The 72089-nt window shown below is 33.7% G+C and overlaps 1 long non-coding RNA gene across 1 annotated transcript; it reads left to right on the plus strand.

The window, feature by feature from the left end:
- The first annotated feature begins 25910 nt into the window (after positions 1-25910).
- On the plus strand, positions 25911-52212 carry LOC116420540. The gene is made up of 2 exons (XR_004230891.1): positions 25911-26033; positions 50522-52212. It is a non-coding gene; the product is annotated as an uncharacterized LOC116420540 (long non-coding RNA).
- The last annotated feature ends 19877 nt before the right edge of the window (positions 52213-72089 follow it).

A 72089-nucleotide genomic window follows, 5' to 3' on the forward strand; every position in this document is an offset into this window, starting at 1 on the left:
TAGAATGGGGAGCAAATTATTTTTTGCTAAATGGAGAGAATTAAATTGATGGAAGCAAAAAAGCATGGTGTCTTTGAAATTAGAAGATTGGGACAAATTAGGGAAAAATAACTACAGTTGGCTGGGGGAGGAGTTTTGTGGTCTCTACACAGAAATGATTTCTATTCTATTCACACTAAAAATATTCCAATTAGGACTACAAGAGTCAAATACAGGTTAAAGTCCAGAGAAAGAGAAGAAAGGCAGATGATTATCTCCCCATTCCAACTAATGTTGACTATGCTTCTTCACTCATTGAACTTTTTGGAAAAGAAAAGAAAAGGACTAAATGTGGAGATAGCTGTAATGCTATTTGCTTTTTAATTCCTCAGATTAAAGGTAAGTGTAATTTATAAGAGGCTTGATTTCTTTAAAAACAAAAGACCCAGGTTCACTCCCTAGGAAAACTCAGGCTGGTCCTGAGAGAAAGCAGGGAACACTAAAAGGTGCACTGCATTTAGTCAGAAGTCATGGGTTCCACTATTGGTTCTGCCATGTTTTAGCTTTGTGATAATGATAATGCTATTTACCCTCTACCTGAGCTTTAGCAATCTGATCTGTAAAATAGGGGAAATAGTTTTACTTTCTTTTTTCCAGGACTGATGTGAGGAAAGTGTTTGTAAATCATTATATAAATGTAAATTATAACTATTACACTAAAACTAGGAATCCTGACAAAGTCATAAAATATAGGTTTCCTATTTAAAATAGTGGAAAAATAGGAGTGAATTTGCTTGTAACTTCTAATGCCTGATTCATATCAAAGAAGAAATATAGAAGATAGATTAGATGCTAACAAGACTTTATATTTATTTTTATTGCTCATTTTTGTTTCAACTTAAGAAAGAGCAATAATAGTAATAGTGATTTCACACTATCACACTAGTAATTTCACAAAGAAGAAAATATATTTTAGGACTGTTCACTTCCAACAGTGGGGAAGTGAAATAAAAAATTCCAATCCAATTTTCATCTGAATCCAAATGATCAATTAATCACTTTGATTAATTTATCAATGCACTTATCAAGTTCTTACTATGTGGCAGATATTGTGCTAGATACTGAGGAGATAACAAAACACGTTTCTTCTGACCATATTCCCTGTATATCCCCCATTCTTGGAATGTTCTCCCTCATCATCTCCACAAATTTAGGAAATAAATAGATTTTTAGATAAACTAGAATATCTGGAATCATATCAATATTTGGAAAAATTTAATGGAAAAGGAATACAACTTGAGATATTTTATACCTACTGGACTGATTAAAGAGATAGAAAGGAAAAGTGACAAATGTTGGAGAGGACTGGGAAAATTGGGATGTATTTATTATTGCTGGAGTTGTGAAATGATCCAATGACTTTGGGAAATGGTCTGGAATGATGCCTTAAGAGTTATGACACCATCTATACCTTTTGACCCTGCAATATCACTGCTTGGTCTATTTCCAAAGATGATTAAGGAAAAGGGAAAATAACCTGTATGTTTTTTTCTATATGTAGAATGTTTATAGTATTTCATAATGTCAAAGAACTGGAAGTTGTGGGAGTGACCATCAATTGAAAGGTAGATGAACAAGTTATGGTATATGATTCTGATGCTATGCTATTGTGCTATAGAAAATAATAGGATCAATGATTTTGGAAAAAAAATGTAAAAACTTTCATGAGATGATGAGGGGTAAGCTAAGCAGAACCAGGAAGGAATTTATGAAGTAATAGTAATATTGTTTAGTTTTTTTTTGTTTTTTTTTTTTTGTTTTTGCTGAGGCAATTGGAGTTAAGTGACTTGCCCAGGGTTACATAACTAGGACATGTTAAATGTCTGAGGTCAGATTTGAACTTAGGTTTTCCTGACTTCAGGGCTGATGCTCTATCCACTGCACCATTTAGCTGCCACCATAATATTGTTTTAAGAATGACTCTAAGCAAATAAATTATTTTGTCTATTATAAATATCCAAATTAACTATAAAGGAAATATGAAAAAGATGTTATCTGTATCAAGAGAAAGAACTAATAAATAGAAATATGCATTAAACAATTTTACACATATACACCTATTTGTGTCTTATGGTAGCAATCGCTAAAGTAAAGTGTGAGAAGAAAAAAAGAAAAAGAAAAAAATTACATGATAATTTTGTTGTATATTTGAAAGGAATACCAAGTTGTACATGGTTGATTTGGAGTTTCATGTTCAATAATCTTTTTATCATATTATGTTATAAAAATATTTTAGTACATAAATTAAAAAATTAAAAATTAAAGTGGCATTACAAAGGAGGAAGAAAATAACTCAAGACAAATGTCATCATTGTAAGAAAATATGTTTATAAATAAATTACATATATATGACAATTTTTTTCATGCCATAATTTAGTGTCTTAAGACACTTAAGACATCAGTTTAAACCAAACTGTATTTAGATTTCTGGAAGAAAAAGAACCCATAACCAGGATCTTCTTTCAATAGAAACTAGAAAGATCAAACATTTTCTTGTTATTGGATGTTTCTTTATGCTTTCTTCAAGGTCCCAACCTAATTAAATGTGCAAGAGAATCCATGTTGTAAACAAAGATTACAATAAGTGGCCCTAAAAATGTTATTCTAATTTTAAGTAAATATTCAAAGGAAAAAGAATTCTCCCAAACATGATAAAGAAGATAAAACCAAAAATAGCAATTGGACAGACATGCACAATGCTCTGAATTGGATTTTCTTTCCCATTTGTTGTCTCAAAATTTTTAATGTTGATCAAGTTTCAGGGTAGAATGAATAAAAAAAAAGAGAGGGAGATTTTATGAAATGAACTTTCAGTGAAATTTCTAGCTTAATACAAATGTATATTAATCCTAATTAGCATAAGTAGACTGAAAATATAATTGTTTAATCATAACCTAAATTCTTGAGAAAATGAAGAGAGTATATGGCCAACTACTACCTCTCCTAGGGTCCTGTTTGGTTTATTTATCATGAAACCATAGGAGAAGCAGATAAAAAAATGTATATGTATGTATAAATAAATCAATAAATATGTATGCATGTATATAGATGTCAGAAATCCTATCAATGTTCCCTATATCTTTCTGACCTGTTGTTTTGTTGTTCAATTGTTTCAGTCATATTTGAATCTTCATGACCCCCTTTGGAGTTTTATTGACAATAATACTAAAGTGAGTTTCCTTTTTCTTCTCCAGTTCATTTTACAAATATGGAGACTGAAGTAAACAGAATTGAGTGACTTTCCCAAAGTCACTCAAAGATAAGACCAGATTTGAAATCTGAGAGATGAGTCATTCTTACTCCAAATGCAGCATTCTATCAACTGTGCCACATAGCTAGCTACCCCATCTTTCCAATTGCTTCTGGTTTAATTGGGTCATATACAATAAAATTTAAGGAAAATGATCTACTCCTTCTTAAAAGTCTCTTTATCCAGCTCATTAACTCTTTTAGAGACTGTGAGGAAAGCCTATTCCTGTTGAACTTAAAAGATCTAGATTCTATTTGAAGATAATTCTAGGGGGTCCCAATCCTTTTAAAGGAACAAGTTAAGGTCCTCCCTCAATAACAAAGAGCTATATCCTTAAACTCTTCACTGGGACCAATTTTTTTCTCCAATTTCTAAGACTGAGGAGCTGAGGAGAGAGGAAAGTAAAAAAAAAAGGGATTCTGTTTTATTCTTCTGGCAAATATCAAGTATGCATGAGATTTCAATCAATAATTAAGATATTTAACATTTCTTAAGTCCTTAATAAATGTTTGTTCCTCACTAACAATGCGCACTATGTCCATGTCAATAAAAGGTTGGAACTCTTAAAGTTATCACTGGTTATTGGACAATTCTTTTGTTCTTTTTTCCCAGAAATCATGTGATTAAAAGTTTTTCTTTGTTTAAAAATTTGTTGATTTTTAGGCCCCAAAGTTATGGTAATAACTTCAGAAACCAACTTTCTTCTTCATATTAAATATAAGCAACAGATGTGCTGTGTGAACATCATCCACAATTTATAGATAGATAGATAGATAGATAGATATACACACAGATACACACATATATGCTTGCAAATTGACCCTCTTTCTTTTGTGAATTTCTTGAAAACAAGAATTGTCATTTGCCTCTTTTTGTATCCCCAGTGTTAAACACAATGTCTGGCACATAATATGTACTTAATATATGTTTGTTATTATTATAAATAATTACCAGCTCCCATGCTTCAGTTATATTCACATAATATCAGGAAAATTCAAGAAAGCCCCTTGGCATGTTTAGTGGAACAATTTGTGATGAACTTGTGAAAGACTTTTGCAATAATCATATAGGATGGGTAGACATGATTGGCCTACAATCCTTCCTCCAAAGAACATGTTGATTAAATCATATGTAGGAGAATTGGAATAGTAGATACTTGCTACAGTGGTCTAGAAATTATATACATATATATATGTACATATATATGTGCATATAGATAGAGAGATATATAATTATAGCTATGTATCCATATTTCTTTCTCTATCTCTATATACTTTCATGGAGAGCTATTTAAACTGTTAGTCCTGCCCAATTTCCAGTTCTTAAACAGGAAAGACAGCATACAGTATATTCAACAGATCCATCAAAAAACATGTAATAAGCATTTCCTATCCTTCTTTATCAGGCTGCATAATGGAAAGCACAGTGAGCTTGCATCATAGTTTTACCTCTACTACTAATTACTTCTGTGACCATGAGCATGTAGACATATGTTTGAATCCAAGTTTCCTCTTCAGTAAAAAATGAGATACTAGAATAAACTAGATGGTCCAGAAAGTCTTTTCTAGTTATAATGTTTGCTATTCTGTGAACAACAGACATGACAAGTAGCTTGAGCTAGATGTTGATATCATATTCAACCAATGTCACTTTAGTTGTGAAAATTATCCAAAACAACTAATAATCCAATTATTCAGAGATCATTTCCTAGAACTCTCTCTCCTTTATATAGGAAAACCATAACAATACTTCCTATATCCAGAATAGTGTTTTCTCTTGCTTACTTTCTATTCTATTTCCTTTTCATATCAAGTCCTTTAAAGAATTTGCTCCTTCTTTTTGTTTCTCCTCTTTCCAGTTTAACAGATGACATTTCCCCATGTTCCTGGCTTCTTCTAGGAGAGATCAGTTCATCTCTATTTTTAATTTCCTCTCATTAGTGTCTAGTCTAATGCTTTACTCCTTCCTAAAATTATGACTTCATATACTTATTTATTTGTCTATTTTTTCAAATAAAGACTAGTATTGGGCATGGCATTGGATTGAGGTATGACCACAACAGTTTAAAGTTATAAAGGACCTTAAAGGCTATTTATGTAGTTTAAACTGGATTTTTCAGCATCACTGACCTCTTTGGCAGCCAGGAAAGCTTATTAATTTTTAGATTAATATTTTTAATATTAGATTAATTAGATTAGATTAGATTAATATTTTTAAATGCATAGGATTAAATTGCAAAGGAAACCAATCATTTTGAAATAAGATTATTTAAAAAGTAAAAAAGCTCATGTTTCTCAAGTAAAGAACCACTGTCCTCAGTCAGTTTGTCAATAAACATTTTAAGCATTAACTACATACCAAGCACTTCACTGAAGATGCAGGGAAAGACATAAGACAATCCTTATTCTCAAGGAGCTCACAGTCTAAGAGGGGAGAGAACTTAGAAACAACTATGTATAAAAAAGCTAAATACAGACTAAATTGGAGATAATCACTAGAAGGAAGGCAATAGAATTAAAAGAGATCAGAAAAGACTTCCTATAGAAGGTAAGATTTTAGCTGGGGCTTGAAGTAATCCAGGAGTCAGAGATGAGGAGAGCATCCCTCATATAGGAGATTACCAAAGAATATTCCTAGTCAGCAGAGAGAGTATCTTGTTCAAGAAACAGCAAGGAGTTTGGTGCCACTGGATGTAAAGTACATGGGAGTATATAAGGTATAAGAAAATTGGAAGTGTAGACACAAGACTAGATTATAAAGGACTTTGACATGCCAAACAAAATTTTATATTCTGAATTCCAGATTCTGGAGGTAATAGGAGTCATTGGAGTCTACTGAATAAGGGGAGTGGCATGGTCATACCTGTACTTTAATAAAATATCACTTTGATAGCTGAGGGGGAGATAGATTGAAGTAGGAAAAAAAATCCAGGGCAAGGAGATTAATCCTTGGACTGGGCATGAGATTATCAGGTCACGTTTTAGACTAGTGATAGCTTCAGAAGAGAAAAGAAGGTATTTTGGAGAGATGTTAAAAAGGTTAAACAGATGAACTTGACAACATATTGGTTGTAGGAGGTAAGGAAGAGGGAGGAACTAAGGATGACACTTATAGGAGTTGTGAGCACAGATTATGAAGATGATAGAACCCTTGACAGTAATAGGAAAGTTGTGCAATGGGGAGGTTTTAGAATGAAATCCTAATGTCCTACAGCATGGGGCTGTAGTGATCACCAGTCTGTGCTTGAAAACTTCCAGTGAAGGTATTGCCAATTCTATTTTTAGCTTGTTCTAATTATTAGGGGGGAAAATTCTGGTATTAAATGTAAACCCCCTTCTCTGCAAATTCTATCTATTACTTTTCTAAAGCATAATGAGAATGGGTCTAATAACTTCAGGATCATAGCCCTTCAGTATCTGAAAATATATAACATGTCCAATCTATGTCTTCTCTTTGTCAGAATAAACATTTTCACTTCCTTCAACTAATCTTTATATTGATATGATTGGGAACACACACATATATCCTGATCATCCTTCATTGAAAATTTTGCACCTTGACAATGTCCTTCTTAAGTTGAGGCACTCGGAACCAAACATAAATATTAAATGCAAGCTGATCATGACAGCATGTGGTACTATATCTCTGGATACTATATCTCTCCTAATCATCTCCTAATTATTGGGGCCAAGTAAAAATAGTTAATTCCTTAAACATAGATAGTATAATTAGGGCATTCACTACGCCACTAGTTGGCATTACCTGAAAATATAAATAGGATCAAGAAGATTTTAGAGCTGAAAAGCATCTTAGAGGTCATCTAGTCTAATTTCTTTCATTTTATAGAGAATTTGAGAAGTTGCATGACAAGGTCACAGAAACAGTAAGTGGAAGAGCTGTATTTAAATTAGGTAAAGATAGAGATGATAGAGATGGAGATAAAGATGACAATAAAGGAGACAAAGACAAAGAAAAGAGTAAGAGAGAATGAGAAAGAAGAAAGGAAGAAGAGAGAGAGATTTTGTATCAATGTTGGCAATAACAGGTACTGAATGAATCTCAGAGCTACCTCAGTGTAGTGTCTCCTATTCTTCCTTTTTCCCATATATATTTGATGTCTGCCATAAAAACATCCTCAACTGTCATCCATATGGGCAAAAACCATCATGCTTATTGTTTTTCATGAATCTCACAGCATTTTTATGAGATAGACAGAATAATGTGTATTATTATCCCCACTTGGCAGATGGAGAAATATGGAGTCACCTGCCCAAAGGTTCACAGATTAGAGTGAAGACTGGGCTTCTACCCAAATCTTCTGATTACTATTTTGGTAGTTTTCCATTAGAACTTTGTCATATAACCTCAAAGGAAAATAGAATGCACATCATTTACACTCAGGAATGGATTTTAATTAAGGGCAGTGTCATCCAAATATTCTAAACACTTCAGTGGTCAAAAAAAGGTCAAAAAGACCTCTTGTCTTTCATACACCAACCTATTGCTACATCTACACATATAATTGTATACACACACATAAATATACAGACAGACAGACACAAGTTGTGGGACAATGGTCCATTGTAATGGGCTGAAGCTCGAGTTGATTCACTGAGATCCCAGGCACATGAGGCTAAATAGTAATTGGACCATACTCTATTAATATATATGCTTGGAGAAAGAATGGCCCCTGCCCACTCTTTGTGCAAGTCCTGATGTGTTGTATAGGAAATGACGATTTTGGTGGGTGGAGGCAGAGGGGCAGGAAAAGAGGTGGGGAGAAACTGTTAGCTGGCTTCCTGTTGCAGCTACACACATTGCAATAGGGATTCCCCCTTCACCTCCGATCCCCCTTCACCTCAGATCCTTCTTCACCTCTACTAAGAATAAAGATTGAAGATTTTCCCTTAACCTGAATTCCTGACTCCGGCTGATTTTAAAATATGCGGTCATCACAGTCCATGGAGGAATATCTGCAATAATGGTAGTAACAATAATAATACAATATATAGACAAATGGCAATGAATGATTTTCACAGTGCTTTCTTATAATAAATAGTATGCTAAGACTGAAGTGAGAAAAGATCTGTATTTAACTCATGCCTCTGATAATTACTATGTACAAGTGACTCAGTCACTCTGAACCTCAGTTTTGTCATCTATAAAATGGGAATAATAATATCTACATTATCTACTGTGCTGCCAAAGATTATCATTAAAATCATATGAAACAACATATGTAAAAGGTTTGGCAAACCTAAAAAATATACACTATAAATATTATAAGCAGAAAAGCCAGAAGAGGAAAATGGAGGAAGAGGAAGAGGACAAGAAAGAAGAAAGAGAAAGAGGAAGAAGACAAAGATGAAGATGAAGAAAAAAGCCAAAGATGAAGAAGGAAGAGGAGGAACAAAGGAAGAAGAAAAGGAAGAGAAGGAACAAGAATATTATAATCACACATATCTTGACAACTTAATAAAGTAGATGGTCATTGTTATGACCATATTTTAAAATGCTTATTTTTTATAATTTTTGAGATTCAAAATAGTACTAGAAAGAAAGGAAGAGAGAGAGACATACAGAGATACAGAGAAAGACAGAGATAGAGAAGAAGAAAGAAGGAGGAGGAGGAGGAGGGGATAAAGAAAGGAAGGGAGGGAGGGAGAGAAAAGAAGAGAGGGGAGAAGGGAGGGAGAAAGAAAAAAGGAAAGAAAGAAAAGGAAAGAAATTCAAAAGAAAAACTAAGATCTGAGATTTTCTGGGGGCAGCACAAATTGTACTGTTTTCTGCCTATAGAGACCCTGAAGAACCTTTAATCACTAAAGATTGAGCTCCACAATTCACAACTCAGGCTTCCTGGATTTGGGGTGAGGATATTGAGAGGACTGGAACAGCAAGCAATAATGAGAATTGAGTGAACCACACTTACTCCATCTTGTGACTAAATTCCAGACCTAGCAAAGTTCCCTTTTAATTCAATTATGGACCTAGTCCAATTTCTGTCAGGTAAGAAAATTTTATTCAATTTTGAGAAATTGTAAGAGAGCCTAATTGTATTATTTGAACCTAGCTTTGTGTGACTGAGAAGTTGGACCACCTCTATCTGTTCCTTAGAGATTATTAACTAAAGAACTAGCCTATGCTGACCAGAAACCCAATCAGATCCAAAGATTGGTACAAGTTTTCCTATAGTCGTGTATATTTCATGCAATCCACATGTCTTCTTTGAAAACTGACCCCATACTAGTCAATCAGTTATTATTTCCATGTTCCTTTGACTGAATACAATAACTTAGAAGGAATAGGACACCTCTTTTTTGATTTTAGGGAACTGAACCTATTTACTCTCTTCCTTCCCAATTTGAAAGTCTCTAATTTTTCTTCCAATTAGAAATCAGATTACTTAGTTTTGTGTCTTGGTTAACTGTTTTCTTTGAATTAATTGAATTTTTTCTAATTGGTATTAGTTGATTAATTGTCTTTAATTCATAAAAATCTGTCTCTCCCTGTATTCAGGGTCCAGTATTGAAGGTGAAGAGGCCTATTCCCAACTTGTTGAGCAATTGGAATGCATTGATCAATATACTAATATGCTCAGAAGTTCTAACCTTTGTTTCTTTGGCCATTTCATCTTTCACCTTCCATAAAGGAACACAATATACAAATATCAAGATAAGTCATAATGAAATTACCTGCAAATACATTATATTAAAAGGAAAGGAATTAGGGATTTTATTTTGAGCTTTTTGGGGGAGGAAGAGGATTTTGTTTGTTTTTAAGAAAGTAACTTGTTGGAATTTAAATGCTCTAAACTTTAAGAAGCATGGAATCTCAATTGGTATTCCATTGTCCTACTTCTCTTTCCTTTGACCAGGCCAACATCTTAGTCACTTCTATACATTAATGATTCTTTGACTAATATGGAAATATGTATAAAATGATTGTACATGTATAACCTATATCAATTGCTTGCTGTCTTGGGGAGGAGGGAAGAAAGGGAGAAAAATTTTGAAACTCAAAAATCTTATAAAAATGAATATTGAAAACTATTTTTATAAGTAATTGGAAAAATGAAAGACTATTGAAGAAAAAAGCTAATGATTTTTCTCCCAAATCTCAGTCAGTGAAGCTGTTCTCAAATTAGATTTTTTTTTTTATTTCTCTTGGACCTTAATACATTGCAGTAATGAAATCCATGACTTTTAACCTTTGGTAATAACAGTACTTGCATGTAAAGTATGAAAGTTGAAAAAGCTTATTTTTCATTTGAGCTAGTTTTCTTTCCAAAAGAAAGATCCATAAGGAGCTATGCATATTCTATCCAGAGATTAGGCTTGTACTTCAAGGTGCCAGAGCAAGTTGATTATTGACCTTCACTGGAGATTTAATCTGTATCTAATGTTATTCTTACAATGAATATGTAGGTAAAGTAGAAATCACATAAAATATGTGTATACATATGTATGTGTATATATGCATGTCTATATTTCTTTTTTAATATTTTCAACTTTATTATTTATTTTTTGCATTCTTTTCTTTTTAAATTTTTAGTTCCAAATTCTATCCCTTTCCCTACCCTGCTTCCTCCCACAACTGTATATATGAAACCATAGAAAACATTTCATATTAACCATATTTCAAGAAAAACCAAGAAAATAAGGAAAATGAGAAATTATGTTTCAGTTTTCACTCAGTTCTCTCTCTGAATATGAATAGCATTGTTTTTATATCATAAGTCCCTTGAATTCTCCTGGCTCATTGTATTGATCAGAGCAGTTAAGTCTCTCAGTATTGGTCATTGTTATAATATTTCTGTTACTATACATAATGATCTCCTAGGTCTGTTCATTTCATTCTATATAAGTTCATATGTCTTCCTATGTTTCCCTAAAACCATCCCCTTTATAATTTTGATAGACAATAGTATGCCATCACAATCATATATCATGACTTGTTCAGCCATTCCCCAATTTATAAGTTTTCCCTCAGTTTCCACTTTTTTGTTACCACAAAAAGCTGCTATATTTTCCTTTTTTCTTTTTCTTTAATATCTTTTGAGTGCAAACCTAATGATGGTTGGTAGTTATTGTCCTTCATTCTCAAAGAGAAGCAAAATGGCATCACTGTGTTAGAGTTGAATTACAGTGTGTCTGACTATGGTTGATGAGACCAATATGAGCTCAGAATGTTCTGACACAGAACATGTACAAATAGTTCTTGTGAACATTTGGGGTGATTCTTCTAACTTTGCACATCTCATGTTTCTTCTGAAGTAATTCAATTCTGTTTTGCTCATAGGGCACAGCACTTTCTCTGATGAAGACATGTCACACAATCAGTTTTAAAGTTCTTAAGAGGGAGTTTGTGAATGTCCTTGTATTGCTTTTTCCAACCATCTTGTAAGCATTTGCCTTTTGTGAATTCTCCACAAAATAATCTTTTTGACAAGCACATATTTGTCATTCAAACAATGTGACCAGCTCATCAGAGCTGTGCTCTCTGCTGTAGGGTTAGAATGCTTCAGTTTGGTAGTCAATCTAATATCTCTCCTCTCTTATACTTTCCTTCAGCATCTCCCCAAAACTGAACTAGCTATGACAATGCAAGTATCAATCTCATTATCAATGTGGACATCCCTGAAAAGTGTACTACCAAGGTAAGTGAACTTATCCACAGCATTCAATATTTCACCATTCCACATATGGATAGTGTGGTACTGGCTGATGGAGTGCCTATGTTTCTTTGTGTTAATTGTTAGAGTAAAATTAACACAAGCAGAATAGAATTGACCCATTACTTTGATGTACCTCAGCTTTAGAGGCTGCACTAAATGGACTATCATCTGCCAAAAAAAAAAAAAAAAGATATATAGTTTTATAGCCCTTTAGGCTTAGTTTCAAATCATTCTCCAGAATAGTTGGACCAGTTCTTTTTCACTGATCTCTTACAATATTGTCATTTCTGACAAATGTGAGATGATGCCTAAAAGTTGTTTTTATTTTCCTTTCTCTAATCAATAGTGATTTAGAGCATTTTTTTATGTGACTATTGATAGCATTGATTTCTTCTTTTGAAAACTCCCTGTTTATATCCCTTGACCATTTATCAATTGGGAAAAGATTCTTATTTTTATAAGGTTGACTCAGCTTTATAGTCTCTCTCTCTCTCTCTCTCTCTCTCTCTCTCTATATATATATATATATATATATATGTATTTTGTTTGTTTTATTATATATATTTATTATATTATATATATCACATATATATCATATATTTATTATGTTATATGTCACATATAACATAATAAATATTCGAGAAATTAAAAATCCTGAAATTTTTATATGACCTCATTTATGATATATTTTAGCAAAGTGAAATTTCCCTGATTCCCTTTGTATTAGTTCTGTTTTGGGTTTTGATTTATCTGAAATCATGATTGCTGCTCTTGTCTTTTTTTACTTCAACTAAAGCATATTAGGTTCTCCTCCATCACTTTATTTGCACTCTGTATCATTTTCTGTTTCAATCATGTCTCTTGTAAATAACATAGTTTCTGGAGACTAATCCATTCTGCTATTTCCTTCCACTTTATAAGTAAGCTCATCCCATTCACATTTAGCTATGATTACTATTTCTCTACATCATATTTTCTTCTATTTCTTCTTCTCTTTATCTTTTTCTATCTTTCCTCAAAAATCTCTTTTTACTAAAATCTATTTATTTTTAAAACTGTATCCCTTAATCCTTTTTTATAATCACATATTTTTCTTATCTTCTTCATCTCTTATTTCTATATTGGGTAAGTTACATTGCTATACAAAACTGAGTGTACATAGATATTCTTCCTTCTTTGAATCAATTCTGATGAGAGTAAAGTTCAAGCACTAGCTGTCACATGCAGCTCAATTTCCTTTCCACTGCAAAAGTTCTTTTGTAGTGCAGTTCTTTTATGTGATAAAAATTTTCCCATTTTACCTTCCTCCCTACTTTTCTCTCTTCATATTTTTCTTGAGATCATTCTAACATAATCAATTCACATCTAAGCTTTCTTTTTATGCAAACACACTTTAATTGCCCTAATAAGAACATATTTCTTAGGAATTACATGAATCATCTTATATAAGAAGATAAAGTTTTCCTTTTCTAAGACTTTATGATTACTCCATGTTTCCCTTTTTATGCTTCTCTTGAATCTTTTATTTGAATGTCAAATTTTCTATAAAATTCTGATCTTTTCATTAGGAATGCTTGAAAGTCCTCTATTTCATTAAATATCCATTTTTCTCTTGAAGAAATATACTCAGTTTTACTAGATAGTTTAGTCTTGGTTATAATTCTAGCTCTTTTGCCTTACAGAATATCATATTTGAAGCAGGTTACTCCTTTAAGAAACCTCTAAATCATGTATAATCCTAACTGTGACTCCACAACATTCTGATTGCTTGAAGTATTTTCTCTTTGACTATGGAACTCTGGAATTCAACTATAATATTCCTGTGAGTTTACATTTGGAGTTCTTTTTCAGGAGATGATCAGTGGATTCTTTTAATTTCTCAGATATACAGATAATTTTCTTTGAAATATGAAATCTAGGCCCTTTTCTTTATCAAGACTTTCAATTAGTCCAGTAATCCCTAAATTATTTCTTCTTGATCTGTTTTACATCAGCTGTTTTTCCAGTGAGATATTTTAAATTTTCTCCTATTTTTTTCTTGGCTTTGTTTTTCTGTTTCTTAATGAAATGAAATAAAAGTCATTATCTTCCACTTGCTGGATTCCAATGTTTAAGAAACTCATTTCTTCAGAGAATTTTGTACGTCCTTTTCCATTTTACCTATTCTGCTTTTTAAGGAGTTCTTTTCTTCAGTGATTTTTTTTTGCTGTTTTGTCCTTTAGGCTAATTTTGGTATTTAGGTATTATAAAGAGACTTTAAAAATTACCATGTGCAGAGAACTAGTCATATATATAAATAAAATAAGTAGGTTTTATGAGATAGGAGAAGCTATGTATCTCTCTTTTATTCAAGTCATTTGTATCAAGTCATTCCTTATTGGTTAGACAGAGAAACCTGCATTTTGACAAGATTAAATCATTAAGTTACTAACAAGAGGAATAAAGAGAATTTGTTGATTTAATTAACCAATTAGCTCATACCCTCCTGCAGCAAAGCACAGATCTCTGAGAAAATAGAACATATGTATGTATGTATTTGTTTATATAATACATATATATATATATATATATATATATATATATATAACAGAATTTGAGATCCAAGGAAGGGGTTCTTACAGAACATACTTGACAAATGATCATCCACTAATTGTTAGATAACCTTTAAGGAGAGGGGACCCCATTACTTTTTCAGGCAACCCATTCCAACTCTAGACAGCCTTGACTGTTGGTTAGCCTGCCTTTTCCTCATATCAAGTCTAAACTTGTTTTTTTGTAATTTGTACCCATTGCTCCTGATTCTGCTTTCTATGGCCAATAAAAGAAATCTAATCCCTCATCCCAATGACAACATTTTTAATACATGAAAATTGCTATCATATACTCCTGAAGTCTTCTTTTCTTCATACTAAACACTGCCTTTTCCTTCATACTATCATCATATGACAGAGATCAAGGCCCTTCACCTTTCTGGTTTTCCTCTTCCTGAAACTTTCTATCTTATCTTGTCCTTCTTAAATCATGGTCCCAGAATTGACCATAAAACTCCAGTTGAGTCTGGTGAAGGTCAGACAGAATGGAACCATCATTTCCCTTTTTCTGGGAAGCTATACCAACTTTTAATACAGCCCAATATCTCTTTAACTTTTTTGGTCTCAGATCTTTTTCAGAACTACTATATAATCATGCTTCCTTTATATTTGGAAAGGTGATTTTTTTTACCCAAGACCACATTTGCCCTATTTAATTTCATTTTGATACAATCATTCCAATATCTAGTAACATACTATATCCCTTTGAATCCTGACCCTGTCCTGCATTTTGTTTATTTGTTATCCTTCCCAGGTTTGTGCCATTTGAAAATTTGATCCACATGCCATTTATGACTTTTACATGTAAAACAGTAGGGCCAAGCACAGATTCCTAGAGTACTCCACTGGAGGCTTCTGACCATATTGATGTTGAATCATTTACAATTACTCAAAATTTCTCAATATTCAACCTCTCAAATATTCAACCAATTAGGAATCCATCTTGACTATATTATCATTTATCTTGTATCTCTCCATGTTCTCCATAAGGAAGTATGAAATATTTTATTAAAAGCTTTGCTAAAATGAAGGTAAATTACATCACAGCATTATCTTCACTTATCAGGTTAGTAATGCTGTCAAAAAGGAAAAATGAAGCTAGGCTGGCATGGCTTGCTCTTTGTGGAGCCACTCTGGCTCTTTGTAATCACTACTTCTCTTTCTAGACATTCATCAATTGACTCTCTAACAATCCCTTCTTGAATTTTTCTATGAATAGAATCAACACTCACTGGATTATCATTCTCCCCTTTTTAAAAAAAGTTGAAACTTTTGCCCTTCCCCAGTGCATACTAGCTGTCTTATTTTCCCATGATCTTTCACATATCACTAACAATGGCTTAGAAATCACATATGCCATTTTTTTTTTCAGGACCTGAACATAATTCACCTGAGTCAAAGATTTGAATTCATCAGAAATGAATAAGTGTTCTCTTATTATATCTTAAAATGCTTTGGATATAAAATCATTGTAAGTTGTTTGGGTTCTGTCATTTCCAGTGATCTTGGGGAAGGGAGTAGTGACAGAAAAGTTCAGATCATGAGACATTGCCTGGTCTGGATGTGGCACTGGAGCGAGTGGTCTCAAAAAAAAAAAAAAAAAAAAAGATGACAATCAATTCTTAAGGGATGGGGAATTGAATGGTAAGGAGAGGATATCAAAAGCAAGCATAGGAAAATGCAGAAAGCAAACTTACTCTTTTTCTAGTATTTTAGAGTTGGAAAGACTGTTACTTCAAATACCTCATTTGCAAATAAAGAAACTAATGTCCAAAAATGGTGAATGACTTCCTAGGATCACATATTTCTTTAGCAACAGAATCAGCACTAGAACTCAGTTCTTCAGACTTCTAATCCAATATTCTCTGAGGAACACTATACTCTTCCTAAAACATAATCTATATTACCCTTTGACCAAGGACCTAATCCTGTGGCCAGGTTGCTGTTTGCCAATGTTATAGAAGTTTACAGAGCTCTTCCTTCTAATTAGATCTATTCTTATTACAGACGAATCACACTCAAGCTAATTTGAATGTATATAGTCCCCTTTTGTAAGCAGATAATGAATCTGTGACCACCTTTGGGAAAGGAATGAGGGGCATTTAGTAAATATTTAACAAGCTCCATGTAATAGCAAATGTGAGTAAAGCAAATATTGTTTCTCAGTGAGTAATTCTGCCAAAATCTGCTCACATGGAACTAGTATTGATTTCTTGGCAATGATGAAGAGGGAAGTAAAGAATAGCGGTAATAAAGGCAAGAAAGCCACATCTTATCTCCTCTGTGTTGACTGAAGAGCAGGCCTGCCTCATTGGTTCCATTTCTTTCATTACTGAGCTTTACAATTGTATTCAGGCCCCTATCCCTTGTCCAGGGGGAGCACAGCTCTGCATAGCTATTTGCCTTAGTGTGTGTCAGGACTAAGATCACAACAGCAAGATTTGTATTTTTTAGCACATTGAAGAGAGCATGTTTATAATTCCAATGATCCACAGCCAGATATTAAAGGGCCTTTCCAACTAGCATATGACAAAGAACAGCTATTTGTTTCTGATAAGAGATCTTGTCCCTTCTTACAAAAAAGGTTCTTAAAAGGATGGAAAAAATATAGATTTGAACCTGTGTTTTGTCACCAGAATTGCTCTGCCCTGGAAGTTCATTTCCTCATTTAGTTTTGAAAGATTTATTTTCTTAATTCTCCCTGTAGATCATCTTTTACTTCATAACCTTACAGTGGATGATATTCCCCTCTGCAAATTTATTTGTTAAAAAGGGCATTGTTAAGAGTTTTTTCTGATCAGTACAGGCAGAAAGACCGCTAGACACTTGAGGTTCAAATCCCATCTCTGATCCTTACCTATGTGACTTTGGGCAAATCACAACCTCCCTGGGATTCATTTTCTTCATCTATAAAAGAAAGAGTTGGATTAGATGGCCCTTCCATCTCTATATCTATTATCCTATGATCCCCTTCTTCATAAGAGAGGCAAAGAGGCAAGTGTATACGCTTCTGCCTCCCAACCCCCATTTCAGTGATATCTGGAATATTTGCTTCTGCACATTGTTCTTTAGGAAAGACAATTCACAGACTGAAACATGTTTAAAGTAGGACAATAAGGTCTGGAGACTGTGTCATATGAGCCATTTAGGGCTGGCAAGAATGTCTTTGGAATCTTTGGAGGAAAGTACTCTTTCCACTGAATTATTAAGGCTCATTCTTCCATGTATTTTGCCACCTATCTCTTCCTAATCAGAGAACTTGCCCCTAGGATAAAATGTACTCAGGGGGAAAGTGAAGATAGCACAGGAAACAATGAAGGAAAGGACAATTTAATTGAGGATTTCAGAATGACTGAGTCTGATGTTCTATTCAAGAAGATGAACAATTATCATTTGGAAGATGGATTACATTTTTTCCATTTCATCCTTTGGGACAGAACACAGAGCAATAGATTGCAAAGAGAAAGATTTTTGTTAACGTAAGAAAAAAGTCAAAACAATGTGAGCTATCCAAGAGTAAAATAGTCTAAGTATATAATGAGCTCTTTATTCATGTATATCTTCAAACCCAGTTACATGACCACTTACCAGTGAGGCTATGCTTGAAATGAATGGTCACTTCCAACTCTCTGATTCTCAGATGTGCTGCATTGTGTGTGTGTGTGTGTGTGTCTGTGTCTATGTCTATGTCTGCATGTCTGTGTGTGATTGTGTATGTCTGGGTATACACTTTCTTGGGTATTTAAGAAGTTGAAAGTACAGGGATCCCCAGAGAAGGTAAGAATGAAAAAGTGCTAGATGGGATTGAAGAAGCACAGGGGGACTTGCCTGACTAATATTACATGACTAATTGCCTCATTTTTTTTTAAGGTTTAGAATGTTACTAGTCTGACTTTTATTTATGACTTTAGTCTTTTCATAGAGTCCTTTGTAAGAATATTCTCTGTCTCTCTGTCTCTCTCTGTCTCTGTCTCTCTCAACCAATTTTTCATGACCCCATTTGGTATTCTCTTTGGCAGATGCTAGAGTGGTTGCCATTTCCTTCTCTAGCTCATTTTACAGATGAAGAAACTGAGGCACAATTAAATGTCTTATCCAGGATCACACAGCAAGTAAGTATCTGAGACCAGATTTGAACTAAAATCTTCCTGATTCCAGTCCTGGAATCCCACTGTGCCATCTAGCTGCCTGAGGAACACTGTGTTAAAAGACCTGGTTCTCTCATATTTATTACCTATATGATTATTCATGTCATTTTACTCCTCTAGTCTCATCAGCAAAATTTTATTATTTGTGAAGAGAGACCAGGCTAGATAATTTCTAAAGTGTCTTCCAGTTGGGTAGTCAAATAAAATACTGGATACAGTCCTATGTAGAGGGCCGCAGATAATTGGGGAACTCTGGGTTAGGTATAAGACCCTTCAGCCCAGAAGGAAACTGCTGACAACCACAGGTGTTCTACTTCAAGCAAGGGATACTTATAGTAAGAGGAATTTACATATCACTAGCAGGATGCTTATAGTTAACACATGCACAGTGTGCTGTGCTGATGTAATGCTACCATAGTTAGCACTTGGGCCGTGTGCTGTAGTAATGTGGTGATGGAATGGCTCTATAGTTGGCACATGCTCAGTGTGCTGAAGTGATGTAATCGTACTAAGGTATTTAAGGGCTGAGAGGACTTGAAATAAATGAACTCCATCTTTGACCATCCTCGTGGGTCTTCTGCTTCTTCATTCCTCCCTAAGACCAAGGACTCAGGCTTGTCCCAAAATCCTCCAGAGAGCTAGTCCGGATGGTATATTTTGATATCCCAGCATGGGGCTCTAGAAAGCACAGTATATTTTGGCACCTCAATTTGGGGGCTCTAGAAAGCACACTATAGTCCTTGAGTCAGGAGGATCTGAATTCAAATTCCATTTCAGATACTGACTAACTCTGTTTGCTCCAATAAAAATGGTGGTTGTAATAGCACCTACTTCTCAGGTTTGTTGTGAGGATTAAATGGTATATTTGTAAAGCACATAGCAAAGTGCCTAGCACATAGTAGGTGCTATATAAATGCTAATTACCATCATCTTCTTATCATCACTCTAAATTTTACATAATATGCTTTATATGCTAAATACTTCTTACAAAATACTTCTTAAACGCTCAAAGATTTAGTAAGCAGCTTAGCATATGAGTAGAGTGCTACATTTAAAGGCCAGGATTCAAAACTTAGCCCAGAGAAAGTTGACATAATCTCTTTCAATTTCAGATTCTCCATCAAACAGGTAAACCCGATATCATGGAGCAAATGATCTAAGCTATGTAAAATATTTAGTGATCCTTGCTAAATGCCAGAGGGAGATAGTGCTGGTTCAAAGCTTTGACTTCATTTTTGCAGAGAATTCATAGGGAGGAAACTTCTTGCCCCAGAGAATATCCATAACTTTTCTACAATTTAACACCTAGAAGCGGAGCAACCTTCCCATTCTCACACAGCTTCTATATATCAAAAATAGAACTTGAACCCAGGTCTTCCTGACTAAATTTCAACTCTCTACTCATAACATGGTGTTACCTCTCTAAAAATTTCAATTATTATTACTAAATGTTTTTGCATCTGTAAAATGGGTGGGAGAGTAGACTAGATTACATGTGAAGGTCCTTCCAGCTCTAGGACTGTGAGCCTATAATTTCTTGCCATTACTCTTGAATATGAAGTTCAATTTGTATTTGTACAAAGATTTTAACTTATAAAAATTGTTTATATATATATATATTCATATATTTAGATGTATATGCATATGTGTATATATATTATATATTTAACATGTTATTATATATTATATATATATATACCTCTCATATATATATATATATATATATATATATATGGTTCTCATAAGAGTCATGGAAAGTAATTCCTATTTTACAGATAAGAAAATTGAGGCACAAAAAAAAATTAAGTGCTTTATCTAATGATACCCCCCCACCCCATAGCATTTAGCAAGCCATGACTAGAACCCAGATCTTCTTATGGGGCATCCAGGTATTTCTTTTCTAAGCATTTCAAAGTGTCACGTGTGGGCTTGGGCTCTGAACAGAGAGATCTACTGAATGATTAATAGACTTCAAAACCAGACAGACACAGGGAAAATGTACTTAAATGTTCATATAGACACATTGTTCTCTCGTGTATGAGATACAAATAATGTTACTCTCAGGTCTCATGTCAAGATTAGTGAATGATTTCTCTCAGTGAAATGTTACCTCTTGGGCTGGATGAAATATTTGCTTTGCCTTGTAGTTGATGCCAACATGGTAAAAAGTGACTCATTGTATATATCAAACTTAACACAATGATAGGACTGCAATAATCATAAATCATCCCAACTAAACAGAAATTTTTCATGGAACTTATGATAAAGAAGAAAAAAATGAGTAATTTCATATTTTGCAATATTGATTTATAAAAGATGTGTCTGTTTCCTGTCAATAATAGATCTTTGCAAAAATGCTTGGCAGCAGAAAAGAACAAAACTTATCCAGTTACTTAAATGTGTGAAATTTAAATTACAGTACCAAGTGATAATTAGGAGAACTGTTACCTAGTCTGGTGCACTGGGACTTTGCCCAAAGATGCTGTTATGGTGGAGACAGGAGCCTGTCTGCTTCCCCAGGACACAGGGAAGAGGAACACTTCTTCCCACCCCATGTCAGCACAGTGGAGAAAGAAGAATAAAGGCACTACCATATGATGCCACGTTGAGCCACCCCCATTCCCCAGAACACTGTCTCCATCCCCTATTGCTATATGAGGGTAAGTACATTCAACCAAGATGAACTATCCATGTGCGAACTGACCTGGTATTGGGGGTCAAGCCTGATTCATGCAGGTCTACTGGCTTAGGTTCAGGATCAGATCCAAAATAAGCTAATCATATACCATCTAGAATTTAACAAAAGTATGCTTAACAGTATCTTATAAAGGATATTGAACAGGGATACATAGTGATTCAGGAAGATAGAGTCCCATCCATTATATCTCTCTAAATGAAAACATCTAATTACCAGGTATTTGGGGTCAAATAGGTGTGACTAGCAGGGAAGTAGCAAATTCATCAAGAGAGGGATACTGACTCCTTATGGGCTAGGAGTTTTATCCTCTAACCACATAGCTTCTTTGTCAATTCAAACCCTGACAACTAAAGTCTCAGGCATACTATCTTTTCTTTTTTTAGGAAAAATAAAAATAATTAGCTTTATGTGGCAGATATTACTCCTAGAATATATCTAAAAATCCAAAGCATAGCCAGGATCAGCAGGGAGGCTGGCTTCCCTTCTCTTAATACCTGCTGAATTATATCCAGTTGTGAAGTTCCCTGTTAAAATCCTAGGTTCTAATAGATATCTTTAAAACATCAGACCTCTTCCTTTAGAGGTAGAGAATTACAGTATGCTTAATTCAGTCTCGGGGACTGATTTCTAATTCAGCCATTCTGAACCTGATTTTTGATGTGGCTCCATCAGACTCTCAGTCAGTATAGGCTTTAGGCAAGACTAAATATAGATTCTCTCCCACCATACACCATTCCTGATTTCTTTCTGAGCTTAAACTGTTGTCACAATCAGCTTCTAATCTTATGCTTGTTACACCACCCCCATTTCCATCCTCATGAAACTAACTTCCATTCATCTTAATCTCTTCATGACCTGCAATATCAACAATCAGCTGTCTTCCTTCCTTTCTCAGGTAAGATAATGGGTTTTTATTGGAACTTTCTATCTCCCTGTTTTATTGTCTAAGTAGCTAGTTACTTCATTTTAGTGCCCTTCACATTATTCACTTGATATTTGTTGTGTAGATCAAATGATATAAATTTTCAAAAGCACTTTACAATCTTCATTAAAGTTCCTAGTGTTTTAAAACATGGATATAGTCAACATGGTTTTATCTCTTGTGCATATTTCTGATTTTAAATTATTAAATTTAAAGATCACTAGATCTTTAAGAGGTCACAAGGATTGGAAAAAAAGTGTCTAGCCTTCTGCTGTATTGGTCATGTAACCAGGTCCATTTTAGCTTCCCTAAGTGTACCCATTTGGGGGAAGGAATTGTTTCACTATCTCCATATACAAACTTTTCATGATGACTGGCACATATTGGATATTTAATAGATGCTTGTTTCTTGAATTTAACAAACATTTATTAAACTTTGCACTTATTCTGTGAAAAACACTGTCCTAAATCATTTTATGTCCTCCAGATTCTGTGGGCATATTCTTTAAATTCCTAAGTATGAATTTTATTTGATTTATATGACACATCTGTTACTCAAATATAAATTTTCAAATTCTTCTTATTTCAGGTCACTGCCTCCTCACCAAGAGGATCTATTGCAATATACTTTGAGGAAGTTATGGCCACTTGGTATACTTTTTTCTTAAGCAAAAGATGTTTTGAACTCAACTTTAATTAGTTCAGATCAACAAATAAATATTGAGCACTCACTATGTGCAAGACACTGAGCTAAGCATTGGAGATATGAAGACAGACATAAAGCAACCTTTGCCCATTCCTGTACATTCTTATAGAGTCATGCAACTTGAACACAAATAAGCATAATACAGTAGAGGAAGTAAAGTTAGGAAAGGGAAAATGAAGGCATTCTAGGACTATCGGGAGAAGGGAAGTCAGGGAAAACTTCATGGAGAAAATTGCATATAAATTCAACCTTAAAAAATAATAAAGATATCAAAAGATAGAGATGATGGAAGGAAAAGAAAATAGATAGAGTCCATGATAGAGACCATGCTAAAAGCCTTTCTAGTTTGGTAGAATCATTTAGAGCATGCATTATGTCCTAAGAACTGAGGATTACTTCTATGTAACAATGAAACAATAAAGTAAAATTTCCAATAAAGTAAAATTTCAGACTTCAAAAATGATCTTTATCATTGATTTTTATTTCTGTTATAGGTTTTGGTTAAAAATATTTACATATTTATATATACATATATATATATATATATTCTCTTTTGAGAATATATATTCTCTCTCTCTCTCTCTCTATATATATATATATATATATATATATATATATATATATTCTGAGATTTAGAGCTGGAAGAGGTCTTAGAGATCCTCTAACTCAATTTGTTCATTTTACAAATGAAAGAATTTATTTGAAAAGCACCTGAAAGATTGTAGACACAACTAAATTTGAAGTCAAGGGTCAAAAGTCTGAATCCGAACTCCATATGATGATAAACAAGTCATTCCATTTCTTTTGAACCTCATTTTCTTTAGTTTCAAATGAGTAAGGTAACCTGGATACTATACAAGATTCATTCATATGCCAAATCTTATAATCCTATAGCTTCTGAGTTTATGAATTGAGATCCAGAAAGGTTGTCACTAGTCTTTGGCCACAAAAGTAGGAAGTGGTAGGACTAGAATCTCAATTTAGACTTTCTGACTCCAGAATCAAGACTCTTTCCATTAAATCAAATGATCTTCAAAACAATTTGCTGAGGCAGGTGTTACTATCTTACTTTTATATTAAGGTAAACAAACTTTAGTGCAGCTTAAAAGTGGTAGAGACAAAATTTAAACTCAGATCTTCTGGGTCCAGGCCCTGTGCTCTTTCACCCTAGTCTATACTACCTAAAGTAAATCTCATGAGCTTCTGTAGGAAATGAAGGGATATGAAGTCTTATTCTAAGGTTATGAATTGAGAATGTCTTCATAAAGTCTTTCTTGATTGTTTCCACAAATTGGTAAATGTCAAGAAAATGATTCTGGTGATTTTAACATAAACCTATAAAGATAAAAGTTATTTATATATTATGTTTTCATATATAATATATTTCTGTAATGTATATATGTATGTACACATATATGTACCTTTTTAATCCAATACCAACACCCCACTACTCCACTTACAGTTTCCAGATAAGAAACATTATGAATTGTCAAATGTATTGTATAAAAGACACTTGAGTATTATACTATTCACAATAGATTTGTTGCTGAAAATTTATTTTTCAGCTGAGATTTTCTTAGCTCACATTCAGAATGAAATCAGTGCTCACTTTTAAAGGAATTTTTTCTGAAGTAAAGAATAATTTTCTAATATTTTTCTTTTTGTGAACCTGGATTTTTAATAAGTTGGCTTTTCAGGATCAGACCTTGCTCTAGATCATTTTTATAGATAGCTCAAGTTTTGTATTTTCACCTAAGGTATATCTTGAGGTAAATCAATTACTGAAACAGTAGAAAAACTCCACCCCCACCCCATAATGTATTACCTGCAACCACTTAGTAAATTGGAATCAGGCTTAGCCACTGCTCTTTGGCTCACATTCATTTAAAGGGATACTCAACATGTTTTAGACAGCAGTGCACCTTCAGCAATTCTGAAGGTAGGTAGCCTGAATTGTGCTCTAGCAAATAGAGAAAGACAGTCACTTCTCTAGAATGTTTGATGGAATTGATCTGATTCTGCTTACATCTAGGACTTTAGTCCTTTGACATTTGCTAGGCATTAAATTATTTTTAAATCCTTTAAATTTGATCAAACTCAAAGAATTTATTGTCAGCATTTCTCTTCTCTCTACCCAAAAATTGCCTTACCCATATGCCTTTTAAAATATATGTAGAGAACTCATTGCCCCTAAGGTGATGTATGGGCTGAAGATATAAATCAGAACAAGAAGGGTTGACACAAATTCATGATTGCTAGTTCTATCACTGATTTTTCAGAGAAGCTAAAGCATTACGAAGGCTGACAAAAATACTTTTTGAGATCAACATCATCTATGATGCTCTCCCACAAAATGTCCTTGAGAAGTACTGTCAGCAGTAGAATAACCCAGACTGGACTTACATTAATCTGCATGGATCACAGGTCTGACTCAGTATGTTCTTACATATAATCCTCACATTTGATTCATTTGCAATTAAGGTTTTAAAATGTTGTGAAAGAGAGCACAATATAGGGGTCTAAAAAAATCTGTTAATACTTTCCAAGAAACCTTTTTGTTCATGTTTTATTAAGGTCAAATTACTCTTTTGACAAACAAAGGAACATATTTTTTGTTTGCAACCTCTGTCCCTAGATTATTAAGTGAATTTAAAACTTGGTATAGAGTTCTCTCTGTCCAGCACTCAGTCACCAGGAGAAAGTTGAGAATTCAGGTGATTGTTAAAATAATTCAGGGAAAGGCACATTTCTGTCTGAAATGACTATAGTGCTTCATCCTTCCATTTTAACACTGAGGCTTACTTTTGAATCAGAATAGAGCACCATTATGACATGGCTCCTTATTCTCCAGATTTACATATGCCACAAGCTCAGACAAGGACTCAAATGTAACAACATACTATAAGAACCTCCAACATCATAGTTGGCATAGAAAACCAACTCCAGTACCATAAAGCTTCTCTTCTCTACTTTTATGTTAAAGGACAACTATGAAACAAAGCAAGGTAAAGTCACAAATACTAAGAAACTTTTGAAGAATAGAATGAAGGTAGACCTGCAGCTATACTCTCTTTCCCCTTCTCTTCCCCACTCCAGCTCATCTCTCTCTCTCTCTCTCTCTCTCTCTCTCTCTCTCTCTCTCTCTCTCTTCTCTCTCTCTCTCTCTCTCTCTCTCTCTCTCTCTCTCTCTCTCTCTCTCTCTCTCTCTCTCTCTCTCTTCTTCTCTCTCTCTCTCTCTCTCTCTCTCTCTCTCTCTCTCTCTCTCTCTCTCTCTCTCTCTCTCTCTCTCTCTCTCTCTCTCTCTCTCTCTCCCCCAACACTACACAGACACAAAGACAGATGGATTTCTGATGCACACATCATTCATTAAAGTAACTTTTTGCTAAAGAGGAAAAATAAGTATTGCTGGTTTCCATTTTTAAATCTAAATGATGCCTTCAAAGTTTTCCATAGCTTCTTTTATTTATAATGCTTTTAATATGAATACAGGATTAGCATTGTATGTTCCTGTGTTGTTTCTTGCTATTTTGTTCATACATAAGGTCAAATCAACAAAAAAGTGACTCAGAACAGGACACCGAAGGATGCAGTGAAGTTACTATTTTTTTTCCTCCGTGTGTCACACATGATATGTAAAATGGAGTCCTTGAGGAGGAAAAAAGAAACCCTCACCAATGGTTAGAGCTACCCAATTTTCACATTCAAAAGTTGTTTAGAGTGTTACTCAAAAATAAATAACAGTGCTGAAAGCAAAAAAGCACTTAGCATTTACCAGTGTTTGCCTCAAGTCTCTGTTGGAAATTTACAAGGTTCCCCTAGTAGGGAATTGTGACTCTGTGTATATATTCCTTCAGGGAGCTCAGAGTGCTGGTTGTAAAAATTGCTGCTAGTAAAATGGGCTTTAATAGGGTTTGAGTAGTAAATAATCTCTTACCAACATCTCCTTAGTGCCCCTTATTTTATACACTGCATCTTAAAAATAAGTAAACTGCCTTTCCTTCCCCTTTTCCTTGTCCCCTTCCTTCACCACTTCTTCAATTTTTTCTTCGATAAAAAGGTAAAAAAATATAGAAGAGATACAAATTACAATTTGATAAAAAGAAATCGAACCCAGAATCTAAGATTGTGCAGTCTGGGGTCAACAAATTTGTGACTTTCCCAATGTCTTTGCCTTTGGCATCTGAGCTTGAAGCCAACCAAAAGGTCACAGAGGAAAAGCATCAGAAACTGCTGAATTTCACCTGGTGCTGAGTCAAAGCCTCTGATTTTAGTCTGGCTCTCTCTCGAAACTGTGAATCACTGGGCTTGAATCCAAATTTGTCCTTACTTCAATGGGCCTGGCTAGACACTGGAATGTTTAGCAAAACCATGCAAATTGTAGCCTTGTCTCAGTCCTATTATGAAATAGCAACTTGCTCTAGTGTCCTGGGACTTCTATCTGAGGAAGCATGGAGTTATGACCCCAAATTGAATGCTATTCACATGCTATTTTTGTATAATTTTTAGGACCAATGTCATGCTCATCACAGGCACTGTTTTGCAGATAGATGTCAAACAGTGGAATTGAACTTTTAATTCTTCATCTAATTTACAGCCCTCACCTTACTCTGTTGCAGTTATATGAAGTTCTCATAGAAAAAAGAAATCTACAGGGTTGATTGGGTGAAATGTTTTTATACTTACAAAAGCAATATAAAGTAGGATCTCAATGTAACACTTGCCCTACTATAATAGTTTAAGGAGATTTGTTATTGAAAGTACCAAAAGGATTTAGCTATAATACTATCGCATGAATCACCAGTGAGGTTGTTATTCTTCATAATCACCTTTCATTATTAGGTTCACCATAGGAGAGATCAAGACTGTTGCAAATCAAGTATTCTTAATCAGGAAACTTATAGAGCACCTATGTGCAAAGCACCATACTAGGCATTTTATGATAGAGAAACAAGAGAATGGACTCTGCTAAAAAGAAATGGTCTAGTCAATTTTAGGTTTGTTTTTTTTTTAACTAACACTAGAAGGCAGTATTGCTAAGTGACATATGTAAATTTGTGTTCTAAAGGGAACTTAGAGAGAAGGATCACTGTGCCCTAGAGTAGTCAAAGAAAGCTTTGTGAAAAAGGTCAAATGTCAAAGAGGCTTATAAGATCAGGTAAGGTTTTAAATGACATAAACCAAGATGTAAAGAAGGGTAAATGTCAATAAGTAGACAAGTTTGGCTAGACTAGAGATTTGGTTATTGGCACATAAGATTGAAAAGGTAGGTCGATACTAGATTATTTAAGACCTTTAATAATAAGCCAAGAAATTTGGACTTCAAACAATATAGATAATGAATAGAAATCACTTTGAGTAGGAAAATTAATCTAGAGGTATTTAGTCTAGGAAATATTATAGGACTGGTATTAAGGAGACTTGTTAAAAAATAATAGAATTTATTGAAATAATTCAAATATGAAGGACTCTTCATTGAAATAAGGTGAAATACCCCAAAGAAATAGAATTGAGCTAAAAAATCAGGGAAGCAGCAACTGCTGTAAATAGACTTTAAATGTTCCCCACTCTGAAACCATCTTTATGCAGCATATAAAAAAGCAGGAAAATCTAAACCCTAGCATTAATGTTACTTAAACCAGTCTTTGTAGTAGGGTTAAAAGCTGATTGTTTTGAAAATAGGGGTAATGGTGAGAGCAGAAACTAGCCTTTCTAGGAATATGTGAATTAAATTTAAAAACACAGTTATAAATCTCTTCTACACACCAGGCAAGGGTAAATTTATTGCATACAGAATAGAAAGAAGGACTGCACCCTGAAATAAGGGAGAAAACTCCATTGATGGTAGTTATCTGTAATTTAAGATTAAGTTTCTGGACATTTGGGCCTAACTTTATTACAAGGGAATATAGCTATTACCATATAGAGACACTTAATAGGAAATACACTTTTGGATATGCTTTATTGATAACTAGCTTTAATGTATATAATGGTTTGCCAAGTTCTTTATGTATATCATCTCATTTGATCCTTACAACTACTTTATGAAATGAGTATTATTATTATCCTCATTTTGATGATGAGAAAACTGAGATGGAATTATCTGAAATGGAATTTGAACTCAGTTTTTGACAATTCCAAGTCAAACATTCTGTCTATTGTACCACCCAAACTACATCAAAATCACCAATTAATTCTAAATGTTTGAATAGGTCTAAAAAGAAGAAATAGTGATGTAAATATTTTTTAAAAGATTTGTTTTGTGTGGTCATCTAAGCTTTGTAGCCTAAACTGATTTAATTATGCAATTCAATAACCAACTAGAACATTAAAAGTGTAGTTTTGGAACCAGAAAGACCACACCCTTCCTGAAGAAGCAGGACAGCACAGAATCTTTATTCATAGTAGTGAACCTAAGAGTGCAGGTCCCCTCAAGGTTGACAGTATAGAATCTATGCTTCCACTATGGTATTCAAAATTCCAACCCAGTAGTCCTACATCTTAGAGATCTTGGGAATTCAATATAGCCTGCAAATAGGAAACAAGAGTCTAGTCAGAAAGCTCGGTCTCCCAGAATTTAATCATACAAGTTTTGCTAGCACCATTGCTTCTAAAGGGGTCCTAGTTACTTGACCTTGAGTGAAGGAGAAAACTAATCAAGAGGAAAATGCTCACTAGTATTCACACACACACACACACACATACACACACACACATGCATGCATGCAAGCACACACACAAAAGGAGGTCCCAGGAGTATATTAAAAAAAAAAAAGTTCTATGATCATACTCAAGGAAATGTTGATCCTAAGACTAGGAAACAGCTACTATTAATATTAGATAAGTGCAAGCTCTGTTCAATTCCACTGCCTCAAGGAATGACCTTGTTCACAGATGAGCAATGAAGTGGGAGGTTCCACTGTAGAGTAATAAATTGTCTTTCTTAGAGAAAGACCCCTGGAGAAAGTTATCAAAAAATAAAAATCAGGTAATGCATGACTCCAAATAGGCAAGGAAACCCTTCAATAGTCTGGGGGCGGGGAGGGGTAAAGCAAGGGTAGTCAAAATAGCTTCCAGGGGAGTAGAGTTTAGGCTACAAAAGTACATGCCATATAAACCTTCCCCCCAGTGTGATTTTAAACCAACACACTTTTATTTCACAGAAACAAGCCCATTCCCCTACTTAAGACCCCATTATTGCAGTTGAATATTCAATTCAAGAAAATTTGGGAAGGAAGCCAACTAGCAACTTCCTCATCACACAGATGGCAGACCAGAGGACCTCTGTTCATAAGAGTGAGAAGTTCCTACAGAAAAACTTTTAATTGAAGCTACTGCCCCAGGTTGGAAGCCCTTGAGGAAAGAAGAAATGGGAGTTATTTAGTCTCTCCAGAGTTATGAAAGTGCAAAGGCCACAGAGAGAATAATTGAAATAGACATTGGCACAAAAAAAGAGAAACTAAAGGAAGAGGATTTGCTGTATAGGCCCTTTCACTATGAAACCAGGAAGATGCTTGATCAATAATACCCCTCTTAGTTTATCGGCAATCATGCTGCATGCATGCTAACAGACAGGAAGAATTTCTTTGTCCTTGTAGGTAAGAGAGGCCAGTTCCCTTTCAGATAGATGCAGAAGCATGGAACCATTTCACTTGCTTCTCCTAAATTCTTTTCTTATCTGTAAAATGAGGAAAATGAGAATGCCTACCTCATAAGGCTGTTGAGGATATCAGTGAGGTAAATCCACTGCATTTGCAAACCTTTGAGCTCTATGTAAATATAAGTTATTACTATCTCTCTGTATACTTATGCATCCTTATAAATTATAGCTGCTGATATTTCTTGGGCATTTTAAATTTATAATGCATTTTTCCATGTATTATCATATTGCACCTTTTCTTATGTATAGTTATAAAAATATAATAAAAATGATATTTACTTTGTTCTAGGCATTGTGATAAGTATTATCCCCATTTAACAGATGAAAAACTAAGGCAAACAGAGATTAAGTAACTTTCCAAAAGAGAGTTATATATATATATATATATATAGCTTGGAAGGTGGGAGATTGGATATGAAATCAGATCTGCCTGACTCCAGGCTAGTGCTCTACCCACTGAGCTACCAGAGTCATATCATCTCTTCTATTAGAAAGTAAGCTCCATGAAGACAAATGAAATATCTTATTCTTTGAATTCCACACAGCGCCTAGAAAATATTTTACATGTGGCAGTCATTTAATAACTATATACTATTGAATTATGTTGCCTGGTAAAAGAATACTATATTATTCAAGACAGTGAGCACCTCTATGCTTCTCTCCATGTTTCACTCCTTTCCACTTGTCATGGCTCTCAAAACAATTGCTTACATTTATTTATTTGCATGTGTGTGGCATTTTAAAGTTTACAGATTGCTTTGAAATACATTATTCCACCTCTTCAGACTCATATAGTCCACCACCCACGACTATGGAGCTTTTAGCTCCAAAGTACCTTTCCTCCCAACCTCCCCATTTCCATCAGTGGAACTGCCATTCTCCTAAAGATTGCACTATAAACTTATTTCTTAGCTCTTTCTTTTCTCTTTAGTTCCAGTCCTGTATTTCTACCAGCTATTTCCATGGCTCAAATTCAACATATTTTACTACTTTGTAGTTATTTTAGAGTTTTTTCTCTTACCTTCACTCCTTCATTCCTAATCTTAACCCAAATATATTATCAATGGTAAGGCTGTATCATTATTTTAAACTTTATAATGTTACTTGGAAATAATATAATAAATTTGAAAACATTTGGGGAAAGTTTAAAATGTTATCTAAATGTAAGATATTTATCACTTCCTCTCTATTCCCACTTCTATTATAGTGCAGGCAACATTAACTCATACCTAAATTATTGCAATAGCCTTCTATTTGGCCTTCTGTGTTCCAGTCTTTTTCTTTTCAATTTATTATGTATAGTTTTCACAAAATTATAGATTTAGTAGTAGCAGAAACCTCAAATGCCATTCTACTCTAATGTCCCCATTGCAGAAGTAAGAAAACTGGAAATGTTAAATGACTTGTCTAGATATCTAAGTAATACAGAGTAGTCAGGAATCAAATCCAGTGGAAAAGTCCAATGCATTTTTCATTTTACCCTGCAGCCTCCTAGACAAACATCTTTAAATATTCATTTGAACATGTCCTCAAGAACCTAAAATTATGAAAGATCCCCAGCTTGAAATTCAAATGATCAGAGGATCATTGTTTTAGAGTCATTTAGACTTTAGAAGTTATCTTGTCTGAATAAAAGTCTCATTTTACAGATGAAGAACTGTGACTTTTCCAATGTCACAGAAGTTGTAAACTGCATGTTTCCTCATCAACTGTTTACAATTTATATATTTTTTTCTTTCACTCACTTCTCCAAGTGAGTCTTCTATTCAAGTCAAGATAATCTCAAACTATAAATTCTTTCACACATCCCTTTAAGGTCCATTGCCTTGCTAATGCAATTGAACCCTCCTTTTACTTTTTTTTTCTCTTCTCCCTCTAAATTTCTTTAGAATATGTCACACTACCTCAAAATTACATTCGACATTCAATTGTCTTCTGGACTCAGAGAGCCGTACTAGGAATGGTACATTTTAAGATGAATAAGATAGGATCCTTACTATTATAGAGATTACAATTGATTGGTGTATTGTTTCTGAAGTATTGGCAATTGTTTCTTGTAAACACCCCATCTCCACAGTTCTATATTAATTTTTCCCATAGCTTCTAACATAGAGCTGAGTACACAATAAATATCCTAATTTAAAAAATGTATTCTATGAAGAATCCAAATAAGCCCTAAAACTACTTCTATATAAATAAAAAAAATTATCCTATAGTATTCATTGTCTGGCCTGCTCTACAATGAACAAAGCTAAGAAATGTGGTGGTGAAACTCACAATTCTCAGGTATGGCAAGAAGTCTACCTTCCTTGTTTTTAAAAGCTAGCTCTTCTCCATAGGCAATGAAAATCATTTTAATAGTATTGACAATTTTGATCACTAATACTCATTGTTATATTAATATCTCTAAAAACACAAGAATATGTAGTATTATTTTGCATCTATGAAATGAGGAATACTGAAGAATCCATTTGTCTATACCAATTGCTGCTCCAAGTTCATTAGAAAAACATAGCCACCAAGGAAAAGAGAGAAAACCTATTACCCTACTACTCTTTGGAAGAGGTATGAGGTTCATGAGTGTGGAAAATTTTGTAAATTTTCAGGTTCTTTGGATGTATGAATTGGTTTTGCTGACTTTTTCTCTTCTATTTCTCTTTCTGTAAAAAATAATCTTTATTATATAAGATGTTTTTTCGAGAAAAGGAGGAGGAAAGAAATAGAGAAGTTCAGGTAATCTAAAAACAAAATGCATCAATAAAGATTTATTTAAAAAAAAAGAAAAGTATGAGTCAGCACAGTCAGAGCATGCAGATGACTCATGATGAAACAGTGAATAAAAAGACACTCTGAGTATTACAAGCTCTTCTGAAACTGTTCTATGACTCATCACTCACTGTTTTTTGTCACCTGGATCCCCGTTTATTTCTTCTATTCTCTCAGCACTTTTGTCCATAAATCCATCCAAGTTCTTTTGTCACCAGGCTTCCAAACCAATGACCAGCCTACTTGGAATATGGCCAAAGTCCACCTAAATCCATTGATCAATCAATTAATCCATAAACATTTATTAAGTGTCTATGCTTTGGCAGGCATTGTGCCAGGCACTGGGAATACAAAGAAGACAACAATCCTTACTTTTAATGACCTTATATTCTAATACACCAAAGTTGCCCGAACCTAAACGCAGACTAGTTCAACCTACAACATGGATTAAAATACTAGGTATATACCAGTAAAATCACAAGTCTAGTCGCTATTCTTACCCTATTTCTATGTATAATACATTAATATAGGAACATTGGTGTATACATTGTGGGAATGTATTCCTTTCCAAGGACCTTTAAGTAGAAATTGTTCTAACTCAATTGTGGGATTCTTTGAGAAAGCAAGGGAGAAATCCATTCCCTGGAGTCCATCTCTCCAACCCTGAAGAGATTTGGGAAAAACAAACCCTAAGAGAAGGAATCTAAGGTAATAGCACTGTGAAGTAGTCATGAGGCATCAAAGTACAGGCTGGGTGGAAAAAAGCAAAAACAAAGCAAAAGGTCTCCCCAGGGAAGAAGCAAGAGATCTCCAGGAAGGTCTGTGTCCTCCTGGATGCCAGTCCCTTAGGGCAATCTCTTGGTCACCCAGGGCTAGTTATGTACCCATGTTTTCTTAGAAATCCTTATCATTATTTTAATATGTCTTTAATGGGAATGGGCTAATCCTGATTTTCAGATTCTGAAAGATTTCCTTTCAAGGTTTCAATGTTATGAGAAAAACCCAAGATCTTCTATAAGGGGATATTGGAGCGCTTGAGGTAAAAGCTCAAATAGCCAGACTCATCTTACTTGATCTCTTGCTTTGGTCTCCATAGCAACTGTTTCAGTTCCAGGAGAGTCATATAAGGTATTTCTGACACCCAATGTGGATGACCAGGTTCAGCCAGTTCTAGGCAGAAATTTGAATTAAAAATTTGTCTTCCATCTGTGCCACACAGCACAATGACTGGCACATAGTTGGCACTCAGTAAATGTTAATTGAATTGAATAAAATAGCTAATATTTTCCCACTGCACTAAGTATCTCTTGCTGAGAAAAAAAAATCATCTGATAAACTAATCCATACTTAGGTGTTAGAAATATTTTCCCAGAAGTATTTGTAATTGAAAAGAAGATAGAAAAAATATAATACTTAATACAAGATGATAAATCCTCTAATATGCTGGGATTTTAGGTACTCAAACACTAGGCATAGAGATATTTTGGGAGGAGAAGTAGAGAGTAGCCCCTAAATAATATCATAAAAAGGACAGCACATTTTTGCTTCTTGTATAACTGGCCCTATGGGTTGCTAGTATACTATCATAAGTGTTAAAAACATATAGAGAGGTGAAGCATAGATTGCCCCTTTTGTAGGAAAAGCTCCTGCTCTATATTTAGGCATTGTTGTTTCTAAGTTGTGGTTGTTAAGAGAATAACATCAGAGAGAGAGAAAGTGATGAGGCAGATGTGGCTTTTGCTGGTATTTCTTTGTCTTTCAGGCAACCCCTCGAGAGAATAAGGGAGATTTGGCAATGGAAGAGAAGGAAAAATAGTGAGAGAGGAAAGAGAAAAAGCAAAAGAAAACCAAATGAGAAAGAAGCATTCACATTGCAATAAAATGTAACATTATTTATTATCATGTATGCATTGTTATTTTAAGTTCTAACTTAGAAAACTAGGAGAGAGAATTCTGGAGCTTCTTTTAAAAGGATGGAATCAAAAGTAAAGGAAAGAAAATCTCCTTCCTCTTTATATCTAATATAGCACCCTCCACACAAGTCTTTGTAAAGCTATGCCAGGCCTTTGTTGGTAAAGGAGACAGCAGATTGTAATGAAAAGGGTACAGAAGAAAATGACATCTAGAGGCAGCTAGCTAGTGTAGTGGATAAAGCACTGGTCCTAGAATCAGGAAGTCTTGAATTCAGATCCAATCTCAAATACTTGCTAGTTCTCCTGGGTCAGTCACTTATCCACTGTCTTCTGGGTTTCAACTATAAAATGGGAATCATAATATTGCCTTTTACAGATTGTAATGAAGATTAAATGCGATAATACTTGTAAAGTACTTAGTACCATTCCTGGCATATAGTAGATATTTAATACATACTTGTTCCTTCTCAGACCCTCAAATCTAACCTTGAGCAATACATTTAAACCTATAGAAATTCTGTGACCACAATCAAATCACCAAATTTCTCTGAGGCTTTCTGAGCCTCAGATTTCTCATCTATAAAATGAAGAGAAAGTTTACTTGCTATCTCAGAGAATTATTCAATCAAATTCAACAAACATTTATTAAGTACCTGATATGTATAATGTCCTAGGCATTGAATATACAAAGATTACGAAAGCAAACAAACTCTGACCTCAAGAAGTTCACAGTCTCCTAGGTATATAACATGTAAACAGTTATGTCATTATAATATAATTTAAGGAGAGACAGGGCACCACTAAAATCCATAAGGGATTCATACTCAATTTGTCTAAAATATAACATAAATGAGATGGAAAAGGGAGATTGATATAAGTATGAAAAGATATGTTGAATTCAGTGTCAAGGCTTTTAAATGCCAAATTGAGGAATTTTTATTTTATCCTCAGGTCCATAGGGAGGCACTAAAGATTTCTGAGCATAGGAATGACATAGTAAGACCTGTGTTTTTAGATATTTTGCCAATTGTGAGGAGGATGGCTACAAAGAGAGAGATTGTGAAGCTATTGAAATAATCTAGGCAGAGATAAGGGCCTGAACCAGAGTGTTAAGTAGAAAGAGAACAATAATGTCATTGTTTGCTTTCCCTATACTTGCTCTAAATGATTTGCTCAATTCTCCACTGTTTATACATTCAACATGTAATCTGAGTTCTCTTCTGAAAAGCACAAAGATTCACATTAAAGTGGTCAGTCTTTTAACAATCAACAGGCATTTATTAAGTACTTAGTATGTACTACTAAGCACAAAATACATAGTCTGAACCCCAAAGGAGCTCAAATTGTAATGGAGAAGACAATATGGAAATAGCTAGGTATATACAGGCTATATACTAAGTCTATGAAAGTCAATCTGAGGGGAAAAACATTAGCCACTGAAGGAAAAGAAAAGGAAGGAAAGAAAAGAATCCTCAACCTCCTTCCCCAAGACTCTGGTACTCATGACATATTTAAATCAATCCAAACATGCAAATAACAAACTAATTTTTAAAGGTTTCTAATTACAACAATACAAGAACAACAGTAGTGTAGTGACAACAAGAACAACAATAGCTCTATCTTCAGAATTAATATTCATCTTTCCAGTCCACAGAGAGATGGGGGGACTACAGCTAGATACTGTAACATAAGCATCAGACTTGGTTGGTTTATCACATGGTTCTGCTTATTTTTTTTTCTTTTGAAGGGATTCAGTTTTAGGTTGAGCTAGTATACCTGAAAATGACATAATTTGAAAAAAAAAAACTTAAAATGAGGCAGCATGACACAATGGTTAAAGAATTGGCCTTAGAGTCAGATATACCCATTTGAATCTCACTGTATGAAATTGGGTAAATCACTTAATCTCTCAGTGCTTTAATCAGAGCTTCTTAAACTTTTTCCATTTATAACCCCTTTTTACCCAACAGATTTTTACATGAACTCAGGTATACAGATATATAAAATAAGTGTATAAATAAAACATTCACTGATAATGAATCGTAACTTCACAACCCTCACATTCAATTTAGAAACCCTATATGGGGTTGTAACCCACAGTCTAGGAAGATGGGCTCTAGATAACTTTCTAAGACTATAAGTTAAAGAGAATGTACAAATCTGAATTTTGACTACTAGTTATTCTTAAGGGAATTCTAATATGAATGAAATCATAGATACAATCCCAAAACACATCTTAACTTTAAAAAATAATATAAATCTATCTTCTGTTAGCCATTTGGACATTAAATCCTCACAGCTAGAAAAACTTTTTTATATCTAATCCAAATACATTTAACTTCAGGTTAAGCCTATGGGACAGCTAGGTGATACAGTGGATAGAACATTGGGCCTATAGTCAGAAAGATCTTATTTCAAATCCAGCCTCATATACTTACTAGTTATGTGACCCTGGGCAAGTAATTTAACCCTATTTGCCTCAGTTTCTCATCAGTACAATATGAATAGAGTGGCAAAGGAAGTGATAAAACATACTAATATCTTTGCCAAAAAAAAAAAATCCTATGAACAATGTACATGATGTCACATAGAGTCAGACACAACTGGGGATTGACTAAATAACAACACTAAGCCTCTTTTCTATTTCTCCTTTATAGAGAAGAAAAGAAAAGTTAACCTTTTAAGGAAGGAGTTAATGCTCCACAAGTGACTTCTATTGACTATAAAAATTAATCTGAAAAGGAATAAAAAAATAAATCTATTACACAACATACATATATGTGCATATAAGTTAAAATAAAATAAGAATATCAAATTCATAGAAATCTATTTTTTAGTTGTCAATAGCTTAATAAATTCAAAATATCAGTTTGCAACAGCAGATGTATTTTCTCCAATTATATCAAAAATTCCAAATCTCTATCCTTTCTTCATTAATAGTCAAACCAAGGTGGCTACATATGGACTTGTCTAATGAGGTCGAATGTCAAAAGTACATATACTAAAGATGAAAAGGGTGCATTACCAGTGATGAATATAAGAGTAGAGCCAGAAAATCTGAGGACTAAAATGAACTAAAGCTTTCAAAGCTAAGGTTTTTTTTAAGAAGAGCGAACCAGGGAAAGGTTAACAGATGATGGAGAAAAAGCAAAAATACTTCAAATCCTACTTTGTTTTCATCATTTTCTTAAGTAAAATTATGTCTCTCAGGGTCTCAGTTTCTTTAACTGCAAATTGAGAGGGTTGTCCTAGCTTTCATTCTGCTTAGTCTTTTCAATTGATACAATTAAAAGATACAAGAATATTATTGTTTGCTTTTGTCCAATTTTTCATGGGTTTTTCTCAATATTTTTATTTATTTTATTGAAAAACAGAATAAGAAAAAAAGAAAAACAGAAAGAAGAAAAAACAAAGCAAAATATTACATTGTCATGTGCCCTACAGAACATCTGGAAGGATTCAAAATATGTAACAATAAATTTCCAGTTCAAGAAAGGACATATAATAGAAGAAGAAATTATATTCATGGATGTCCATTTTTTTCTTTACTTCTTTGTAAGTTATTCTTTGGTCTCTGCTACATATCATTTTTTACTTTTTTCTTTCTCCCCCTCTTTCATCCCTCTCCCACTTCCCCCAAACAGACTATAGTTAAGCAAGGATATATTTATATATACATATAGAGATACATGTATACATATACCTTCTAATTCTTTGCTTTAATTTTTCCCCTTAATTTACCTTGCTATTACTTAACCTCCCTCCATGCATGGATCCCTCTCTTATCTTCTTCCCCCATTCTTTGCTTCCCCTTAACCCACCCCTCCTTTAATTCTTTATAAATTTTGGAGCATGCTATACCCTTCATGATATATATATGTAGTGTTTTATATATATATATATATATATATATATATATATATATATACTATATATCAGTTTTCAGAACTAGAAGCTCTCCTGCTCCCTCTACCTCTTTGTCTATTTCTCTTCTGTACCTCATTTGTATAACTTAATTACTATTTTTACTTTAATTCTGCTCCAATCTTTCTGGTGAGCTACTCTATTGCTGATGTCATTCTTTCTGCAGTATACATTTCTCATGTAAAAAACATAAACAATTTGTCTATGTTAAATTCCTTGAAAATGATCTTTTATATTGGCTCTTATATGTTGAATTTTCTATTGAGTTCTGGTTTGGTTGACAGAAAGTCCTGAAAATCTCCAAGTTCATTTTTACTCATTCAATATTATGGATAATTTTGCTGGATATGATATTTTTGGCCACAGGCCCAGTTCTTTTGATTGATCATAGATTTTCCTGTGGCTACTGATACGTCCTTTATAATTCTATATAATTCTAATTGAATCTCCATTTGAATCTCACTTGGTTTTTTTTTTTTTTTTGAATTCCAATTGTTTTTTCTTGTTTCTTACAAAATTTTCTCTTTTAATCTGAGGGTTTCAAAATTTGGCAATAATATTTCTATGTGTTTTCCGCAAAGAATCTTTTTAAAGTAGTGATCAATGGATTTTTTCTATTCCTCTTGTTCTATCACTCTAGGACAATTTTATTCCATCATTTCTTGCATTATTGTGATGATTCTTTTTTTGGTCACAGATTTCAAGTAGTCCAATTATTCTTATAAAATTCTCTTCTCTTATTTTCTTCTTGATCTATTCTCCAGATGTGTTGTTTTTCTTGTAAGATATTTCATGTTCTGTTCTATTTTTTCATTTTTTATAATCTGTTTTTTTATTTCTTTGTCTCTTATAGCTTCACTTGCTTCCTCTTGCCCAATTCTAATTTTCAAAGAGTTATTTTCATCTTTTCTAGTTGATTAACTTTTTTCATAATCTCGTTTCTTTGGGATGTTTTATTTAATTGTTTATCTTTAATTTTTCCTCAATGTCTTCTCATTTGATTTTTTAAATTAATTTTTGAATTCTTCTATAAATTTCTCTGGGTTAGAAGTCTTTTAACATTATTCTTTGGGGTAGAAGAAGCTTTTTTTTTTTTTTTACTTCAGTATCCCCCTCTGAAAATGAACCTTGGTCTTCTCTATTTCTGTAGTAAGTTTCTATGATTGATGTCTTTCTTTGCTATTTTTTAAAGAAATAATAGTGTAAGCACCTCTAATCATGGGTGGGGTAATGGTGCCTCAAGCTTCACTTCAGTTCTCTCCTCTAACCTAGAACCCTAAACCAAAAGCTTAACCTTTCTCCCAATGCCTACAGACAGTAGCTTCCCTGCCCCATTGTTTCTGCACTTAAGGATATGCTGGTTCCTTTCAGCCCAGGGCTGCTTCTCTGCAGCACAACCCACCCTTGTGTTTCTAATCAGCCAAAGTTCACTCAGTCTTCCTGGATTCAGACCCTCACTTCCCACACTGCCTGGGAGGTAAAAGTTTCTGTGGTTCCTTCTGAGGCTTCAGCATAGGTCCCAACTTGGAATTTGTGTGGAGCTAACGGGGGTGTTTGCACTTCACATAAGTTTTCCCAGACTGGGATCTTTCTTCAGATCTTCTTGGATTGTATCAGGATGACCCCTGTTCCACATCAAATCTCCTTGAATTTTCACCAATCCATATTTGCTCTGTGGTGCAATTTTTTCTATTTGGAGGGGAAATCTAGAGAGCCTGAAATTTACTGATCTGCTCCACCATCTTCCCAGAATTCTTGTCCTTATGAGGTTTTCTTGGCAAACATACTAGAGTGGTTTGCCATTTCTTCTCCAACTTATTTAACAGATGATGAAACTGAGGCAAACAGTATCAGCAAATGCCTGGAATCACACAGTTAAGTATCTTAGGGTAGATTTGAACTCAGGAAGATGAGCTTCAAACCCAGAACTCTATCCACTGCACCTCCCAAATGTCCATAATAATAGATATCTGTGATTTCATTGGTATTAGAAATTCTCAGATAAGAAAACACCCTCTATCCATCAAGGTTAACATTTTCACTGCAATTTATAACCTAACATAGTTGCCTGGGGAACAGAAAAGTTAAGTTCCTTAGTCTTGGTCACATGGCCAGTATGAGGCTAGACTCAAACCCAGTCTTTTTTGTCTTCTAATCTATGTGAATTTGGGCAAGTTATTTGATTTTCCTGTGCCTAAGTGAAATGAAATTAGACTAGATTATTTCTGAGTTCAAGACCTATTATCCTATCATCTGATGATTAGATTCTCCTAAACATCAATTTTTTTTCATCTATAAAAAGAGAAGAATAATTCTACCTATAAAAAGTTGTTGTGAGGAAATCACTTTATAAATGTAAGATGCTATACATTTAGACAGCAAATGACTTAGAACTCTGGACTTAGAGTCAGGAAGACATGAATTCAAATGCTGCCATAGACACTTTCAAGCTCTGATTTTAAATATACTTAATTTCTGAGGTTCCTTAGCCTTTCTCAATTTTCTGAACTGCAAAATGGATATTATAATAAGAGTCTGCCTCCAAGGGTTGCTGTGATGATCAAATGAGATAATATATGTAAAAATTCTTTGTAAACTTTAAAGAGCTACATAAATGTTATTCTTCTTCTTCTGTTATGGAGAATGATATTTATATGAAAACAATAAAAAAAAAGTAGTCTCTTTCCTCAAGCAAAAATTAAAGAAACTCAAGGAATGCTTCTCCATTCTTCAGTTAGGGGTAGAGGATGAAGGGGGAAAGGGAATGAAATATTTTTTGGAGTATCTTTCTTATATCTATGATCCTGTCCTTACTTTTTCCTTCCTTCCTTTCTCTCTCTCTCTCTCTCTCTTCTTTTTTTTTCTTTATTATATCACATTTACTTATTACTAAACTAAAATAATACAAGATAACAAAAGGGCAGAATAATCTATTTAAAAATGTTTCTTTATCTACAAAGTTGCAGACAACTTTCAAAATGGAAGGCTAATTGTCTGTATGCCATGGCTTGGTGTAGTGTTTGGATTTGGTTCAGAATAAGCATATGGCATTCTGCCAGCATTTTTTAGAAACCCAATTTAGTCCTCTAGTGAATCCTTTGAGTTGAACCTTATCTTACAGCAACTGTTCACAAGAATCCACTTGAGAAATGGGATGAATTTGCTTTTGTTTCTTTGTAAGAAACCTCTTGAATCTGAAAGACTATGGGAAGACAAAGATCAAGGCAGTGTAAAACATCAAAATTGGCTTCTCTCCATTGGTGGACCCAACAGTGACAATGCTTGAGCCATACATAGGAAGTGGTCCAGCTGGGAGCCCCTGCTTTCAGTCACTCAAGCAGAGGGAACATGAGAATATTCCTGGCCAAAAGTATGCATTAATGGAAATTGAAAAACAACATAATATATAGTGAACTAAGAGCTGATTATGAGATCTCTATATGTTCTATCTTTCCATATTCCAAATTTTATTATTTTTATTCTATTATTCAACATTTACCCTTCTCAGATCTTTAATGATTGGTCAACTATATCATGTTTTCTTAATGGCGAGCATACTTATACTTTGAAAAAAAACCTCTGACCAATTCTTACTTTGATACATTTGTTATAAATGCATATAATTGAATGTATTTGTTAATATAACTTCCCTTGGCATTCCTAATATGGTAATAAATGATATACTACAAATACACACATTAATGTTTGGAGACCCGCTACCAATCCAAAGAAATTAAAAGCTGTCACTAAGAGGGTTTTTATGGAAGCACTTAGTTGGCAGTTGAATCTAGTATCATGCTTCTCAGTGATGTTAGAAAGGTAAATGGCCTTTCTATATGATGAAATTATGAGAACTATAATGATTTCAGTCAGTAGGGAAGCCCTGACCTCAGAGAGGTCCTAGTTCAAGTTTTGCCTCAGATAGATACTATCTATGGGAATAGGAACAAGTTGTTTAACTTTTCAACACCCCCAGACAGCTCTCTGAGAGAGCTTGTTGTTGGTGCAAATTGACTGAACAACTTACTACATAGGGAATCTCTTATACCAATGAAACTAAACCATATCCAGATCAAAATAATTATAATAATGTAATGATATGCAGTGATATGTCATAAACTATGTGTATATATGTATATATGCATATATATTTTATTTATAGTCTAGCATGGCATCATAATGTTATTTTTTAAAATCTAGTCTACTAATTGTCAAAAGCCAGAATAGCATCTAAGCTCTTCATAAAATATTTATGAATTTTTTTTTACCAATAAGCATTGATTTAAATAAAGCATCCATTTGGGCCCCCCAAATAATAATCTTGCATACTTTATCCCCCACTTCAAATCCCGTCAAAGCGTGAGCCAAAATAATCCTATTGTAAATTCAATATTCTTTTGGTCTGGGATTTAGTTTGCCTACAGATTAAAGTAATTTCCCTTTCTATCTGAAACCGTGTGAAAAGCTGCATAATTTGTGAGAGATAGAAAGAAAAGAGGAGTTAGTTTTAAATCTCCTAATAAAGAAATGAAGGGAACTTGTTTTTTTTTTTTAATTTGTCCTGAGCTTCATATTACAAGATCAATATGAAATGCATCATTTGATAAATACCAGAGAGGTTTCATATCATGAACGTTCAGCTTGCCTAAAACTCGAGTATGTAAGAGATCACCCTTTGGTAAATATACTAAATGCATAGTCTTTTAGAAATGGTACATCAATCAAGGCAGGCTCATCCTAAGAGAAGGCATTTAGACTTGTGACATCTTGTCACTGGAATTCTTTGTCACACGAGAACTAGTGACATGTGTGTGTGTGTGTGAGAGAGAGAGGGGGGGGGTGACAGGGGCAAAGTGGGTGTTAAATACCTTTCTTAATACTGTAACTCAAATTCCTTTCTTCTCCCCAGGGCTATAGGATACATACCCTCTGAGAGATCTGATCACCACCTCCCATACCTCATGTGCACTAATTCTCTTCCCAATCTTTACTTATGCATCATTTCATGTAAAAAAGGGGGGAGTCAGATCAGAAAGACATAACAACACATGAGTATGTTCTGCTAAATTATAATACTCGTGTTCCCTTTTTGTTATGTTGTTGTTTTGGGTATTGTTTTTAAGTATCAGATTTGAATTCAACCTGCCTTCTTCAGATCAAGTGTATTCTTAGACTTGTCTTATATTTGAAGTAGACAGAATGAGTCAGAGAATATTCCAAACAATGTATCTGCTTTTCAAGGAGGAAAAATTACAGTGAAATAAATCTGTGGAGTAATTACGAAGTCAACATTTTGAAAGGTAATGTCTTTGATCTTGGAGAGACCTTTTATCTTTAGAAAGCTATGGAACTAGAGCCAGAAAAAGGGAAAGATTTTTTGACATTAAAACCCAAATCTAAAAGATTTCAAGTTAGGATTTATATGGATGAAGTTAGCAATGCAGGAAGAGGAGGGGAGAAGAAAAAAGGAAGGAGAAGGAACTGCTTTAGTCATACATGGCAAGATTTCCTAGCTATGAATCTATCCCACTTGTATACAATACTATTGACATAACAAAATATTCACATAAGTAACATAACTAAATAGCTATATTTTAAGAAATATTAGCTGATTTTTTCAAAGTATTAGTTCTTCCCCATATTAAATTAGCAAGTCTATAATTCCATTCCATTCTGCCCATGATTCCTTTCTTGTAAAGGTACCAGATTTAAATTCCGCTCTTATTTGCCAATGTTATAAAGGATGTCCTCCTATTCCTGTTTAGATCTGCTACTCCCAAAAATATTATATAAGATAGATAGGGACAGTCTGAAATAAGTAATATAGCAGAAATATAGCTCCAGTTGATTCAAGAGAGAATCATCTTTTACCAAAAGGATATTCCTTAGCTTCATCAGTGTTTTTTAATACTAAGCTAATTCCCAACAGAAAATTCCATCTCTTTCACCAGTATTCACCCACGATATTATATGGTTGCAAATCAAGGGACCCATAATTTCAAAGATATATATATATATATGTGTATATATATATATATATATATATATATAAAGCATATCTATAATATATGATATTCAAGGAGAGGAAAAATTCAGACATAAATATCTCCTCTGATCACTTTCCCAAAAGTAGATATAATGAAATATTTCTGAGGTAGCCATTCTAGGTCAGAGCTCTCCTAATGATGAGTTCACTATACCATGCTAGGTCTAGACCCATAACACTGAATTCCAGTCATCCTTTTGACATTCTGAATTATATGATATTATTATATATGAATTTTATATATATATATATATATATATATATATATATATATATATATTAAACTCTTCCCCTTCAGAGTATAAGCTTGTGGAGGACAAAGGCTTTTTGATGTTTCTGTATTTGCATTTCCAGTTCCTTAAGAGTTTTTTCATTGATTCATTCATTCACTAAGAAAGAGAATTTCCCACATCAGGAAAAGATCCTAAGAATCCCAATAATTTAATCCAAATCTTCTTGAATCCTTAGGTTCACCTGGATCTGGATAACTCTCCATAAATAAAACTTCCATAAAGATTAATAGTAGCTGCCAGTCTGGTACTACTGATAGTAAACCTTATTCTCCTATCTTACCAAATTCCTTACTACATGGCTACTCATTTACAAATGGCAACTGATGGGATTCACTCAATAATATTCCTTGCCATAGTTCAGAGTCGACCAGCAAACACTTAGCTTTTTATTACTTTTGGTCATAGTGGTAATCATTGCATTGTTCTAATTGTGTTAAGTCCTTGGAACACTGCAAAACTTTTTTAGTGAAAGATGTAGTCATTCAAAAGGGTCATTGAAAATGTACCTTGCTTAGAATATGAGCTCTGAATTAGTGTATCATTCTGTGCATCTTTTACACACCCTACAGAAGATAAATTGGGTTTAGAATTAAGAGGAGGACACAGGACTAGGATAAATTTGAGAAACCTTTTATTATTTTTAATGATAACAAGCTACTTGCCAGCATAAAAATCCATTTTGTCTATTGAGAGAATACTAGTATTCTCCCAATGATGCTATCTGGTTTCAAATCTTGGAACACCACAATCTCAGAAGAAGAAAAAAACCAAGACAATGGAAATATACACGGTGGATAACCTATTGGTATCAAGCTTTTGAACGGATAAACAAGATTTGCTCCGGGAACCTTTTTCAATAATAATTTCTATAACTTATTTTGCCCTGATCTGGGATTTCCCATAAAAAGATCAAATGTTACTCATATCTTTCTGAAGCCAGTTAGCTCCCCTACCAGCATTCAGAATAACAAGATATTAGCTATAAAATAAAATTTATTTCTATTTATTTCAGAAAATCAACAAGCATTTATTAAGTGCTTAATATATGCCAGGCACTAAGCACAGAGGAATAAAAAGAAGGGCAGAAAATAGTCCCTGCTCTCAAGGATCTCTTCCCAATGAAATGATGGAAGCAACATGAAAACAACTAATAATATTAATAGCTCACATTTATTTAGTGCTTACTATATCTTAGGCACTGCAATGAGCACTTTACAATTATTATCTTATTTGATTTTCATATCAATCCTGAGAGATAGGTATTATTTTTGTTATTGTTCTTATTGTTATACTCATTTTACAAATGAGGAATCTAAGACAGCGGTTGTAAGTAGGGTCTCTAGCTAGTAAGAGTCAAAGATCAGATCTGAAATCATATCTTCCTGATTCTAGACACAGTATTTTATCCACTGCCTCACCTAGCTGACCCAACCATGTGCAAATATATAGGTATGTGTGTATACATATATGTGAAAAATTGGAAGTAATCCCTAAATGTAAGTTGGTATTATTAAGGCAGATCAGGAAAGGTATCTTGTAGAAGGCAAGGTTTTAGTTTGAGACTTAAAGGAAGCCAGGTAGGCCAGAAAATAGAGAATATGAGGGTATGCGGTATGAGATATGAGGTATGAGGTATGAGGGAAAATATATAAGAAAAAACCAGTGTAAATGCCAAGAGATAGAGTATGTGTGAGTGATAGCAAGAAGAACAGTATCAGTGAACTACAGAGTACATAGGGTGATTAGAAACAAGAGATAATGTAGCAGATAGGAGGGAGCCAGGTTAAAAAAGATTTTAAATTCAAAATAGAGGATTTTAACTTGATCTTGAAAGTGATAAGAAGGTCACTAGAATTTATTGAATTGGGAATGACATGGACAGATCTTCACTTTTAAAAATTCTAATTTGATAGCTAAATAGAATGAGGATTACAGATGGAAGAGGCTTGAGGCAGGAAGACTACCCAGAAGATTATTCTAATAGCCAGTGTCTGTTGATAACAGCCTGCCCCAGAGGATGACAGTATCAGAAGAGAGAAGATCATATAAGAAAAAATATTACAAAGCTAAATTGGACATAACTTAACAAGAGATTGGATTTAGCAGATGAGACAGTAAAGCTCCTTCTGAAGACCCAGAAAAGAAAGTCATCATCACCAAAGTTTTTGACACTGTTAGATGGTTCAACATCAGGAAAAGGTTTTTTGATAGGTTTTTTTTAATAGAGTTGACATTAAGAATGATTACAATTTTCTTTATTACTGCACCCTAAGATGACTTTCATTTGAAACCCTTGTAATTTCCCCATTAGAATGTGAAATCCTCAGAAAGGCCTGGAGAAACTTACACAAAGTGATGCTGAGTGAAACGAGCAGGGCCAGGAGATATAATGATCAACTCTGATGGACCTGGCCATCCTCAGCAATGAGATGAACCAAATCAGTTCCAATGGAACAGTAATGAACTGAACCAGCTACGCCCAGTGAAAGAACTCTGGGAGATGACTAAGAACCATTACATTGAATTCCCAATCCCTATATTTTTGCCCACCTGCATTTTTGATTTCCTTCACAGGCTAATTGTACAATATTTCAGAGTCCAATTCTTTTTGTACAGCAAAATAACGGTTTGGTCATGTATACTTATTGTGTAACTAATTTATATTTTAATATATTTAGCATCTACTGGTCATCCTACCATCTGGGGGAGGGGGTGGGGAGAAGGAAGGGAAAAATTTGAACAAGAGGTTTGGCAATTGTCAATGCTATAAAGTTACCCATACATATAACTTGTAAATAAAAGGCTATTAAAAAAAGAAGAAGAAGAAGAAAAGAATGTGAAATCCTTGAGAACTGGGGTTATCCTGCTTCTCTTTTTGTATCCAGAGCATATATATGATTATTTATGCATAGTAAACATTAAATAAGTGTTTTCTCATTCATTCATGGATAAAAGACTTAATTATCTAAGCTTCAGTTTCCTCATTTATAAAATAGAACTGATAGTACCTATAAAAAGTTATTTCACAGACTTGTTATGGAAGTTATATGGGATGATGTAAAGTACACTGCAAACCTGAAAACCTTGTACTGTTAAATAGGAGGGGTTTTTTACTATCAAGGACTTCTACATGAGCAAAGGCAAAAAAAAGAAAAAGGACTATTTAAGACATTTATTCCTGGAAAAGAAGTGGGAGGTTACACAAGTTAGGAACCAATGGGGCAGTCCCATTCATACTTCTAAGATGTTAAAATAACCCAAGAAAGGCCTCAATCACATCTGGAGGACTTTTCATAGATGACTATAGAGTAAAACAAACAGAAAAATAAAGGGCAAGAAGACCTTTAAGATCACTGGTCATTGCAAGCATTTAGTGATGCAATTCCCAATAGGACGGCTACTAAGCAACACTTTGCTAGCTTGATTCTGGTTAATGCATCAAAGTGAAAAAAGAACAATTACATTTAAAAAAAAAAACATTGTATAATTCAGAGGGTTTTTATTTGCTTCTTTTCTAATTTAGACTGCTCTTCCTAAAATTCATTGTTGTTGTTTTTAACTTAGTATATGATATCTAATACTAAGTGTCTTTTGGCATTATTTCTTTAGCACTATCTTTTTCTTTTTACGGTAACAAATATATTCATAGCTTTTGAACAATAGAAATAAGGCTAATAAAAATGATAAAGCAACTAACTTTTGTTTTGATTAAGTTTATAATAAAGTCTAGAACAAATTTGTTGGACTCATGAACAAGATAGAACGTAAACATATTGTGGACAAAGAACTTTGTGTAGCCTTCAAATATCACAGTCCCTGGCCCATGATAGAAATTAAATATATTCACAGCCTCAGGAACATCCATACCTTCTCACTCTGCCTTATTCTACAAATCCATTCAGTTGTCAAATCCAGTCATTTTTACCTTTTTAATATCTCTCAAAGATAATCCTTTTTATCTACTCATAGAACTAGTTCAGGCTCTCCTCACATCTGAGTGGACTATAGAAATAGCTTCCTAATTAATTTCCTTGCCTCAAGTCCCTTCCTTCTCAATTCATCTTAGCTGATAAAAATGATTTTTCTAAAAGGTTATCCATGTCAATATTGTACTTATAAATACATTTTTGTGACTCCCTATTGTCCCTAGCATGAAATACAAATTTCCCTATTTAGCATTTAAAGACATTCACAAGCTGGACCCAATCAATCTTCAAAACCTTATTGTACATTGCTACTCTTCCTTCACTCTATGGATCCTATAACCACTACCACTACTCTCCAGCAAAACTCCCATCAAGGATGAGGTGGTAAAGGGAAGAGTATGCCTTGATTTAGAAGGGGGGGTTGGGAGGGGGTAGGAGATAAAGGGAGTTTTGCTTCATCTCAATAAATATTCTTTTATAAAAATTAATTACTGTTAAATTATATTGAAAAATAGCCAAAATTATATTGTAGAATTAATAATGATTAGATAATATAATACATTGTTAAGCAGCAATTGATATTGGGGGAATGCACTAGAATAGGGGTTTAAGCCAACAGTATTAGAATTCTCCAAATCCAAGATTTCCAGGTCACATAAGCAACAAGATGGAGAACTAGACTCCATGACCTCTGAAAGCTCTACAAAACAAAAATTAAGTACAAAGTAACTACCTGTCTCCTGGTCTAGGATACCCAGAATCAAAAAAAAAAAAAAAAAAAAGATTAAAAGAAGAAAGTTTTTTTAAAAAATCCATGAAATGAGGCTCATTGATCCTAAACTCATTCAGCACTCATAGCCCCCAAACTTCTATACCCCCAGTAGTATAATGAGGATACACTAGAAGAGCAAAGAGGCTTATGACAAACCCATTCTTATTTCCTAATCTCTCTTCTCTTTTTCCATTAGAATGAAGAAAGACCCAGGTTGTATAACTTTATGCATGTTATGACATACAGACAGTGCAGTCATTTGGGCAAAATCCTAGACTGGTGAATATAAATTGTTCAGAAAGGGAGAAGACTAAGATGTTTTAAGATCCTCTAAGCATTTAAGATTCCCCCAAAGAATCCACTCTCAGAGAAAACAGAATTAGAAAGTGTACAACAGGGAGAAATGAAGCAGAAAGGGGAGAGATGATTTCCAAAGATTTCCAAAGGCAAGATTCTGAGATCAGAAATATCAAAAAACACAAGTATATAAATAAAGAGGAAAAAAAACTAACAACAGAAGGAAATATGGCCATCAAATTTAGTGTACAAATTCGGGCATATGTGAATAGACACTGTGAAACCAAGAAAAGTGATCCAATATTTGATGAGATAGAAAACCCAATGGAATGTGAAGAGAGCAGAAACTACAATATACTGTTAACCTGAGTTATTCAAAAGAAAAATGAGAATTATGAGAGTAAAATTTAACTCCTATCTAGAAAAAATAATGAATTTTAAAAATCCTGGAATTTGCAATCATCACAAAAAGAAACAACAGAGAGAGAATAATAGATTTAGAGTACAAATATACATGAGTAAAGAACAATCTAGAAAAAAAAGCAAAAAACAAATCAATAACAATAAAGAAAATGTTTACTGTGCAACCAAAACATATGGATCTTGAAATCAGGATGGGAAGAGACAACCTAAGAATCAAAAATTTCCTAGAAGAACACAACAGAACAAAAAATTCTTAACAGCACAATGCAGGAATAAAGAAAACTGCCCAGAACTTCTGAACATAGTAAATAAAATATCAATTGAAATAATTTACAAATCACCCAGGGATGATGGTGGCAGGGAACAATACTATAAATTCCAAGACACATGGCAGTCAAATTTAACAATTCAGTTCAGAAACATATTTTTCATATGATCAAAATAAAACCTGCCAATACAAAAGAAAGAAAATTCAAATAACACAAGACTATTTTTCACTCACCAGAAAAACGTAGGAGGGCATAGAATAATGTGTTCCAAAGAGCAATGTATCTCAAGATGCAGCCCAGAATGACTTACCCTGCAAATGTGAGTTTAATCATACATGAAAAAAGATAGATGTTCAAAAACAAAGAGACATTTAAAACATTTTTAGAAAGAAATCCTAAAGTGAAGAAATTTGCTTCTGAAATATCCCAAATAACAAAAATACATGAGGAGTGAATAAATGAAGCAAAGACAATAATAGCAACAGAATGATGAAAAGAGACCAATAAGAATTTTTTTTCCCCACACAAGGTGACAAAGGTGAAGACAAAAGTCTGGTTAAGATTATAGGAAAGAAGAACAGAGGGCATGATGGACAGAACCTGGTGATACTCCATCTATAGATGAATCAATACTTGGGTGCTTTTTTTTTGGGGGGGGGGGAAGCTAGTACATCATAACATGAAGGGTACATGAAAGAGGAGGAAGGAAGCAAACAGATAAAGAAGAATGTGTGATGTGCTAAGACCAAATCAATTTTCTCAAATGAGGGAAAAGTGACCCCTGTTATCTCAGAAAAAGAAGAATATATAGGACAGTGGATGAGGAGAAGGGGGAAGAATTGAAAAGGGAGAGAGAAAAGAAGGAAGCTTTACTTTGATAATAGAATGGTGTGTTCCACTAATGAATGTTTCTTTGGGGGGGGAAGTAGGGGGAAGGTGGTCTATTAAGGGAGATACTTGCTGAGTGTGTCCTAGGGGATTTGATGCTTAATGAGTCTATTTGTCCTACCTGGGGGCAGGGAGGGGAAGAGGGAAGGACTTGAAACTTCCAAAGGCATTTGGTACTTGGGATGCAGAACATAAATCTAGAGAGTTTTTTTAGGCAAGTAGGGGGAAAGATATAAAGAGGAAGTTGTAGTGTTGTGATCCATAATTAGGAATGTGGTAGGAAAGGGACCCTGTATGGAGCACATAGAGACCTCTCTGAAGTCTACAATAATCGGCATTGTTCTGGGAAAGCACAATGAATAAAAGGATCCCTATGGCAAGTTTTATAAGATTAGCCAAAAAAAGAAACCACTTAGAAGGGAAAGCCTATAATGGATGAGTTGGAAGTTTTTGTTTCATTAGGAAGACAACACAGAAAGAGAATAGATAAATATAGGAGGACTAGAGGCTAGAGCAAAGAGAGATTGGATAAGGAAAAGAATGATAGAAAAAGATTTCTCTCATTTTTTAAAAATGTGAAATTTCTCTCATACCAAAAAGGTTTGGAAAGGAGTGCAAAAGTAAATTTTAAAATACTAATGAATAAAATTAATTGGGAGGAAAGAAAAGGAAAATCTATCTTAACCAAAAGGGGGCAAAATGGAGAGAAAGAATTATGTAGAGATAAAAAGTGGAAAGAAAAATTAATAAGCAAAACCCCAGAGGGAAAGGGATGACAAATGAGAAAGGGGGATCAGCAGTAAGGGGAAGAGAGTCATGAGAATGGGGTCACCTTAAAAATTGATTAAATAGGTAAAACAACTGAAAGAATATAGTATTGCATTTATAGAAGGGAAAATCACAAAATAATTAGAAGCAGAAAAAAACAATTTTGAACTTAACATTCTTAACTTTGCAAGTGAATGGATTAAAGAGTCCAGTAAAATGAGAGTGACAGATTAGATAAAAGTATCAAATCCTACAATCTGCTTTTATAAGAAACACATTTATGAAACAATTTATTGTTGTTGTTCAGTCATATCTGACTCTATATGATCCCATTTGGATTTTACTTGACAAAGTTAGTGGAATGCCTCCAGTTCATTTTACACATAAGGAAATAATACAAACAATGTTAAGTGACTTGTCCAGAGTCATATAGCTAGTAAATGTTTGAGGATATATTTGAACTCATAAAATAACTGACTCCAGGTCCAGTGCTCTATCCACGGCATTACCAAGTTACCCTCTATAAAACAAAGATACATGCAAAATAAAACTGAGGAGGCAGAAAACAAATTGACCATTCATCAAATAATTCCCAAAAAAAGGCAGGAATTGAAATCATGCTAACAAAGCAAAAACAAACATTCAAAAAAATAAAAAGCACAAGGAAATTGCATCATACTAATAGAACCATAGACAACAAACTAATATTAATAATAAACTTATATATTCCAGATGTCTTAGCCTCTGAATTCATAAAGAAACTGAGTTATAAGAACACATAGATGGTAACATAATTTTTACAAGAGGTTTCTTTATTCCTGTCTCAGTTTGGGATAAGTTTAACAGAAAGACAAATAAAAGGGAAAATATGGAACTAAAAAAATTGCTGGAGAAACTAGAATTAAAAGATTTATGGTGTCTTATAAATGGGACAGCATAAAATATAAATATTTCTTATATTTATATTATATATTATTGGTATAATAATATATATGTGTTTTATTTATATATATATATGTATGTATATTTTATATATACCAAAAGGAATTTCTATAAAAACAGATCAAGTGGTAGGTCACAGAAGGTAGGTATATATTGCAAACAATATAAAAAGGCAAAAATAGTTAATATATTCTTTGTAAAGCATATCACAATAAAAAATAGTAAATTTGTTGAAGGACTACAAACAATAGCCCTTCAATATTTTGAGGGCCATTCAATAGCCCTCAAACAATAGATATAACCCAAATGGAGAATTAACAATGAAATCCACATAATTGATAGATCAAAAAATGAATTACAGAAACAATAACTGTAAAAGAAAGTGATAATGATGAAACAACTGACCAAAATTTCTATAAGGAAAAAAAGTCAAATGTTTACAAACCTACACTAACAAAATAGTAGATAAACATTAATGAACTGCTGCATTTAAAAAATAGAAAATCAACAATAATACCTAAAATAAGTATAAAAGAGAAGATATTAAAATTAGAAGAAACTAGATAAATTAGAAAAAGCATAGATATGGTATGTAAAACTAAAAGCTGGTTCTTTGAAAGGACTAATAAAATTAGCACGTCCTTAGCTAATCTGATTAAAAAGAAAAAAGCAGAAAAATCATATCAATACTAATAAAAGAGAAAGGCGAAATCCCAGCAAAACTAGGAGAAATAAAAAATATAATTAAAGCATATTGTGGACAGTTATATGCTAACAAAAACTGAGAACATGCAAAAACATAGAGGAATATTTCCAAAAACATAAAATGCCCAAACTATCAGAAGAATAGATAAAGATATTAAACAACATGATCTTAGGGGGAAAATAGATGTAGTTTTAAAGGAAATACCAGAAGCATTGAATATTGACTCAAAAATTGTAAATAGAATCCTGTCAAACAGACTGCAGTGATTTTTCAAAACAAAAACAAAAAATCACTCATAATGATTGAAAGGGATTTATACCAGAAATGCAAGAGTGGTTCAACTTCAGGGGTGGAAGGAGAATCAACATAATCATAGTATCACAGGCTAATTGAACACAATTTCAAAGTCCGATTCTTTTTGTACAGTAAAATAACTGTTTGGACATGTATACATATATTGTATTTAACTTATACTTTAACATATTTAACATGTATTGGTCAACCTACCATCTGGGGGAAGGGGTTGGGGGAAGGAAGGGAAAAGTTGGAATAAAAAGCTTTGCAACTGTCAATGCTGAAAAATTACCCATGCATATATCTTATAAATAAAAAGCTATAATAAAAAATAAACATTTATTAAGCACCAAAAAAAATAATCATAGTAAAAATCAAAATATCGAAGACCATGTAGTCATTTCTAAAAATGAAGAAATATCTTTGAAAAGGTACAATACTCTTTTGTTCTAAAAATGATGTAAAATAAATATATATCATAGAATTCAAATATCATAGAAAGTAGTTCCTATTTAAAATCGAAGGCAATAGTCATATGAGTCGGGGATACACTACAACCTTTCTCAATAAATAGAAGAGTGAAGCAGGGATGCCCACTCTTCTTTCCATTATTTGATATAGTTCTATAAATGCTAGAAACACTACAGGAGGAAAAAAATAAAGGCACATAAGTAAGTAGGGGATAAATTTATTTCTACTTGATGATATGATAGTTTATATGGAAAATCTTAAGAAAAAAACAATGAGACATTTAATAGTTTCAACAAAGTTGAAAACTATAAAATAAATTCTCAAAATTCAACATTTGTATATAATCATAATAAAATGCAAGAACCAAAAATAGAAAAAGACTCATCATTCCAAAAAATATAAACTATCTGGGGATGAACCTACCAAAACACATAAAAGACTGTGTAAATTCAATTACCAAGTGTTCCTTAAATAAATTTTTTAAAAAATTCAAATAACTGGAGGAATAGTAAGTGCTAATGGCTAGACCATATCACTATAATAAAAATGACAATACTGCCAAAAATAACTTATACTTTTAATGTTATACCAATCAAATTTTAAAAAGGAATATGTTATAGAACTTGATAAAATTACAAAATTCATTTGCAAAAAAGTCTAGAATATTAAGGAAAATTATGAAAAGAAGTAGGGATGGACAGGGAATAGTACTTCCAAACCTCAAAATATATTATAAAGTAACTGTCATCAAAATCATCTGGTGTTGGTTAAGAAATAGACAAATCTGTAAAACAGACTAGAAACAAACAGAACTCAAAATGTCAGTATTTGATAAAGTGGAAAACATAAATTACTTAGGGAAAAAACTGTTTTTGATTAAAAAAAAACTTCTGGAAAAAAACTAGAAAGCAATCTGGCAAAAATTAGGTTTAGGCCAATACCTTATGCAATATTCTACAATAGATTCTAAATGGATAAATGACCATATTGTTAAAAATCATGCTGTACAAAATTTAGAAGAGAAAATAGATCATATGCTTCTTACAGCTGTGGATGAGAAATATATTCTTAACCAAATAAGAAACAGAGACAAATACAAAAAATAAAACAGATCACTTTGATTACTTGAAAACTGAAAGACTTCTGCACAGATAAAATTAATGTACTTCAGGCAAGAAAATAGTCAAATGGGAAAAAAATTTGTTTCAAATTTCTCTGATAAGGATTTGGTATCCAAGATATCTAAATAATTAGCAAAGGGATAAAAGATTAATAGCCATTCTCCAACATATCAGCAATCAAAGGGCATGAGCAAATAATTCTCAAAAAGAATTGTAAAGTATTCACAATCACTAATATGAGAAGTGTAAATCAAAACAACCATACCTCACACCTTGCAAATAGGCAAAAAATGCAAAAATGGCAATAATATTGAAGGGATTGTGGAATGATAGACATACTAATATTGTTGCTGAATTAGTGAAATGGTATAACCATTTTGAAAAGGAATTTGGGATTAAGCAAATAAAATGACTAAAATGTCCATAATCTTTGAACCAAAGACTCCATTACTGGGTTTGCAACCCAAGGAAACCACTGATGAGAAGGATGTCCTTATACACTCCAAAATATTTATACTAGCACTTTTTGTTACAGATAAGAATTGGAAACAATGAAGACACATACATACATATCTCCAAATGAGAAATTTTTAAACAAATTGTAGTGCATTGATGTAATGGAATGTTACTATACTATTAAAAAATGAGGTATATGATAAATTCAGAGAACCATGAAAAAATCTATTGAACTGATACAGCATGAACAAACCAGAATCAATACAAAAACATACATAGTAACTACAATAATGGAAATAGAAAGAACAATACATCAAAAAATCAAAAGTAAATGTAATAAAACTATAAAAATCAACCAAGACTCAAACAATACTCTCAATCTATTCCATCGTGAAAGTGGGAGATTGACGCCTCATATGTTTTTGGATTATATATATATATATATATATATATATATATATATACATACAGAGAGAGAGAGAGAGATAAATGTAGATATAGATATAGATATAGATCACCTATTGGGTTTTTTTCTTTCTACCTTAAAAATTACTTATTATATAGTATGGCTGTTTGGGAGGAGGAGAAAAGGAAGGAATATTTGAGATAACTATGATGATGTAAGAAACAGAAAATATCCCTAAAAATTTATTTTTTAAATGACCCAAACCATTTTAATTTACCCTAGAATTCCAAGGAGACATAGTTGTTCTCTGTGGACCCAAATCATCAGTATGAGAAGATTTGGAGTTGAAGTTTGGAGTTGGAAAAAATGGATAAGAAAGTCTACACAGCTATGAATTGACCTATTATCACAACACATTTTCCACTTCTTTAAGTCTAACAAATGAATGATATCTACAAAGGTGTCTCCAAAGCTATCAACTTAAAATCATACTTATTTCCATCTCTATATATATCTAATGGTGCACGCTTACCTTTCTTTTGATTTAAAAATGAAATTGTACATCTCATTTGAGGGAAAAAGTATCCATGTAATTTAAAATGGGAAGTATTCCATACCAGAATGCTTTCACCAGTATTCTCAAAGTCAGGACCTGAGTTGACTTTTTAGGTCACATGGGCAAAGGTTAATGGCTCATTCATAACCTTTAAATTGGAAACATATGCAAGACAAATTGGATAACTAAGACTTACTTTCATAACCCAAATTTAGACCAAAGGTTGAACTCAAAGCCCCCAAAAATCAAAAATTGAATCAAACAGATGAGGAATTGTTTGAGATTCCCAAAGGTAAAAAAGAAGCTATTCTGTATTAGCTATTTTGGTCATTTGAATGTGTAATCTTACATACACTCACTCTTCTATCAATGAAATAACCTTTAACCTCCTAACTCATCCAGCTTGGCTTTCCTTGAGCCTTCAGGCACTTTCCATCTCAGTTCTTGATGAATTTTAATTTGCTTTTAGTCTGTTTTTAACATATGCAGTTATCTTTTTCTAATGTCTTGATTATATTCCCAACCCCACCACTCTTCCTTTAGATTGAAAACTTTTGAAGATCATTAAGCATTTGGTTTTCTAATTCTGTTTTTGTATTTTATTAGACCTTTACTCTCTGGAAACAGTGCATGATCAATAAATGTTGACTAATCAACAATGTGATGTGTTAAATCACTTAATAATTTCATTGATCATAATGTATTCATCAATACTCCAATAATATCCTTATTGATTTTATTGATTTGTCACCTTTGAGGATACAAGTTCCAATTTATCTATACCTTCCCATACTGAGTTGCCTGGGGCAAGACATTCATACAACAAACAACAAGTAAAGCTCAGAGTTCTGTTGAAATGAACATATAGCTGCTCAACCTTGAAATCTATATTTTAAACTATATGTCTAAGGTTGTGCCTTTTCTGAGAGCAGAAACCAGGTTTATGTGTAAATTGCTTGTTTGAAATTTATAACACATTTTTGGTCAGAAACTACATTATAAATAGTAGATAGTTTCCCTGGATAAAACAAAAAAGTTCATTTAACCCGTAAAATAGCTGAGTCTGGTACAAGAAGCATGGGTAGAAGAAAGCATTTATGTGTTATATGTGTTTATGTGTGATCTCATTTATTACAAAGTTAATATATCCTATAGAGAAAAAAATCATTTAACATTAAAAATATATGCATTTATCATAATCACTGACACTTATGTTCTTGAACTAGATCTGTTTCTGTGGGGAACCTCCCAGGGAGGACCACATCTATCAATGTATATTGATGCAGTGCAACTGCAAATTATCTTCTTAAAGTTATAGTTAACTAAATTTAGAGTATTGAAGAGGACTTGTCAAAAAAACTGAGAGTCACTAAATACTATTCAGGCCATCTTCACTGTAAGACTAGTTTTTTATTCACTCTTCATGCTACCTCTTGACCTTTGTATGTTGCACTTTTAAGTTTGCAAAATATTTTACAGTGCTATTAAGCAAAGATAATTATTTGCCAATCTTTCTAATTCTGAGACTGTTACACGAGATAAAGAGAGACATAGACAGAGACAGAGAAAGAATAGAAATATATACATTTATAGATTTTGTACTGAGTATGCACATATGCATATGTGTATAATGCATGTATCTATACAGATCTTTCCAAAGCTATCAACTTAAAACCACATTTATTTCCATCTCTATTATGTATGTAATGAGGGACTTCTATCTTTCTTTTGATTTAAAAAACAAAGTTGTACACCTCATTGGAGGGGAAAGTGTCCATGTAATTTAGAATGGGAAATAACCCATACCAAAATGAAGTATTTAACCTGAAAATGACACTAAGACTGGGGATTCCTTTCATGTGTATATGTATGTATGTATAATATGTGGCAGGTAGATGGTATAGTGCAATCAGGCTTGAAGTTAGAAATATTCATCTTCCTGAATTTAAATCTGACCTTAAATATTTACTAACAACGTGACACTGGGCAAATCACTTATCTCTGTTTGCCTCAATTTCCTCAACTGTTAAATGAGCTGGAGAAGGAAATGAAAAACCACTCAAATTTCTCTCACCCCCCCAAAAAACAACCTAAAATAGAGTTACAAAGAATCAGACTTGACTGATCAATAACAACTATGTATTCATATATATGTGTATGTATGTATATGCATTTATGTATGTATATATTTATATATATACATATGTAAATAGATAGGAAGATAGTTTATAACTTAAAAATTGATTATCAAGCATTTATTAAATGCTCAATATATTCCAGGCACTGGGGAAAGGCAAAAATTAAATTTCCTGCTTTCCAGAAGTTAACATCCTGTAGTAGGAGACATATAGACATATAAATATTCAAAAAAAGAGAAACAAAGATAAAGTAATTTGGGGGACAGCCACTGTAGCTGAAAAGGAGTGAAAAGGTTTCATATCAAGAATAACCTTGAATTGATCCTGTGATAGAAACTAGGGACTCTAAGAAGTAGAGGGTCAAAGGGAATGCATTCTAGGCATGGGAGATGTGAAAGATAGAAGCTAATGCATTAAGAACAGCAAAAAGGCTAATGTGGTTGGACTAAATGGAATATAAAGGGGAGTGAGGCACAATAAGCCTGGAAAGAGAGATTGGAGTTGGATTGTTAATGAGTTTCAATGTTAGACTGAGGAATTTGTATTTTATCTTAGAGGTAAGGGAAAACCCCATTGAAGTTTATTATTTACTGAACAGGGAAACAATATGGTCAGAATGGTAATTTCAAAATATCATTTGTCATTTGCATGGAAGATATATTAGAAAAGAGAGACTTGAAGAAAGGAAAAGTTAAAAGGCAATTGTAATAGTTCAGGGGAAGGGTAACATGGGCCTGAACCAGGATACTGACTAGGAAAAGGAAGATTTGGCAAAAAAAAAAAAATAGTTCTGTAAGATAAAAGAGTGAGGAGTCAAGGTTGATGTGAATTTCAAATCTTAGTGACTAGAAGAAAAGTAAAATTGAGAAGGAGAAGGGATTTCAAAGAGAACTAATGATCTCTTTTTTTTCATTTTTAGTCATCTATCTATATAAGTGCATGCATATGTATACACATATACACTATATTTCTATCTACACACATATACACACACACACACACACACACAAAAGCATGTATAGGTATTTAAATTGGAGGTGGCACCTTGAAAATATGTGCAAATGTGCTTAAAGGGGTCATTTCAGGGTACTGAGGAAGTATCACTCTTACTGGTGATAGAACAGTAAGAGTTGTGAAAGGGAGTGACCCTCCTTCAATTGTCTTTTTCTTTTCTTCCAAGCTACTGATCATGTCAGTCTATTTTAAATGATTCTTGGAAGGATAGAAGGTGGCAACTGACTAGATGAATGGATAGACAGATGAATAGATAGATAAGTAGATAGATAGATAGATAGACAAACAGACATAGATATAGATGGATGGAAGGATGGATAGATAGATAGATGGATAGGTAGGTAGGTAGGCAGGCAGGTAGGTAGGTAGGTAGGTAGGAAGGAAAGGTATGTAAGTAGATAGGCAGGTAGATAGATAGATGGATGGACAGAGTAGATGATATATGCATGTATATGTATGATATGCTTACATATGTGATGTGTATAAACACTTATATACATGAATACAAGCTTACTGACTGCATGAGGGGCAATCAGAAATGATGAAATAATGAAAGCTCCAACTACAAAGTTGAAAGAATACTATGAGATTGAGCCTAGAATTGAAAGGTTACCATAGGTCAAAATGAGTGGTATGAGGTGACCTTTTGGCAAATCTTTACTCACAGGTTTAATGTGGGAACTGATCATAATTGTTCTCTCATACTACTACAAACAGGAGAAGCAGAAAGACAGGAAACTCATAACTAAGGGAGCATCATGTACATCAGAAAAGTACCCCTTCTTTACACAAATTGGTTGGCTCTTCAAATGTGTTCTATTCTGTATAGGCCCTTTTGGTTCACTTTATCCAGTCTATAAATTTGCTCTTAAATTATGTTGTATTATGTCAAAGGACTCTTGATTTACTTTAGTTTATTCATCTCTCCTTGGTTAAAATATCTGCAGATTTATCAACTAGAACTAGCTTGGGGATACTAGTCTAAAATGCCTCAGTCTGTCTGTAATCTCCTATGGAGACAATACCTCTGTATCTATCTTTCACTTCATTTTGAGGCAGAATCTTTCTCTCAGTTTCTATTCAGACTTATTAATCTGCCCAAACTTCAATATATGCAGATAGCATTGAACATTCAACAAGGATTAGCAGCCTTTAGTTTTCTTCCTAAAAGAAAATAAAGTAAACCAAAGAAAACAGAGAAAGGGAAAGAGAGAAGTTGATAGATATGGACAGTCAATGCTGAGTGCTGCTAATCATTGAAGAATCAACTTTTCCTGCCTTGCATTCCTTCCCTCTGTGGGAGACAAAGAAACCCAAAGGAATTAGTCAAGTTAACAGGAATTGCTCCCTTCCCTAACTCAGTCACAGTAAAATGGAATGTCTCTGAAGGAACACGTGGGTCTTGGGTCATCTCACCAAACAGAATTCACCTCAGTATTCACCTCACTTCTCCCCTGAAGCAACAGCAACAAGCAATAATGGTGTCCCAGAGAAGGAGATTAGTAAGTAAATCACTGGGAAACATGGTCTAAGATGGAAGGTGACTCATACACTTCAACCTTTAATTTATCTCCAATCTTTCTCCCAGAAATATTCACAAAGCAGTCCTTGAATTGCTAGTTTCAAATCCATCACTAGCTACAAGATCTTAGGGTAGTATCTGCTGAAACATCTCATCTCCATGGTAACATGAATTACACATAAATATATGTATTCATATGCAAGTTAATATTTTAAAATATTCTTCATCCTATTTAAGATACCCTTTATGTTGTGCCCTAGACAACTGCCTAATCCTGGTGGAGTATGGATTATAAGTACTAGGACAAGTCCTGGGTCCTAGATGCAAGGAAGAAGGCAGGCTAACGGGGAATAAAAAAGGTTCCCCTTAATTGGGTTCAGGGTACACCCTTGACTTGGACTTTAGTAAAACATGATTTCTTTTTTCAGAAAGAAAAATAGAAAAAGAAATTGGAGGATTATAGTTTGGGGTTTAACATGAGGAAAATTTCCTAATGACTGGAGTTGGCTTAATACTAGAATGTATTTCTTCTTAAGATAATGAATTCACCCTCACTTTTGTAGTTGTTATTCAATCTTTCAAGCACATCTGACTGCTCATGACCCTATTTGGGGTTTTCTTGGCAAAGATATGAGAGTGGTCTGCCATTTCCTTCTCCAGATAATTTTACAAATAAGGAAACTGAGGCAAACAGAATTAAGTGATTTTCCAGAGTCACACAGTTAGAAAGTATCTGAGGTCAGGTTTGAATTCATAAAGATTAGTCAGGAAGACTTATCTAGTCTTACCTAGTCAGGTCTGGTACCTGAACATGATTCTCTATTAAAAATTCTTAGATTTAGATTTAGAAAATTAAGTTTTAATTCTCAATCTCACTAAGTGATCAAGACAGTTTTATAAAATTTTAGACTTTGCTGTGGTTTAAATCAGTGGTCCTCAAAGTGTAGTCCAAAAAATTGTTAGGGTCTCTGAAACCCTTTCAGAGGGTCTACAAATTCAAAATTATTTTTTATTTCTAATATAGTAAATAGCTATAACAAAATTCTTTGAACAGATCCTTCCTAAAGTTTAAAGTTTAAACCAACTATCAATATCTTATGCAGAATTGTATGACTCCAGCCTTTGCAAAGTGATCAGGATACCAGATGGACATCTTAAAGTAAAGCAGTTGACCCCAGTTAAGGAGGAAGTAGTTTTGATGCTCTCTCTCCATAACTTTGAATCATGTAGAGTACCAAAGCCAAGGCCAACTCAAGCCTAGCCAAGTAGAATCAATTCTTCAGCCCATGTATACTATCTCTTACATTAAAGAATGTATAAAGACAACAGAACCAACTACCCCGTATAAGTTCAAGTCTCTTATTTACCTGTGTGTACCTTGGCCAAGTCATAACATTTAGAGATGGAAGCAATTCTAGTTAAATATAACTCACATATGTGTATGTTTTAAAACTTACAGACTGCTTTCCTTGCAACAACTCAGTGAGCTGTTCTGGGAATTATTATTATCCCCATTTAACAGATAAGAAAACTAATGCTCAGAGAAAATAATGCTTTGTTAGAAATAATGTAAGAGCTAGGATTTCAAAACAGCATTTACACTCCGTGTTTTGTTCAACACATTAGGCTACCTACTCATCTAATTTGAGGGTGTCAAATTCAAATAGAAATGGATCCCAGTAGGTTCATATTGACTTTAAAAATCACAAATTAACATTATCCATTTTGTATTGTATTTTTATTTATTTTGTTAAATATTTTCCAACTACATTTTAATCTGATATGGGCAACAAGTTTGACACTTCTGGATCCATTCTGCTTTTGTTTAATAAACAAGGAAATTGAGCTCCAAAGATTAACTTGACCTAAATCACACAGGTAATAAATTACAGAAGAAGGACCTTTCCTAATCCAGGTCATATGACTCCAAACCTCCTGTTCTTTTTATTGCATTCTCTGAATCTGTTTCTATTTACAAAATTATAATCATAATATTGTTGATAGCTGGATGGCCATGAAGACTAAATGAGATGAAATATGTGAGAACTTTGAAGAATTTAAGAATTCTGTTCAATGCAATGACTAACCACAATTTCAAGTGATGAAACATGCTACCACTTTCTGTCAAATTTGTTGCTGATGAAAACACATACACGTATATATGTATATACACATGTGTGCACATATGTGTAAGTAGATTTTTTGTGTATATACAAACACATATATGTATATTGTATATATATATATATACATACATATATAATGTATATATATGTATGTATACACATTTGGAAATTACCAATACAAAAATTTGTTTTATTTGACTTTGCATATTTTATTATGAGTTTACTCTTTCTTTTCCTCTCCCTCCTCCTTTCACTTCCTTCTTTCCTTCTTTCTCATTTCCTTTCTACTGTCTTTCCATGATTTCTCACATTTTTTCCTTTTTTTCCTTCCTTTTCTTCTTCCTTTCTTTCATTCCTTCTGACTGGCTCTCCCTATCTTGCCTGGGCTGGACATAGAAGGACCTCTCGTGGTACTGATACCAAAACTGATGAACAGAGAAAGTTTAATTTGTTTTCTTTTCTTAATCTATATTAATTTGTTCCTTTTGGTGCTTCCTGGTAGTCCTCTGCTCCTGAGGGCTCACCATATCTGTACTGAACTTAACATGAATGTACAAATGGTTATTGTCCTACTAGTTCATAATTTCCAAATGCAAGTAACCGCCAGCCTTAGTCTTTCCAGTAACAGAAATTATAAGAATGTGTCATCATGATTTGTTTTTCTTTCTTTTTCAATGTGGGTGGGAAAGAATGAGGAAAGTAAGAGGGAGGAAAGGTAGATTTTTGTTACTTCCTCAGTGAACCTAAATTCAAATCCCAATTTTGTGGGATTTGTGGGATTCAAAATCCCTTTTTTGCTTTTGTGGCTTTGAGCAAAACATTCAACCTTTATAGACTTCATTTTCTATGTATATAAAATGAAGGTGTTGGACAAGAGAATTTCTAGTTCTAAATCTGTGAATCTTCCAATCCCAAGCACTTCTAATCCCCAGGCATCCAGTTCTTCTTCTGTGGTAGTCTTAAGAATATTTGATGCATTTATATTCATACTAAGCAGGGGACTGGTAGGCTACCTCCTATTTTTAAAAAAAGCATATTTGGACTTCTTCCTCCTCAGTTTCTCATGGCCTTCTCCCAGAAATTACATTTCATCTGGTATTTAACTTTTCATACATGTATTAACCACTGCCATTCCCAAATAGAATCTAAGTTACTTGAAGAAAGAGCCATGATCTTTGCAAAAAAGATCCCAAATGTCCAGCACAATATCTGCTACATATCTGACTTGATAGATACTCAGTAAATATGTTTTTCAATTTAATGGATTGAAAATTGATAGAATTGAATGAATCTTTGTGTCTTTCTAACTTTCTAATATAGTGTTTGGCACAAAATAGCTAATGTAGGAAGGAAAGGGTAAAAAGTGGATCTCAAGGGGAAGGAGAAGGGATCAGGATCAGTCCAAATTAATTTTATTGTTTTAGCAATTCCTGGAAAAAAAAAATCTCTCAAGAGACTTAGATTGGCAACTATTGTGAAATCTCAAATCTTAAAAACTTGACTGACATACTGAGAGATTAAGTGACTCACCTAAGGTCACATAGTATGTAGCATCCAGTCAAACAAAAAGAATTTATTAAGTATATGTTTTCATAGAGGAGACAACATGGTTCATCAAAATACATATATGGATGGAGAGAAAAACAGAGAGAGCCCAGCAAGAGTTCCTAAAAGTGTTAAAAAAAATAGATTTAGCAGTTTCCACATTAAAAGAATGGAAGACTTGGATATAATATTCTAGAAGACAAAGGAGCTAGAATTACACCAAAGAATAACTTACCCAGCTCCCCCCCCCAAAAAAAAAATGTCTAATTCTTCAGGGAGGAAATGGATACTTAATAAAATAGAAGACTTTCAACCATTCCTGATGAAAAGACCAGAGAAGAATAGAAAATTTGACAGTGAAACAAAGACTCAAGAGAAGAGTAAAAAGGTAAATATGATACAGTAATCATAAAGGACTCAATAAAATGAACCTGTTTGATGTGAGTAGATGATACATGTCTTAAGAACTTTATCTTTATTAGGGTAGTTAAAAGGAGTCTATATAAACAAAGGATATAAGTATAAAGCAATTCTATTGGAATGATCTAAAAAATAAAGGGGTGAAAAAGGGTTGCACTATGAGAAGGGGCAAGGGAGAGGAAGACCTAGAAAACTTTCTCACATAAAATAAGTATGCATAAAAACTTTAATAGAGCAAGGGAAATGCTGGGGGAGGGGCATGGCAGGCATGCTTGAACCTCATTCTCATCAGAATTGGTCAAAGGGGGGTCAAAGTAGCTGAGTACAGAAATCTAACTTAACCAATAAGAAAAGAGGAAAGGAAGAAAATAAGGAAAGTGGGCACAGATGTTAAAAAGAAGGATGAATTAAGGGAGGCAGTGATCAGAAAACAGACTTTTAAGGAAAAACAGAATTTTTAAAAAGAGAGAAGGGGAAACAGAAGAAAATGTTTGATGGTGGTTGTCTTTTGTTCTCTAGGAGGACTATAATGATATCACTGTGTTAGAGTTAAATTAGTATTTTGTCCTTTGTTTTCAAAGACTTCAGGGAGGTGATGCTATGACATGGAAGTTGTGAGGGATGTAGAAGTCCTTATCCCAAATGATTACTCAGAGATCACTCAGTAGAAGGCAGAAAAGTTGTTTATTGAAAACCTCTGGAGGATGAGCAGTCCCATCGTGAGATAAGAAAGAGAAAGCTTGTGGTAGGAGGGCTAAAGAAGTAGTAAAGATACATAGCTTTTATACAAGAAATTACATCACAAGTAAGAGTGCATTGAGAAGGGGAGGGGAAGGCATTTAATTGGTTGTTGCTATTTGGGGAGATTAGAATGGAAGATTTCTGTTTCCCTGAAATCTCTTGATTTCAGGGAAACAGAAAATCAGGCCTTCAGGCTTAATCAAGCAGACAGTGGTACAGCTAATAGACTAAATATCGATAAATGTCAAATACCAATAAATGTCATCAGCTCAGGTTAAGTAAATATGTTTCTAGCTGGCCAAGGCTCAAGTAGATATCAGGCTGTACATATTATACAGGTCATAGGGGAAACACAGAAATAATGAAAATAAAATACAGAAAAAGAATGCATACATTCTTGTAAGTTCTTCACCTTTTCTCTCTCTATTCCATACAAAGTGAATTGGATTTAAGTGAAAGAAAGCTGTGCAAGGTCCCCTGCCTCATCCCCTCCCCCCCCCAACCCCTAGAGCCATCTGGGACCAGGGGCCAGATGTAGATCAGGAGGATAAAGATGGGTTTTAATGTAATGGGAGACTTTGGTCTTTTTAAGCTAAGGTCTTCAATAAGTCACAATTTGACTGAGGCCGCACCCATTCAGTAATTAAGGCTAAGTAGCAATTGAGGCAAAGAATCTCCTCTTTCACTTAATCTAAAAAGATATATAAATAGATGAATGAATGAATGAATGAATCTGGGAGGGGAAGACCCATTTTGGGCCAACGCAGAAATGAATGCTATTTTCATTCAGTCTGAGTCAATCAGGACCCCAAAATAATCAGATTATTCTAAGATCTGACTGTGACTGATCAGACCAATACAAACTTAGAATGCTCTGCCACAGGTTAAGAACAAATAGTTCAGGTGAACATTTGGGAAGGCTTCTCTAAACTTACACATCTCACATTTCTTTTGAGCTACTTTAATGCTGCTTTGCTCAAAGAACACAGTGCCTTCTTTGATGAGGGTACATCACACTGAGTAGCTCTGTGCCAGTGTCTCCCATTCATAATATCAATTCCAAAGAATTTGAGAGATCTTGAAAGTTAACTTATATTACTTTTTCTGACCACCTGATGAGTTCTTGCCTTGTGTGAGTTCTCCATAAAATAGTCTTTTTGGAAAGCATACATTTGATATTGAAACTATATGGCCAACTCATTGGAATTGCACTCTCTATCATCAAGTTTGATTGCTTGACAGTTTAGTTCAAGAAAGGACTTCAGTGTCTGATACCTTTCTTTGCTACATGATCTTCAGAATCTTCTCAAGACAATTCAAATGGAAGTGATTCAATTTCTTGGCATGGCACTAGTATACTGTCCAAGTGTCATACGCATACAACAATGAGGTAAGCACAATGGCTCTATAGATCTTCAGTTTGGTAGTTAGTTTAATCTTTTTCTCTTCCATGCTTTCCTTTGGATCCTCCCAAACACTAAGCTAGCTCTGGCAACATATGTGTCCACTTCATTACCTATGTGTACTTTGCAAGAAAGTATTCTTCCAAGTTAAGTGAACTTATCCACAGGAATTCCTGCCTGTTGCAGTAATCGGATCAGGGCTGAGTAAGCAGACAATTTTTAGGGCACCTTTTTTAGCCCCTTACTCATACTAGATAGTGAACAGTGTGATCCTTAAAAAGCTCCTCAGACAGCCAGGGAGCTGCCAAATCTCTGGTCTGGTCTGGGCCACCAGTGTGCAGAGTAATGACTATAGCAACTAGTATAGCTGAACCTGCTGCTTTGTTATTTGCCTGTCACCAGGTGTCTTTAATATAGGTAGAAATAGTGAAATAGTATGAGTAATGTCCTTTGATTTGTGCATAAATTGGATCTGTCAGGCAGAATTGTACAAAGCATCAGCTTTACTCTCTCTTCCAGAATCATCACTGTCCAGTGGTAAGATAAAGTTAAGATGAAATAAAAAAAAATAGGATGAAGGGAAATATAGACTAACTATAACTGAATCTGAATGGCATGAGCTCACCCATAAAATGGAAGTAGATAATAGAATGAATTAGAAACTAGAATCTAACTATATGTTGTTTATAAGAGACACATTTGAAATAGAAAGACAGAGTTAAAACAAAACACTGGAGCAAAATCTAATATGCTCCAGCTAAAAAAACAACAACAACAAAAAAAACAAAAAACAGATATAGTAGTCATTATTACCGACAAAGCAAAAGCAAAAATAAGCCTAATAAAAAGAGAAAATCAGAAAAATACCTTTTATAAAAGGCACCATAGACAATGAAGTGACATCAAACTTTTATAGCAAGTTTCTCCAATAAAGGCCTAATTTTTTTAAATTTAAAAAAAAAAAAGATTTAGCAACAGAGAAGAAACATGTAGTGAATGAGAGTAAGGAGAAGCAGTTGTTGAGGTTTCAATCCAGGGTAATTAGGCATTATGCTCAGCAGCAATAGGAAGAATGGAGGATTTGGGGGAAATGATAATTTCTGCTTGGAAATATTGTATTTGACATGCCTAAAGTAAACCCAGTTCAAGAGATTTAAGAGGCAATTGGTGTTGTATGATTGAGTTCAATAGAAAGACTGGAGCTGGATAAACAGATTTGGGAATCATCTTCATAAAGATCATTGAACCTATGGAAGTTGATGAGATCACTAATAAAATAGCATAGAAAGAAATGAAAAGGCCTAGAAAAGAACCTTGAGAGACATCCAGAGTTAGTGAGTATTTTATAAATGAAGAGTCAGTAAAGAAGAGAGAAGAAGTGGCTGGAAAAGAACCAAGGAAGTATAGTGTCACAAAAACCAGAGAAAAGAGTAATTGTAGAGAGATCAAGAAGGATAAGAATTGAGAAAAGGCCATTAGATTTAGGAATTAACAAATTATTGAGTACTTTGGAAAAAACAGTTCATAGGCTTTGAATTGAATGTAGCATTTCTAATCCTCACATAGATATACCCTCTGTCATATAAACATGTGGAGGGCTTCATGTCCAATACTTACAAATAATATAAAATTGTAATTTAAGTCTTTTGACTTCTAGGCCAAAGTTCTTTCTACTATGAAAAACATCAGTCAACTGAAAGTAGTTTGATGTTCCTCTCTGCTGGCTTCATTATTAGATGTCAACTTGAGAGACAAGCTTACGACATCCATGGATGTGTTATGTGAAACTAAGTCTAAGAGGAATAAGAATAAATAGGACATGGGGATTTCCAAAGTCTTTTATTTTGTCATTAAATCCCTGGCTGTAAATCCTAAAACAATACTGTTTTCATTCAGTTTCTTACTCCTACATTCTTAATAATGCTGCTTACTATATTTATAGGGCCCTTCTCACTATCAAAGTGTTATTCTAACTTTATACACAAGCACTGTGCATCGTAACTCATATAGGGAGTATATTAAATACAAACATTAAACTCTCATGATGTGCAAATTGGGAACTCTTGTAATCAAAAGTAAAGAAATTCCAATGTGACTTTCCCTGAAGCAATATTAGCTAGCTTTTGTGGAATATTTTATGGTCCACATTTAACAGTGTAAACTCTAAATGGCATTTTTTTAAACACCCTATCCAATTCAATGAGAAGACAGGGTTCTGTTCAACTTTTAGAAACAAACTAGTCATGGAAAATGTTATCCCCAAAGAGATTTTTGGATTCATTATTTCAATTATGAGCAGCTGGAAGTAAGGTTTATAATAAAGGCTACTTTTCAAACTTCAGCTGCTAGAACTGTGAGTAGCCCACACACCACAGAGTTTCCCAAAGTATGTACTATGGGAATAAGCATATCAATCTGTGGATTTGCTGTTGATTGTGCCTTAGAAAAAAGTATTTGAATATGTTATTACATAATTAGAAATAATAAATTATTCTTTATAAGATAATTATGATTATTGTACAGATCATGGTACTCTAATTTTCCACACATAGTATCCTGATGGTTAGAGATGCATGCTCAATAATTTTTTCAAGGTAATTCTCCCTCTAAAAAAAGTAGGAGTTTAGACATAGTGATAATGGCAAATAGGAGGTAAAGTAGAAGCATAACCCACTGAAAGCCCACAGAGAATTGATCTTTATACCTTGAGTGAGACACCAGTAGTCAGGATCTGAAACAAGCATAAAATACCATGAAGAGAAACTGGACTTAGAAATTATTTTTGTTCTTTTAAGTTGCAGAGAAGATGTTAACCTGCATTAGCAAAGAGAATTTCCTCAACTGGGAAATCATAAATCTAGTTCCTATTGCCCTGAAAAAATAGACAACATTTATATAACTAGTAGTACATACACATGACATAATGTATTGACTAACACAATAACTTTGGGACAATTTCTCCAGTCCACAAGTTTGAAAACTTCAGAGAAGATTTTTTAAGGCCACAAGACATGAAATTCTCAATATTTAGTGTCCTAAGTCCAAAAAATTGTGATCTGAAAACCTGAGAGGAAAAAGATTACTTTTATATACTTTAGGAATGGATTTGGTTTGAAGCTTCTATTTTTAACATGCTCTGAAAGGCAATGAACAGAGTGAAGAAAGATCTGGGCTAGGAGTTAGGAAAACCTGGGTTCAAGTCTATTTGTGACAAAGGGCAAATGCCCTAAGCAACTCTCTTAAGATTCTAAGTCCAGA

This window comes from Sarcophilus harrisii, chromosome 1 (genome assembly GCF_902635505.1).
Source record: "Sarcophilus harrisii chromosome 1, mSarHar1.11, whole genome shotgun sequence".
NCBI classification, from domain to species: Eukaryota; Metazoa; Chordata; class Mammalia; order Dasyuromorphia; family Dasyuridae; genus Sarcophilus; species Sarcophilus harrisii.